This window comes from Quercus suber, unplaced genomic scaffold (genome assembly GCF_002906115.3).
Source record: "Quercus suber isolate HL8 unplaced genomic scaffold, Cork oak 2.0 scaffold_250, whole genome shotgun sequence".
Lineage (NCBI taxonomy): Eukaryota > Viridiplantae > Streptophyta > Magnoliopsida > Fagales > Fagaceae > Quercus > Quercus suber.
In genome coordinates this window covers 348,693-420,781 of record NW_027069706.1, presented here as the reverse complement: position 1 = coordinate 420,781, position 72,089 = coordinate 348,693, and the positions used below count along the sequence as shown (strand labels likewise).

The following is a 72,089-nucleotide window of genomic DNA, read 5'->3' as shown; positions in this document are numbered from 1 at the left end:
AAAAGAAGTTATACTTTTTATATTAACTAAAAATAGTTTTCTTTTGACTCATTTTTTCTAATACTACCAAACAATATAAAATACGGAAAACTATCTTTATATATGATTTTCCATTGAAACAAAGAGAGCATTCCAATTAAAAATATATATCAAAGAGTAGTTGGCATTGGACACATCAAAAATAAAAGATTATGACAAGCTTAGTTAGTTTCATTATTAACTATTTGACAACACAAAAATCCGTTGAAAAATCCATTTTTCAACTCTTAGATAACATGAAAACTAGCCCCTCTCTATCTATCTCTATCTATCCAAGGGATGAAAGGGTTTTGTGTCCTCTCTCTCTCTCTCTCGGAGAAAAACTCAAACCATCCACGACAAAATGGCGTTGTTTAGGTATAGTAGCTGCTAAGGAAAATATTCCTCCTACCAAATAAATTGCTCCTTTAGTATGTGATTTTTAATAAATATGGATAGTGGGGATTATATTGTCATAACCTATAAAGTACAGGGTTTAAGATGGTGAAATTAAAAAGTGTAGGATTTAATTTATAATTGAAAATAAACTTTGAGGATATTTTCTTCTTTGATTTAAAAAAAAAATATTAGATTTATTATTCAACAACAAAATACTTTACTAATTGAATTAACTAGAACCCACTAAAAAGAATGATCTAAATATACTATAATAAGTGACATGATATGGAGTGCCAAAAAAAAAAAAAAAAAAGGGACATGATATTGAATCTCATCTACGCTAAAAGAAACTCATTGATATCTTGACTTAGTTAAAAGTAATTATCATGACACATATGTCATAAATTCAAATCATATAGCATCTAAAAAACTTTTACCCAAAAGAAAAATTGTATCTAAATTTTTTTTATAAAAAAAACCTAAAATCATTACTACACAAAATAAATAATAACCAACCTATATTAATAATCTATGAAAATATGAATACTGGATAAGATGTGAAATTTCAAGAACAATCAATATCGCAATAATTTGCTATATATTCAAGAGTTAGGCCATTTTGGATATACACCACTGTAAGTATTTTTAAAACATTCTCCTCCCTTCTCCTGTGTGTGTGTTAAAAATATTTAGTATTCTAACAAAAATAAAATTACAATAATTTGTTGTTTTAATATTAGATGGCATTTTCTGGTTCTGTTTTTAAATTTGCAACTTTTGTGACTAAAACAGGTTGGAATTATCACAAAAATGGAAAAATATGATTAAATAACATGTTAAGGTTTTTTTTTTTTTTTTTTTGGTGAATGATGCTGGGAATTAACTAAAGAGCAATAAGTCTATTACAACAAATAAGACCACCTTTATCTCTAGTAAGCATCTCAGCCACCACATCTAATGGGTCAAATAAAAAAAAGAAAATCTGTTATATCAAGTTCAGCTTCCACCCTTGCTAGTTAGTCAGCACAATAATGTGTTAAGTTCGATTTACCAAAAAGAAGCCAAAAAAAAAATAAAATTATTAATGTCCCATCAGTTGAACATGTGGTACCAACATATGTGGTACATAATCAATCAAACAAAGCCGCCCTGTCTATTATTAATGTTCCATCGGTTGAACATGTGGCACGAACTTGTATGGTACTTTTTGTTTTTTCTTTTGCTTTTTTTGTTTTTTTAAGCATCAACTTATATGGTACACAATCAATCAAAGCCCTATCTATGATATCGGAATCCTTCATGATATCTCTTGTCTGCAAGTTTGAATTCCACGTTCTACCTATGGCTTCTAGTGGCTGTTTTGAGAAGTGTTTTGAGAAGTGCGTTTTGCGCGTAGTTTTGTTTTGTTTTGTTTTTTTTTTTTTTCGGTGGCAAGATTTGCAAGAACAGGTTTTAGTAAAAATAATTTTAAAATTAGCCCTGAAGGTACTATTTATATATTTAAAAATTATTTTAATATAATATTTTTAATAAACGATATTCAATTAGACTTATATGAAAAGACTGCAAATTACTGTATTTATTATATTTTTACAATATTTATTATATTTTTACAATAAATCTTAAATAGTATATTGTTATTGATTATTACAAGAATAATTTTAATAATGAATTTTTATTTATTTATTTTTTATTTTATTAAGAGAGCTTCAACTTATGCTAATGATAGTTTTTTTATCATCAGATCAAGACAACAATCAGTTTATGGTATAGGTGAAGATTAAATCTCATATCTCTTATTCACCCATTAAAAACGTTATCAGTTGAACTAATTGGAACCCACTTTTAATTATGAGAGTTTAAATTAGAACTAAATACAACTTATTACTTAAAATTTATTGTAAAAATGTTGTCAGCTTATCACTTCTTGAATAGGACTACTACCATGATTAATAATGGTTAAAAAGTTCACCATCAGAGTGAAAATGTTTGGGTAAAATTGGTGGTCCAAGCCAATATGCCATCCACNAAAAATATAATATAAACACTATAGTAAAATAATATTTTATTCAACCACTAAAACACAATCATAGTGTGAACGCATGGTGGACCTAGGGAAGACATGGAGAGGTAGTGAGGAGAGAAGCACAAAGCAGTGTGAACGCAAAAAAAAAAAAAAAAAAAAAAAAACTATATCTCTCCGCTATTGTGAACAGCCAAAAGTAACTATGCATTGTAACTGTAGAGTCAAAAAACATAACTTTGGCTCCACTATTATAAGGTATATTTTGATATTTAATGGTGCTAAAAATAGCTATTTAACACCACTATTGCTATTGCTCTAAAACATTTTTATTGTGACTAACTAAATTTCGTCACCCATTAAATATCATCCCCACCCTCACCACCTCTTCCCTTCATACATATTTGTGCTATATATAGGCTATACATATTTGCCTTAACTCAAACCTCATCAAAGTGAGCACCTCTATGTGACTTGAAAGGAGTGCTAAAGATATTAAAAAAGTAGTCTAAATCAGAAATATAGTAGTAATGGCTCTTGAGGTTAAGAAGCAACAGTCAGCAAGCTCATCATCTTGGTCATTCTGCAACATGAAATGCTTACAAATCATACCTTCAAGATTATCATCATCATCAAAGGAACAACAACAACAACAACAACAACAAAGGGATGGCAAAATCTTATCAGATTCAGATACAAAGCAAAGAAAGCCTGGTGGTTGGAAGGCTATGCCCTTCATCTTAGGTCTTTCTCTCTCTCTCTCGCTCACACACACACACACAAATACAAATACATAGACACAGTAAGGAATGCATGAGATCTGATAGAAAAGATGTTGGCGTTAAATATTTTGATGTGCAGGAAATGAAACGTTTGAAAGGATGGCTTCTTTTGGATTGTTGGCGAACTTTATGGTGTATTTGACCAGAGAGCTTCACATGGATCAAGTTTCTGCAGCCACTATTCTTAACCTATGGTTTGGTGTCTCAAATTTTGCACCCTTGCTTGGTGCCTTCATCTCTGATTCCTATGTGGGCCGCTTCAGGACTATTGCTTTTGGATCCTTCGCATTATTTTTAGTATGTCCCCCCTCTTTTATAAATTATCTCCTGTAACAGGTATGCCAAAGCTCATAGGCAAGATCATAAACTATTCAGCCGGCTAGGTTTTATATTAAAGTTATAACAATTTTTATTGGTTTAAAGGGAGTCCAAGTTTTACCAGTTAAAGACAAGTATAAACATAATTCATTAAAAAGGTTTTATACTAAAGTTATAACAAGTTTTATTGGTTAAAGACAAGTACAAACATAATTCATTAGGAAGGTCGTATATCAAAAAGTTATAATAATATAGTCACTTACATAATAATATCAATCGTTAATTTAAGTCATAATAAGGCAAACTTAGTATCTCTATTATAAGTTACACTTTTTTTTTTCACATTTTCTTTTTATTTTTTTTAAAGTAAGTTTAGAAATCTAATTAATACCTAAACTCCACCTCAATCTCACTCCTTGAAGCTCGAATTAGAGAGCCCATGAAAAATCCCCCAAGTCCTCGTGACAAGAGGAAGTACCACTTTGCGCCCAACATCGACAGTGATTCCTCTCACTCTCTCATTTATGGGTGTTAATTGGGTAAATACCAAATGTTATTGGAAGACTCTCCAAATCATCATGATGTATGTAGAAGAGCCAAACTTAATTTGTTTAGGTGGCAAATACTTCAAGGGTGTACGACAGTTATCTACACATGTGTGGTATTTAAGGCAGTGGTTGTAACTCCAAATACATCTTTTTCATTTTTGTTTTGGTTGATAGTGAAACCTCAAGTGTTGGCTCTGTCACCCCTCTACCGCCACAATTCGATTTTGTTGTGCATGATATGGTATTCTAGAAAGAAAAATTATTGCACAAGCTAACCTTTTGCTTTCTCGTGGACCAAGTTGGATGGTTGATATTATTACGGAGTCCAAATCTTCTGTCCCATTATTCATGCTCCACTATATACTCCACAAATAAAAACATGTCACATGTTCATCTATTTAATTAAATGCTAAATTTATGTCTTCTATTATTTCAATTTCCTAAAATAAATAAATAAATAGTCCATCATATTTAGGTAATTGAAATAATAGAAGGTATAAATTTAGCATTTAATTAAATAGATGGGCATGTGACATGTTTTCATTTGTGTAGTATATAGTGAAACAAGAAGAGTGCGACAGAAAATTTAGACTCATTATTATTGACCTATGGTAGCTTTGCAAAATTAAACATAATTAATTGTTTGGTCAATTATATTTAATATGTATATTGTTTCAAAAAAAAAAAAATGTATATGTGACTCATTAATAATACATTATCCAGAATAGACTATAAAGTCCCTACTAGGTGTCCCAATTTGGACTAGTTTAATAGTGAGTATTGTTAATTTGTTATTGTTGTTTTGGTTAAATAGAACTTTCTGGTGTTTTAATTGAATAGAGTCCTCTTGTCAAAAATAAAAATAAAAAATAAAAAAATAAAATTCAATAAAGTCCTCTATATATGATTTGAATACCCATGCAACACTTAAAAATCTATAAAGAATAATGATAGTACCAATTTAATTTAGTTCTTCACTTCTTCAACTAAGAGACACATCAACTACAAAAAAAAATTTTAAATGTAATTAATTAGATGGTGCTTTTTCTGAGGTAGATTTAATTGCATGATACTAAAAGGTACTGATTATTGGGTTGTGGTAACAGGCATAGTAAGGTATCTATTAACACCAAATTTTGTGTGAGAAATTTTGTCTTTATGTCAGTATTTTGTCAGCTTTATACACTTAAGAATCGGTTTTATACACTTTAGAGTTAGTTTTATATCATTTTTCGTATTTATTCATTTTTATTATTATTATTAAATGAGACATTGATTATTTTACCCAAAAAAAGGCACTCCCTCTGTCTCACTTTGTTTGTCCTTTATTCCATTTTGAGATGTCCCAAAATATTGTCCTGTTTCTAAAAATAAAAGCCATTAATTTACTAATATTCATATTATACCCCTATTAATTAAGAAATTCAATTTTTTGATAAATTTATTTAATGGTAGTTTTGAAAACTTATATATTTTTAAAAGGTAGACAAGACAATAAATGATGTTCGCTTAAAAAGTTTGACTTTTTAAACAGGAGAAACAAAATGGGACGGAGGAAATATTAGTTAGTCCCAACAATCATTAAAAATAGCATGTACATCATTGAATATGTACAAAATTCCAGAGAATAGTAGTTATTGAATAAAAACCGAGTAATTTTACATGCATTTATTTACTGATGCACATATCCTATAGTGCCAATTAATTAAGTATATCATATGTCACTTTTCGTCATTAAAGTAGTTTTACTTCAAATCATCATACAAAACATTCTGTGAATTAGTTTAATATACAATATTATACTAACTTTAACAATTTTGATCAACAATAATTCACAATTCAACAGGGAATGCTGACTGTGACTTTGACGGCTTGGCTGCCGGAGCTTCATCCTCCACAATGCACCAAACAAGTGCAAAATTTGGGTCAATGCACAGGTCCAACCAAAGCTCAACTGGGTATTCTAATAATGGGTCTTGGCTTTTTGTCCATAGGCTCAGGTGGGGTTAGGCCATGTAGCATTCCTTTTGGTGTGGACCAGTTTGATCCAACTTCTGATGAAGGAAGAAAAGGAATCAACAGCTTCTTCAATTGGTACTACACCACATTCACAGTGATCTTGTTGTTCACTCAAGAGGGAAAGCCTTTCCTTCCCAATCCACACCGAGGACCACCTTATCCTCGGCCTGACGAAGGTAATTTTGGGGAGAGACTAACCCCAAAGTGAGCTGTCACTCTCACATTTAATGCATTCAACTAACCCCCCTGGCCGCATTAATGGGGAGGTAACCCCTTGGCAGGATAACGTTGATCAGAGTGAACCACTTGAGTACCGATAAGGCCTCTGATGGGACGGACGGCCAGAAAAAAAGGCAAATAGATGATCAACAGATGGAAGGAGGGGATAGGAAGATAAAAACTATAAAAGAAAAGCTAGTAAAGTAAAAGGAGGGGGGGAAAAAAAGAGAGAGAACAAGAAGGTCTCCTCGGCCACGGGCCGAGGAGCGTCCCCCATCTGTAAATGCACTCTTAGCATTTTTTATAGGAAAAGTTCGTGCATGGTGATCGACAGCCAGCACCTAAACCTTTCAATCCACCCTCTATAAATTTATTGTTTGGGCTGAAAACCCATTCGTATTCAGGGTCAATCCAAATTGGGTCCCTACAGAAGATTTTTCAACACTTAAATGTACATTTATTGCTGAATTATTTTATGTTATAATAAGTTACCATATATACACAAATGTTTACTATTTGGTTTAATGGAAAGTGGTCAAATAGCTAGCAATTTTTTGTAACATATATTCAGAAACTTTTGAAAAGTTATTGTAATAATGGGCCATTAAATGCATGGCATTATGATCCTTTCTTTTGTTCTCAACGTACAAAGTTTGGCTAAGACAACTTTTGATATCCATTTATATTATATTACATATATATATATATATACTAGTCGCTAACCCGTGCGATGCACGGGATAGTTAAATAAAAAATAAAAAATTTCATTTTGCTACTATAACTTGGCTTAAAAAAAAAAAATGCTATGGTAATGTCTTCATGCAATGCTCAACTGCAATTAAATCTACTATTCACTACCAATATAATCTATGTTATCCTGCACATTTGTTTGCATAACAAATGGGTCATTTTCACTTTTATAATAAAACAATCTATGGTTGATGAAAGAGTAAATCCTACTTTGGATAAATATATTACACAATTATTCAAATGGTTAAATTAAAAAGGAAATAAAGAAGAACAGTTGCACCAGCCACAAACTCAATTAGATTTCTTTTGAATAAAATGGTGTTATAAAGTGTTATAAAAAAAATGAAAGGAAAAAAAAATACTAAGAAAGGGGAAGGAATACTTACACTTGAAAATAGAAAAATAGAAAATCTACAAATTCAGTGCTTGATAATAGATCTACAAATTGCATTCTCATATCCTCCATCTTCTGCAAGTTAATTGGATATAATTAAAAAAAAATTCCTAGTAGAATGCTCTTTCCTTTCCATTACGCTTTTCATATTTTCATCCTAATAAAGTTTAAGAAGTGCTCTGTGGTCACTACATAAAGAATGTATGCACAAGTTTAAAATCAATAATAGAATTAACATTAATCATTAAAAAAATCTGCAAATTCCATAAAAAGGATCATTATGGATTAGCTTAATAATCAACCTGCAAGAATCACCAGTAAAGGATCTTCTTCATTAGCTTCCTCTTTCCAATTACTGGAAGCACAAATGGGTCACTATGTGCAAGAAAACTAGCAATTGTTAAGGTTGGATTAAGGCATTAAAAGATAGACTCCATAAGAAGCATCTTTCCAATATTTGGGTCCCAATGGTACAGTGCAAAGATGGTGACCTATTACACAAAATGTTTTTTTTTTTTTAATTACAGTGAACATCCTAAAGTTGTTAACCAATACAGAAACTTGTATCCAATGATATTTACCAAGTGGGGTAAATGCCTCTATATCATCTAGAGCCCAATTGTTTTAAAGCATTTTGAATCGCAAGAGCATCCGATGGCTAAAGTGCTTTTGCCAAAAATGATCAAATAGTTTGAAGCAACAAACTTTTAATATGCAATCATAGTTCTTGTAAATCTGACAATTTTAGGTAACCGATACTGAATCAATGCAGTATGGATCATCTTTGCATAAAATCTATAATAAATAAATAGGAAAAAAGAAAAGGGTTTAAATTAATCAATAAACAAATTAGGCTAACTATGTTGGAGAAACATGTTTCTTAGAAAGAGAATCTTGTATTTGCTAATTAACCTTTCAGGGTGCTACCTCAATACACAACAAAGATACAGAATTTTCATTAATCTAAATGCTCAAAGAAATAGAGAGAGTTGAGAACTATTATATCATTTAATTATGTGTGTCTCAAAATTACTTCGTTTCTACAAGGTTTTGATCTTCACTACTTACATCAACAGTAGAATTGCTAAGCATGAACAACCGTTAAATTTTGGCATCAAGAAGATTTATATGCTTATATAATAGTGGCTGTGAACATTAGAGAGTGCTAACCATTATAGAAGTCTAGAACAAAGCTCTATTGAGTTTAATTCATAACATTTTCATCAATCATATAAGCAATTTACCAGAGTATGAGGAATAAAATAATTAAAAAGGTTTCCGCGAAATTAAAGCCAAAAAAAATAAATTATTAGTAAGGCAGTTATCCCTTTATTAACAGTGTGACTAAAAGTGAAATTAAAAGTGGAAAAGTCTTTCAAATATATATATATATTTAAAGTCTTTCAAAGAAATAGAGAGAGTTGAGAACTATTATATCATTTAATTATGTGTGTCTCAAAATTACTTCGTTTCTATAAGGTTTTGATCTTCACTACTTACATCAACAGTAGAATTGCTAAGCATGAACAACCATTAAATTTTGGCATCAAAAAGATTTATATGCTTATATAATAGTGGCTATGAACATTAGAGAGTGCTGACCATTATAATAGTGCATTCTTCTACTTCTCTCTACTTCTCTAGTTCCATCAATAGACTCAATCCCTATTTCATGCAATCCAGCCTTAACATTGCAAAGCATTACTGTGTCTGCATAGACTCAATTCATCCTTATTCTGCAATTAGAAGAGTCACCAGGTCAAGTTCTTTTTTTCGTCAACAATATTAATACCACCACACCCAAAGTAATTAGAAGTCTAGAACAAAGCTCTATTGAGCTTAATTCATAACATTTTCATCAATCATATAAGCAATTTACCAGAGTATGAGGAATAAAATAATTAAAATGGTTTCCGCGAAATTAAAGCCAAAAAAAATAAATTATTAGTAAGGCAGTTATCCCTTTATTAACAGTGTGACTAAAAGTGAAATTCAAAGTGGAAAAGTCTTTCAAATATATATATATATATATATATCAATGCGGAAAAGGAACATTATATATAAAACTGTCTATGTTGCAAGAAAATAGCCTTACCAACCAAACATGAGATGTTTGTCTTCATGTCCTCATTTCCTCCACGAAAGTAGGATTATAATTGAATGGAGTTATCTACTTTTTGTCTATTCTAAACCAAGCCTTTCATACCTCTAGAAAATATCATCAACCCCTTCAATTAGAACAACAATCCCAATTATTTAAATCAAATCACCAACACCCTTTTAAAATGACTGGAATGTGCAAATCGCTTTTAAATTAGAATCTATATTTTCTTAAAAGATCAAACAACGGTGTTTTTTCTCCAAGAGTTTGTTATATATTTTCAAAGTCAAATTGGAAAAGTTTTGATATGACAGAAAAGTTTCCTTATGTGTTCAACTAAAACAACAATTTTGTATAAGTAAAAGCTCACCTTAGGGTAGCCATCTTGGTGGACAATTGTCTGGTTGTTCGTATTTACATACACCTCACAGGATACTCTTGCCTGATGAAAATGTTGGAACGCAGTTTAAACACATGGAGAAAGAAGATGCATCATGTAACAGAATAAAGCTTGTAAGAGAATACTATGGAATTGTCAAAACAAAACTAAAATTTCCTTAACATACCGTTTCTTCATGTAGTGAGTGTACTGCTACTATTTTGCAACATACTTGGTTATTGCAAAAAGCGACACAGTCACATATAAATATTTTTAAATAATAGCTCTATAGATTCAGAGCTCAAGATTGTTTCTTTACTTAAAGCAAATAACGATTGTACATAAAAAGGTAAAAGGGTAAATTTTGCCAACTTATTTGATGTACATATCTAAATCAATTGTTATTGTGACATTATTTGAGCTTTGCCTTAAAGATTTTGAAACTGCAACATGGGCATATATAATTGAGACATATGACCTTGTGAAAAATCACAAAATATGAAAGAGAAAGCAATGCGGCCAATAATTGAAATTAGCAAACTCCACTACCGGCTCCAAACTCATCAATCTAATCTAATCATTCAAAAGAAACACTCCCAATTGTAACCCTAAATCATACTTAACAGCCAAAAACAATAGAACAAAATTAAAAACTTATCAGTAATGTTTTTGGAAAAGTTCTGGTCTAATTATAAAGTCTCGGAGAAGGTGGAGCCGTTGAGTTGTGGGAGAGAAGGGCTGATGGTGGCTTGCGTTTTGGACTGAAAGTGGAGCTGTTGAGCTGCGTTTTGTGTGTGGGGGAACGGCAAAATGTGGGTCTGCGTTTTGGAGGAAGGAAAAGGCAGAGGAATGAGAAAGTTGCATGTGGGGGAATGGCAAAGCAGTTTATCGAGCTTTAGAAGAGTATTTTGCGTTTATGTTTTTATTTTTGGATTTAGAAAAGTTTTTTTTTTTTTTTTAATATTGTGCTGACGTGGAAAATTGTGGGAGATTCAAAAGCTTCGGTTTTATATAATTCGGTTTTATATATATATATATATATATTGATAAAAGCTATTGATTATATATATTTATTTCAATAACTTTATGACTATTTAATTGATATGAAACCCTTTTGATTCTTCAGCTAAGGACAAGATATCGGTCTGGCTATATATATATATATATGGAAATAAATAAACATACACACATTATTTTTGAATTACAAAGTTACAAACTTTCAAAAAATAATTTTTATTATTCTAAACACTTACCATCTATTGCTTCTTACTATTCACAAAAATATTTTTACCTTTACTAAATTTTCTAGGAAAAAGAAAGTATTATAGAGAGCTTATATCCTACGAGCAGTGTAAGCTCGCAAGGATAATCAGCAAAGGTGGCTAGGCTATTGTATCCTGGGGGCAACGTGCAGAAACTATTTGTCTAACTATATCGAATATACCGTAGACAGCACAATTTGTCTCAAAATAGTGATTTGGTCCACGCCTCATCTCTGCCACCTCTTTTGGTAAAATCAAATTGTGTCATTTCCAAGAAAAATTTAGGTATTATCTCTCCTTTATTTCCAACATGGGATGCTACTCCTATTCTACCAACACTTTGTGGGATTATGAACAGAAAGGTGACTTCCACAATACTGGCTTGGCTGAATTCAGGTAAACTAACCCCACCCAATAAATCATACTTTTGTCACTTTAATTCCAAAAGTAAAGAATCCTGTTTTAGTCTCTGAATATCGCCCTATTAGCCTATGTAACGTATTGTACAAAATCTTCTCCATAGTCCTTGCAAACAGATTAAAAAAAAATTCATGCCAAAACTTATAACTGGTATCAATTTGCTTTTGCAAAGAATAGGCTTATTTCAGATAATGTTTTAGTAGCTTTTGAGGCCTTGCATTGTATGAAAAATCATAATCCAGGACAAACAGGTTTTATGGCTCTAAAACTAGACGTGAGTAAGGCGTATGACAGGGTGGAATGGAATTATCTTCAGAAACTAATGGAAAAAATGGGCTTTACTCAAGGTGGATCGGTTTGATCATGGAGTGTGTTCGTACTGTCTCATACTCAATTCTGGTGAATGGTGATCCGAAGGGGTTAATTAATCCAACACGAGGCATAAGGCAAGGGGACCCACTCTCCCCTTTCCTGTTCCTATTATGCACGGAAGGATTACATGGCTTAATTACAAAAGCTGCAAGAGCAAAGGAACTCAACGGCTTCTTAATTTGCAAGAGAAGCCCCAAACTAACCCACTTATTTTTTGCAGATGATAGCTTACTTTTTTGTAAGGCAAATTCCCAAGAATGTGGAAATGTGCTCAAAATTTTGGCGGAATATAAAGAGGTGTCGGGCCAAAAAATCAATAAAGAAAAGACATCTCTTTTCTTTAGCAAACCCACAAAAGCCGATGTTAAAGAGGAGATTAAAAATGTGTTGGGTGTGAATGAAATAAGGTCTTATGAGATATATTTGGGGTTGCCTTCATTGGTGGGAAGGGGTAAAAAAGCAAGATTTAGCTATATTAAGGAGAGGGTTTGGAGGAAACTACAAGGGTGGGAGGGGAAGCTCCTTTCTCAAGCCAATAGAGAAGTTCTTATAAAAGCAATTGCTCAAGCCATCCCAACTTATACCATGGGGTGTTTTAAACTACCCTTGGGCCTATGCCATGAAATCGAAGCAATGGTAAAAAAATTCTTTTGGGGGCAACGAGGTGACAAAAGAAAAATACATTGGGTTAAATGGTCGGAGTTGACAAAACCAAAAATAGAAGGAGGATTGGGATTTAGAGACCTTGCTCTTTTCAATGACTCTCTTCTTGCCAAGCAAGCATGGTGGCTTCTACAGAATGAAGATACTCTCTTTTACAGAATTTTTAAGGCAAGATTTTTTCCCCATTGTTCATTCATGGAAGCAAAAGAATCAGCATCTGGATCCTATGCTTGGCAAAGCATTTTGAAGGGGAGCGAGGTGATCCAAATGGGAGCAAGATTTTGGGTGGGCAATGGAAAAAGCATCAAAATATGGCAGCACCATTAGCTGCCCATAAAGCACCCACCTTTAGTCTTGTCCCCAATCATAGAGTCTATGGAGAATGCCACAGTGAACTGCCTCATTGAAGACAACACAAGTAAATGGAATGCTGAAATGCTTGAAGGTATTCTCATACCAGCTGAAGTGGAGCTTGTTCAAAGGATTCCACTGCCTCAAAGCCAAACAGAGGATGCTTTGTATTGGGCATTTACTGCAAATAGGTAGTACAATTGCAAGTCTGGGTATAAGTTTCTCAAGGAATTGGAGGTGAATCCAGAGGTGAGCACTCAACCGGAGGTGGATAAGAAAGTTTGGAAGAGCATTTGGTCCCTAGAAGTTCCTAACAAATACAAGAATTTGGTGTGGCATGCATGTAGAAACTCCCTACCAACGAAACAAAACCTAGTCCAGAGAACTATAATACAAAATCCAAGTTGTGACTGATGTTCCCTACAAGCAAAGGATCCTTTGCGCGCACTATGGAGTTGCTCGGGTTTGGATGAGGTGTAGGAAGGTGACAGATGGAGTTTTCAGTTAAGGGAACAATTTGCTGATTTTAAGGAGTTGTGCAACTGGATTATTGAGAATGGGAAGCCAATGGACCTATTTGTTATCCAGGTTTGGAATATTTGGAATCAGCGAAACAAGCTCAGGATAAACCATGCTTACTGCCTTACCAAGGACCTGCAACAGAGTGCAAAGGATCGCTAGAACAAGATCAGAAGATGTAACCTCAAGCTAGACCGAATCAGTTCAAAGCCTCAAATAAATTGGACAACACCTTCACCAAATACATACAAGATCAACTTTGATGGAGCAATATCAAATGTAGAAATTAAATATGGGATTGCAGTAGTTGTTTGGGACTGCCGAGGGGAGGTAATTGCTTCACTTGTGCAGCAGCCGGATCTGGCATACCAACCTATGGAAGTTGAGGCAATGACAGCGTGTATGGAAGTGGAGTTTGGCAGTGAGTTAGGAATTCATTGCACCATGGTCGAGGGTGACTCGGAATTGGTTATGAAGGCCTTGAGATGTAAGGATAATGGGTTAGCTCCTTTTGCCCATTTGATAAATGATGTGTCGTTATTTTTCGGTTTATTGTTAGAATTGTCATACTCTCACATAAGGAGAGATTTATACAAAAAAAGAAGAAGAAGATTACATTAGATGTATGATTGGTTTTTTTTATATGGATCATTTAATATTGGACTCTTTGTTATTTTTAATGAATAATTAATTAAATTGGCACAAAAATTAAAAATCTTAACTTGGACACTTGGCGCAAAATTAGACTTCAATTGAAATCCAATTTAAAATCTAATTAAATTTTCTCTCAACTTTGGTTATATATATATAGTCCTGTGCATTGCAGAGTTTTGGCTACAAACTTTTACAATAATTTTATTGAGAAATAATAAATAAATAATCACTTGAGTCTAAATTATATAAATTGTATTTAAAGCATTGTTCATTAAGGCTTCAAGCAATCACAAACATATTTATATGAAAAAAAAAATCCTAAATTTTATAATTAAAAACCTAAGGAAACTTAACCTGAGGTTTTTCATTTGCTAAAAAATAAAATAAAACGTAATTATCTTCTAATTGATCGATTGGCTTATAATGACATTTCTGGTTACATCTGAATTGTGTTATGCACTTAAAGAGCATAGACTACATAGTATTTTTTTTTTTCAAACCTTTATTTAGAGTTATGCTTTGATATACTAATGGTCTCTTTTATCTCAATAGGATTTCCTTAAGGATGAGTGGTGAGTCCGAAAATTTAATATTAAAAGAGTCCTAAGGAAGAAAAAAGAGATAGACAACTATTAAAGAAATTTATTAGCACAAGCATTTGTTTTCATGATGTTTATTTAATGTTGCTTGGTTATAGCAATCTTGTTAAGGAATATGTTGTTGATATTCATAACATGCTATGTTTTAGATTTTTTTTTTTCCACCAATATTATTCAAATGTCTTGTGGGTGCTAAATGTAGGTATAAATATTGATATTTGTAAAACCAATAATAATAATAATAATTGTGGGGTCCGTGGGCCTGATAGCCTCAGTCCATCATATAGTAGGCTCAAGGCCCATGCCGAGGATCGCAGGCTATTTCTGAGGAGAAAGGGGGAAGCCTATTCTCTTGAATCCACGCCGAGGACACCTTGTCCTCGGCCTGACAAGAGTGGTTTCGGGGAGTGGCTAACCTCAAGGTAAGCTGTCACTCTCGCATTTAATGCACTCAACTAACCCCCCTGGCCGCATTAATGGAGAGGTAACCCCTTGGCAGGATAACGTTGGTCAGAGTGAGCCACTTGAGTATCGATAAAGCTTCTGATGGGATGGGCGACCAGAGAAAAAGGCGAATAGACAATCAAGTAGTTTTACCATAGGTTTGGGTTCGAGGACCATGCAACACTTTGGCTCTGTCTACCACTTCAATTCTTTTCTGTAAGTATCTAGTTTACCATAGGTTTGGGTCCGAGGACCATGCAATACCTTGGTTCTGTCTAGTACCCAGATATAATGGTGTGTGTAGTTTTACCATAGGTTTGGGTCCGAGGACCATGCAATACCTTGGCTCTGTCTACCACTTCAATTTTTTTCTATAAATATTGAATATAATCGGTGTTGTAGTTTTTACCATAGGTTTGGGTCGGAGGACCATGCAATACCTTGGCTCTGTCTACCACTTCAACTCTTTTTCTATAAATATATGATATATGATCGGTGTGTGTAGTTTTACCATAGGTTTGGTCCGAGAACCATGCAATACCTTGGCTCTGTCTACCACTTCAATTTATTTCTATAAATATGAATATAATCAGTGTGTGTGTAGTTTACCATAGTTTGGGTCCGAGGACCATGCAATACCTTGGCTCTGTCTACCACTTCAATTTTTTCTATAAATATTGAATATAATCGGTGTGTGTAGTTTTACCATAGGTTTGGGTCCGAGACCATGCAATACCTTGGCTCTGTCTACCACTTCAATTTTTTGTATAAGACATAATGGTGTGCGTAGTTTACCATAGGTTTGGGTCGAGGACCATGCAATACCTTGGTTCTGTCTACCACTTCAATTCTTTGTATAAATATTGAATATAATCGGTGTGTGTAGTTTTACCATAGGTTTGGGTCCGAGGACCATGCAATACCTTGGTTCTGGTCTACCACTTCAATTCTTTGTATAAATATTGAATATAATCGGTGTGTGTAGTTTACCATAGGTTTGGTCCGAGGACCATGCAATACCTTGGCTCTGTCTACCACTTCAATTTTTTCTATAAATATTGAATATAATCGGTGTGTGTAGTTTTACCATAGGTTTGGGTCCGAGGACCATGCAATACCTTGGCTCTGTCTACCACTTCAATTTTTTGTATAAGACATAATGGTGTGCGTAGTTTTACCATAGGTTTGGGTCCGAGGACCATGCAATACCTTGGTTCTGTCTACCACTTCAATTCTTTGTATAAATATTGAATATAATCGGTGTGTGTAGTTTTACCATAGGTTTGGGTCCGAGGACCATGCAATACCTTGGCTCTGTCTACCACTTCAATTCTTTTCTGTAAGTATCTAGTTTTACCATAGGTTTGGGTCCGAGGACCATGCAATACCTTGGTTCTGTCTAGTACCCAGATATAATGGTGTGTGTAGTTTTAATATAGGCTTGGGTCCGAGGACCATGCAATACCTTGGCTCTGTCTACCACTTCAATTTTTGTAATTATGGATTTGCCCTCAGATCGCTTTATTGGAGATGACTACTCTTTACGTCAGATTAGGATCTTTACACGTGGCATTGATCTCATCTCTAACTCGAGGCCCCATCTTTTTCATTTATGAAGCGCCCTTTGCCTGTTCGTATTCCGCGCTTGACGCTCCCGGTGCACGAAACGCGCCTTCATTAATGCCCTCGTAAATTGACACGAGTCCAACCGTCCGTGGCCTCCTTGGAAATTGGGGACTTCATTACTGATCCAGCTGATAATACCCTCCTCGAATTCTGCATGAATTAATTCACCCAAATTTCCATCCCCTATATAAAGTAAGTAGATGGTTACCCCACAACCCATGAACCTGTCAACGCAACCAGAGCAAAACATCTCCTTCCAACTTCACATGCCCTTTTAACAATCCCGCCGGAATTGTTGCCGGGACTGAAAAGAACCGGTATGGCCGCAGCCCCCACTGGGCTTTCGGTGCGGCAGAGTCTAGGCGTAATCCTGATGGTGCCCTTCAAGGCATCCCAGAGGGGTGTTGTTAAAGAACCTCACGTCTTTCCTCGGAGCACATCCCCGACGAGGAAGGCGCATGAATTACCTCATGGGCGGTGCTCGAGTGTTGCGTCTCCAATGGCCAACACTCGAGCGGAATGGAGAGAATCGAGGGAACATCACGGGGGAGGGTCCCCCGAGCCCCTGTGTCCGCTCCTCTCTTTGTTCCAGCTCTGCCCAGCCGAGGAGGGAGTGGTTGGGGCCTGAGGGCATGATTGTCCTTCACCTCCTCCACCTTGTGTCAAGCTCTCCCATTCTCTTGGTGCCAAATAAAAGCACGAGTTGACACTTCCCTCCGGCTAGTTCTCCCTTGGGGCGGCTTCACCTGGGCCTCTGATTGTAGGAATAGCTAGGAATAGCAGGTGGCTATTAGCTTGTAAATTTACTTGTAACACAGGCCTACCTGAGCCTCTGATTGTAATATGTAATTTTTCTACGTTTGAATTAATAATATCAAGATCTTTTGTTTTCTCTTTCGTTGTTTTTTTTTTTTTTTTTTTTTTTACAATAAATACTTAAAATTTAGAACTCTTATCTTATTCAATATGCTGTGAAACAAATACTTATAACTTGGAACGTTATCTTTTTCAATCTACCGTAAAACAAATACTTAGAACTTAGAACCTTATCTTACTCAATCTACTGTAAAACAAATACTTATAACCTGAAACGTTTACCTGGTGCACCGGCCAGCACCCTAATCCTTCCCACAGACGGCGCCAATTGTAAGGACTCAATCTGAATTGAGTGTTGGGTTTTCAGCCCAATAAGCCCAAACAATAAATTTATAGAGAGTGGGTTGACAGGCTTAGGTGCTGGCCGTTGATCACCATGCCCAAACTTCTTTTAAAAATGGCTAAGTGTTTTCTTACAAAGGAGGGAATGCTCCTCGGCCTGTGGCCGAGGAGGCCTTTCTTTTTTTCCCCCTCCTCATTTGCTTTACTAGCTCTTCTTTTATAGTTTTAATCTTCCTATCTTTTGCTTCCATCTGTTGATTGTCTATTCGCCTTTTTCTCTNTTCTGTGCCATGTGTGGACGCATGCACATTCAAAAGATATGTAGCACCAAAAACAGCCTCTCCGCAGCTAGTACAATCTTTATAGTCTCTCTAACCCTTGCTCATTGCCACGTTATTCCACCGCTAGATTTCGTGATTTTCGATCCAGAAGTTGGTCACTCTCATTTTGTGCCACACATTCTCACACACTAAAAGCCACAATTATTGAAACATTTTTACCATTTTTGGCAATGTCAAATATATACTACAAACAGCCAAGCCAACCAAAATAAATGTGCATGTCCTAATTAGTAGTAGGGCATGAGGTTCTATACTTACTTTTACATGTTACAACAATGATCTAATGTCAACAAAGTTACTTTTTAGGACCACCGTCCATGTGAGTTGATACTTTTTCAAGCCTTAGAGGCTTGAGAGGTTCATGGACCCAAGTTTGAGTGGTCCCAAAGTGGGGTATACTATTGATTATCAAAAGAAGGGGGGGGGGGGGGTAACAAATGTTACTTTGTTAGGTTTTTAGTGTTAGTATGTTTCATGACACACTCTTATAATCAAATTATATATCTTGATATATGTTATTTTGTAAAAAAAAAGAAAAAAAAAAGATCAATTTATGTAATTTTTCGATTAAAGGCTCACACGAGAGGAAAGACAAGCTCACTCAAGCAAGATAAGTGGTTCATTACTTAAACCCCACTCAAGTAGATCTAAGGCTTGCTTGAGCAAGGTTGCAAGAAATAGAACATTTACTCTATATTTGCTAAACCCACACAGCATTTTTTTCATAATTGTTGACTTAATATATAGTTATTAAAGGAACATCACTTTTACGTAAGTCCAACATTAATATCACCTTTCTTAATCAATATATATATATAACTGAAGCTTTTGAACTCCCACAATTTTCCACGTCAGCACAATATTAAAAAAAAAAAAAAACTTTTCTAAAACCAAAAATAAAAACATAAACGCCAAATACTCTTCTAAAACTCGATAAACTGCTTGCCATTCCCCTACAGCAACTTTCTCCTTCCTCTGCCTTTCCTTCTCCAAAACGCAGACCCACCTTTGCCGTTCCCCCACACACAAAAGAGCTCAACGCTCCACTTTCAATCCAAAACGCAGCCACCATCAGCCCTTCTCTCCCACAACTCAACGGTCCACCTTCTCATTTGGCACCACCCTATCACAACAGTTTCTACAAAAGCAATGAAACATAAAAAATATCCTTCATAATATGAACATTGATTATGAAGGGATTGTATTTATCTGCCAGTGCAATGATCGATCATGAATCTGTAACGGAGAGAATTTGCATGGTCGGTTTATCTTTTTCCTTGTCAAAACTCAAAAAGATGTATAGAAAGAATAAAAAGTTGAACTCCCATGTTATTTAGCGTCTTCATGTAGAGCCATGACAGTGACTCGGACGTGCATCTTTGAGGAGTTTATGCAATACAGTCTTATTCTTATTTATTTATTTATTTAAGATTTGAGCCTATCAAAGTGACACAAGTTCAAGTGATTATGAAGCGCTTGTGTGTGTATATATATATATACAGATATTAAGTCACATTCTCCTTAATTATGCTCATAATCTTTCCCAATAGAATTCTTGTAATCCATACATGCACAAATTTATTCAAAACTTTGGTTTTTTCAATTACCTAAGATGATAATTTACTGTCAACTTTGACATGGGACCATTATTAATATAAGTTTATTATCTACCACATTATTTATCAATTTAACAGTTATGAATCCCATTAAAAAAAAAAAAAACAGTTATGAAAAAAAGTTGTGTAGACTTACTATTCTAATTTTGTGACCTTATAAAGCCATGTTCCCCAATCTCTACCCCACATCTCTTGCTCGTTCTCTGTTTAGTAATGGATGATATCATGATAGACTCAAGAAAATGCTCTTTAATTACCCGCTGTTCATCTTTCCTATTGTGCATTTAGATCAACTTACATGTCCATATTTCTTTGTTATTTGTTGAAAGCGGATAAAAATACAATTATACCTAGAAAAATAAAGTTTTTAAATATAAAAAAATAAGATAAATAAACTGTAAAAAAAACACTAAGTAGTAGTTGTGGAAAAAAATTATATCCTTGACATTACTCTTATTAGAAACTGTAAGAACCAGTTTTGAAATCTTAGCCCAAAAGGTACATGGACTTAGGCCCAAAAAGCCCCAAACAATAAATTTATAAAGAATGGGTTGGAAAACTGAGTTTTAATGAATTAAGCAACAAGTAAACAGATCTTGGTGACAAAGAAAGAGAGATAACAAGCTTTCAATAAGAAAAGACGTCCTCGGCAGAGTTTGAGGAGATTGATTCTTATGTATTTTCTTTTGAAACTTGATTACAAGTCTGGTTCTAAATTGCTACAGTGTTTCTCTCATGATTTTCCTATCCCCATTCCTTCAAGGGTCTCTTATATTATATGTCTCCCTCCTCATGATCTTTATCTTCCATTTGTTGATCATCCAAACCACTACTTGAGAGCCTGTTCCATCAGACACTCATTTTGGCTTTCTGTGAATTGTGGTAGCCAAAGCAGCACTGTTCAGGGGTCATCTCCATATAAATGCGGCTAGAAAGTTAACTGCAGGGCATTTAATGCGGTGGCAGTAGCATTTCCCTAGGTATTTCCTAACTTCTACTTTCTAGTACACTTGAGGAGTACGTCCCTGCCACTGGAGCTTTCTAGAAGGTCATTTTGATCATTAGGATCTACATCAGATTCGTGTCTAGCCTATCCGAGGAGGTATTACTCCTCGGACTGCCTTCCCATTAATATCATGCTCATAAAGCTATGAGGTTGAACCATTTGCTACTATTTAATCATCCTCAGATCACCCATGTTCTCGGCCAGGGCCCAAGGCCCAACATACCATTTGGGCCCTTATCCCTACAATAGCCTCTCAAAACTCGGTTTTTTCCCTCTCATCCAAGGAGAAAAGTGGGGTTTTGATTTTTCATGTGCTAAAATATTTTTGATTTTTGATTTGCACACATGGGAGTGCCGTTTTACGTGCCTTTATAATCGTTACTGACGCTTCGAAGCCCGTAAGGCGTTATTAATTGCTCCAAGCGGCATTTTGTTCCCCGCATCCAACGGTAAGGTGTTAATCCAACGGTGGATATTTTTCTCCGAATTTTGAGCGGGATAACTGCTTCTCAATTCTCCCTCATATATAAGGCATATGAAGGGCTTGTTTTTTCTCACTTTACAGAAATTTTCAAACTCTCAAGAGCACTCAGCCTTTCAAGAACTCTCAATCCTTCGAGACCTTCCTACAGTGTCACTCGTTCACTTTCCCGTAAGTTTTCATTTTTTGATTTTTCTAGGTTGTTTTCTCCTCGGCCAGTCTTCATGGCCCTCCATTCTTTGTCTTCTTTCTTTAAAAAACTTCACCCACTTCCTCTTAACTTAACCAGATGGGTAGATTTAAGTACCTAGTAGATTCTCTTGCCAAAATAGAGGACTTTAAGGAGAAGTACCACATACCACAAGGAGTCGCTCTGCGATATCCCCCCCCCCCCCCCCACTTCTCTTCTTTTTTTATAATCAATAGTATAACCCTACTTCGGGACCACTCAAACTTGGGTCCATGAACCTCTCAAGCCTCTAAGGCTTGAAAAAGTATCAACTCACATGGACGGTGGTCCTAACAAAGTAACTTTGTTGACATTAGATCATTGTTGTAACATGTAAAAGTAAGTATAGAACCCTCATGCCCTACTACTAATTAGGACATGCACATTTATTTTGGTTGGCTTAGCTGTTTGTAGTATATATTTGACATTGCCAAAAATGGTAAAAATGTTTCAATAATTGTGGCTTTTAGTGTGTGAGAATGTGTGGCACAAAATGAGAGTGACCAACTTCTGGATCGAAAATCACGAAATCTAGCGGTGGAATAACGTGGCAATGAGCAAGGGTTAGAGAGACTATAATGATTGTACTAGCTGCGGAGAGGCTGTTTTTGGTGCTACATATCTTTTTGAATGTGCATGCGTCCACACATGGCACAGAAAAAGCAATGAAACATAAAAAATATCCCTCATAATATGAACATTGATTATGAAGGGATTGTATTTATCTGCCAGTGCAATGATCGATCATGAATCTGTAACGGAGAGAATGTGCATGGTCGGTTTATCTTTTTCCTTGTCAAAACTCAAAAAGATGTATAGAAAGAATAAAAAGTTGAACTCCCATGTTATTTAGCAAGTGTCTTCATGTAGAGCCATGACAGTGACTCGGACGTGCATCTTTGAGGAGTTTATGCAATACAGTCTTACTCTTATTTATTTACTTATTTAAGATTTGAGCCTATCAAAGTGACACAAGTTCAAGTGATTATGAAGCGCTTGTGTGTGTATATATATATATACATATATTAAGTCACATTCTCCTTAATTATGCTCATAATCTTTCCCAATAGAATTCTTGTAATCCAGACGTGCACAATTTTATTCAAAACTTTGGTTTTTTCAATTACCTAAGATGATAATTTACTGTCAACTTTGACATGGGTCCATTATTAATATAAGTTTATTATCTACCACATTATTTATCAATTTAACAGTTATGAATCCCATTAAAAAAAAAAAAAAACAGTTATGAAAAAAAGTTGTGTAGACTTACTATTCTAATTTTGTGACCTTATAAAGCCATGTCCCCCAATCTCTACCCCACATCTCTTGCTCCTTCTCTGTTTAGTAATGGATGATCTCATGATAGACTCAAGAAAATGCTCTTTAATTACCCGCTGTTCATCTTTCCTATTGTGCATTTAGATCAACTTACATGTCCATATTTCTTTGTTATTTGTTGAAAGCGGATAAAAATACAATTAGACCTAGAAAAATAAAGTTTTTAAATATAAAAAAAATAAGATAAATAACCTATAAAAAAAAAACACTAAGATAAGTAGTAGTTGTGGAAAAAAATTATATCCTTGACATTACTCTTATTAGAAACTTTATTAGAAACTGTAAGAACCAGTTTTGAAATCTTAGCCCAAAAGGTACATGGACTTAGGCCCAAAAAGCCTCAAACAATAAATTTGTAAAGAATGGGTTGGAAAACTGAGTTTTAATGAATTAAGCAACAAGTAAACAGATCTTGGTGACAAAGAAAGAGAGATAACAAGCTTTCAATAAGAAAAGACGTCCTCGGCAGAGTTTGAGGGGATTGATTCTTATATATTTTCTTTTGAAACTTGATTACAAGTTTGGTTCTAAATTGCTACAGTGTTTCTCTCATGATTTTCCTATCCCCATTCCTTCAAGGGTCTCTTATATTATATGTCTCCCTCCTCATGATCTTTGCCTTCCATTTGTTGATCATCCAAACCACTACTTGAGTGCCTGTTCCATTAGACACCCTTTTTGGCTTTCTGTGAATTGTGGTAGCCAAGGCAGCACTGTTCAGGAGTCTTCTCCATATAAATGCGGCTAGAAAGTTAACTACAGGGCATTTAATACGGTGGCAGTAGCATTTCCCTAGGTATTTCCTAACTTCTACTTTCTAGTACACTTGAGGAGTACGTCCCTGCCACTGGAGCTTCCTAGAAGGTCGTTTTGATCATTTGGATCTACATCAGATTCGTGTCTAGCCTATCCGAGGAGGTATTACTCCTCGGACTGCCTTCCCATTAATATCATGCTCATAAAGCTATGAGGTTGAACCATTTTCTACTATTTAATCATCCTCAGATCACCCGTGTTCTCGGCCAGGGCCCAAGGCCCAACATATCATTTGGGCCCTTATCCCTACAATAGCCTCTCAAAACTCAGTTTTTTCCCTCTCATCCAAGAAGAAAAGTGGGGTTTTGATTTTTCATACACTAAAATATTTTTGATTTTTGATTTGCACACGTGGGAGTGCCGTTTTACGTGCCTTTATAATCGCTACTGACGCTTCGGAGCCCGTAAGGCGTTATTAATTGCTCCAAGCGGCATTTTGTTCCCCGCATCCAATGGTAAGGTGTTAATCCAACGGTGGATATTTTTCTCCGAATTTTGAGCGGGATAACTGCTACTCAATTCTCCCTCATATATAAGGCATATGAAGGGCTTGTTTTTTCTCATTTTATAGAAATTTTCAAACTCTCAAGAGCACTCAGCCTTTCAAGAACTCTCAATGCTTCGAGACCTTCCTACAGTGTCACTCGTTCACTTTCCTGTAAGTTTTCATTTTTTGATTTTTCTAGGTTGTTTTCTCCTCGGCTAGCCTTCATGGCCCTCCATTCTTTGTCTTCTTTCTTTAAAAAACTTCACCCACTTCCTCTTAACTTAACCAGATGGGTAGATTTAAGTACCTAGTAGATTCTCTTGCCAAAATAGAGGACTTTAAGGAGAGGTACCACATACCACAAGGAGTCGCTCTGCGATATTGTTCCTCAGAACAAATAGTGACACATAGAGAGGAGGGGGAAGTCATTATCCCCATGATAGCATTCATAGAAGGGGGTATGACTCTCCCCATAGGTAGGATAACCCGAGATTATCTTATTAACCATAGGTTGTGTCCCCATCAGTGCGCACCCAACCTCTTTAGGGTCTTAGGTAGCATCGATGCTTTAAATAAGTATCTAGGTTTGAGGCTTACCTGGCAAGATGTGGTCCACATGTATGAGTGCCATTCCCTTAAAAGTGTGGGATTTTATCTCAAGTCTCAATCTAACATTGTCAGACTAGTATCATGTCTTCCCAAATCTAATAAAGGTATGAAAGACGACTATCTGATAGCTTCGGGAGCGTGGCATGATGACCTTCACTGCCCCGTCCGAGAGGGAAAGCCAGGTAAGACACCTTAGAGTTAGGTTTCCTAGCAAGAGATTTAGACCTTTTGACCCTAACTGTATATTGTTTCTCCTTCATTTTGCTTTCTCTACTTTATGGATTTTGACTCTCTAACCATGCTTTTCTCTTCGGCTATTTTTGCAGACAAGAGGCAAGTAATGCCCAAGCTCAGCTTGACCAATATTGTTGCTCTTAATTATTTGCTGAGGTTTGAGATATTCGTGAGTGAGGATAGGTAGCTATGCACCGTCCATTTGATCTTGGACTTCAAGCCAATCTTAGAGATATATCAAGAGGTAGGCCATGCCATAAGGGCAGGCGATCTGTGGTTGGCTCGGATTGACGTGTCGTGCCCAAACTTCCTCGCCCAAGAAGACCTTCCTTCAGTTATAGTGCCCCTTCAACAGGCTCTGCCTAAAGCTATTGTAGTGCCAAGGGAGGAGGTTGGCTCTTTGCGCTTGTGGCTCGAGGAGGAGATAGACAGGTTCCACTTTGACGAGGACAAGGAAGAGAGAGCAAATCCTATAATCCAGCTCCCAGATTTTGAGGAGGAATTAGACAGGCAATTCGTTGCCCACTCTCCAAGGCTTATTATCGCCTGTGTAGATCCCAGCTCTGAGGAGGACGAGGAGATGGATATCAACCTGAAGAAGGGATTGAGAGGTCTTCTTGCTATGAGGAACAAGGGGGGGTCGTCCAAGGAGGTTCCCAAATCCTAAGTTCCTGCTAATCTTCCACCTCTCCTTCCTCTCCCCGTGACTTCTGTTGGGTTGCTCCTTAACCCTGATCTGAAGAAGAAGAGGAAAGTGCCAGAGGTGCATGACATGGAGGAAGGTGAGATGGTTCCTCCAAAGGGGGAAAAGCAGCCCAAGCATGCCAAAGACAAACGGACTTCCTCCGTGGATAACAAGGAGGACTCTCTAGGGGCCGATGTACGCTGACCTCCACGCACTTGGTCCCTCAAGTTGGAGGTGGATGGTGCCCTCATCCCTTGGGACGCTTTAGTCCAAAACTTTCAGGGGGACATTCGGGTTATGTTGCTGAAGCCTTTGAGTAACCACTTCTTCTGCCGAGAGATATGGATGCTTATAGGCATTTCAAGCAGCTCGACCTCTTCTTGTCCCTGAAGAGGGACCTTGTTATAGTAAGTGGTTTGACACATCTTTTGAATTACATACTTAGTCATTTTTTTCGTTCTTTCCCCCTTTCATTATGTGGAATTCTTCTGTTATTTTTATGAAAGTTACCCAACAGGTCTTCGTTGCCGAGGAGTGGGTCAAGGACGCTCGCAATCAAGTTAGGGCGGAGGGCCACTCCCATGCCGAGACCGAGAAGATATTGGCGGCTCTTAAAGGGGAGCACATTGAGTTAACCAATAAGCTGATTGCTTCGGAGAGGGAAAGTCTGAGTGCTCTGGCTGGTTTGAAAAGAGTTGAGGCCTAAGTCGAGGACCAGCGTAAGCTACTTTACACGACGAAAGTTAAGTTGGCCACCCAAAAATAGCAAGTTCTGGATCTTAAGGTCGAGCTGCAGAAGGCCAAAGAGGTAGCCTAACTGGCTAAGGAGGAAGCCGAGGCTGAGAAGCAAGCGTCTTATCTGCTTGGCGTGGAAGAAACGCAATGTATCATGGGATAGGGCCTTTGATGTTGTAGGAGTCCTTGTAGACTCAGTCAGGAGGCAGCTTGGGAGCATATACTACCACCCAAATATCCGTGAAGTCCCAGATGTCATCCCTTCTCCCTCTGCCCTTGCCCAAGAGACCTCTAAGCAGCCCCTAAATACCCAAGCTGCTCTTCCTCTTCCCGATGCCTCAAAGAGATCCAGCCAAGCTGGTGATCAAGGCCAGGGGGTTGAGGGGGCCAAAGACAAGGGTAAGGACAAGAAGAACAAGCCCTCTGCAGGAGCCAAAGATGCTGCCAAGGCCGAGGAAGCTGCAGCCAAGGCAAAGGAAGCAGAGGCTAAGACTAAAGAAACTGATCCTAAGGCCAAGGACGCTTCCACCTCTTAGCTGAGCTAGAAAGAAGACTCTTCTGCTCCCAAGGCCCATGCTTAGCACTTAGGATTTTCCTTGTAGTTTTCTTTGTGTATAACTTTTTTGTAATGGCCTTTTGCCATCAGACATAATGTATTCCCTTTTTTGTTTAATGAAAATGTTTTTTTCTTTTAATCTCCCATACCTTTACTTTTATGTGCTTTGAAACTTATTACTATTACAAATAGCATTGAACTGTTGCTACTCTGTCTTTAATAAAATCTAACAGTAATACACTGCTAACAGTCTAAGTAATTTGATCAAGTGCCAGCAATAAAGAGGTTTATCACATATTTGTATTGAGAATTGAACCTTCTGTAATGAAGGCTGAGTCCAATAAAGATGAATATATACTTTGTAAAAAATAGAAGGGAGAGACTGTCTTCATCCTGTTCATTACTTGGATAAATAAATAAGGACTTCAACTTACACAAAATCATTGATCCGAGGAGTTGGGTATGACCCTTGATTTGTATTGACACTTAGCAAAAGACCAATAGGTATCATAGTGTTAATTTTCCCTTAGTATGTGATCCAGGGGATCAGTCATGACTAAGATTCTGTTTAACACTTAGAAAGATGTCATGGAGTGTTAATTTCCCCAAAGCATGTGGTCCGAGGACCTAGGCATGACTAAGGTTCTGTTTAAACACTTACAAAGATGTCATAGTGTTAATTTTTCTAAAACATCTAGTCCGAGGACCCAGGCATGACTAAGGTTCTGTTTAATCACTTATAAAGATGTCATAGTGTTAATTTCCCCAAACCATCTGGTCCAAGAACCCAAACATGAATAATGTTCTGTTTAAACACTTATAAAGATGATAATGGGAAGTACCATGTATTCACACAATAAACGAGCATATGACAAAGGAAACTTTCATTAATAATAATACTTTTTTAGGTTGTTTACATTCCAAGGTCGTGGTATTACACATTCATCTAGGTCTTCAAGGAAATAAGCTCCCATACCAGCTACCAAGGTGATGCGATATGGCCCCTCCCAGTTAGGCCCTAGCTTTCCCTATGCTGGGTTCTTGGCGGTACCTAGAACTTTCCTCAATACCAAGTCACTAGGTGCTAACGGCCTCAACTTCACATTGGCATCATAACCTTACTTGAGCTTGTGTTGGTAATATGCCAATTGGACTATCACATTTTCTCTTATCTCCTCAATCAAGTCTAAGCTTTTCTCTAGCAGCTCGTTGTTATTGCTCATATCAAAAGACCTTGTTCTCAGTGTAGAGAAGCTAATCTCTAGAGGAATAACAGCTTCGGCTCCATAAGTCATTGAGAAGGGTGTCTCCCTTGTTGACCTACGAGGTGTGGTTTGGTCCGTCCATAGGACATGTGGTAGTTCTTCCACCCACTTTCCCTTTGCATTGTCCAACCTCTTCTTAGGTCCGCTTACTATGATCTTGTTAACAGCCTCGACTTGTCCATTCCCTTGGGGATAGGCTGGGATAGAATATCTATTCGTGATTCCTAGGTCACAACAGTATCTCCTGAAAAACTTGCTATCAAATTGGAGGCCATTGTTCGAGATAAGGGTTTGAGGGACCTCGAACTATGTGACAATGTTTTTCTAGAAATATTCCTTGGCATCTACGTCCTTGATGTTTGCCAAGGGCTCGGCTTTAACCTATTTAGTGAAGTAGTCCGTGCCGACCAGTAGATACCTCTTGTTTCCTGCTGCCCTGGGAAAAGGGCCTACAATGTCTAAGTCCCATTAAGCGAATGGCCAAGGGCTGGACAGAGGATTAAGGACTCCTCCCGGTTAGTGTATATTTGGTGCAAACCTTTGACACAGGTCGCACTTCCTTACATATTCCTGTGCTTCATTTTGCATGTTCGACCCCCAGTAGCCTTGAGTGATAGCTCTGTGCGCCAAAAATCTACCTCTAGTGTGACTTCTGCAAATCCTTTCAGCCTTTCTTCGTACCTTGTCCACTTCCGATTTCTCCTCGGGCAGGATATCCTTCTTCAAGAATAGTACCACGGGGTCCATCTAGCTAGGCCCTACTCTGAATTGGTGAACATGGACCACCTCTCTCCTTACCTCTGCGGGTTTGTACAAATCCTCTAAAAGGATGACACGAGGTAAGCTCTGTGCCGAGGAGGTTGCAAGTGTGGCCAGGGAATCAGTATGTGTGTTTCCACTTCTAGGGATATGCAATAGGTTGAAAGATTCAAACCTTTATTGCAGGTATCTAACCTGACTCAAGTACTCCTGCATTCTTTCATCTCTCGCTTCAAATTCTCCTTTCACTTGGCCAACAACTAATCTTGAGTCCGAGAACATCTCTATTGCCTTTCCACTCATTCTTTGAACCATGACCATTTCCATTAGTAGAGCCTCATATTCAGCTTCGTTATTTGTGGCCAAGAAGTCCAGCCTCAATGACTTCTCAATAGTGATCTTTTCAAGGGATACTAGAACTAGCCCCACTCCAGAACCCTTCTAATTTGCTGCACCATCAATGTATACTTTCTAGGACAAGGGACTTTGTTAGGAGATCATGCCAACCGATTTTCTATCCATGTATTATGTTTCTGTCTCTTCTTCCAACGAGGATTCAGCAAACTCGGCTACCAGGTTCACAAGGACTTGACCCTTGACAGAGGTACAAGGCATGTATTTGATGTCAAAAGCCCCCAACATTATCCGCCATTTAGCAATCCTCCCCCTATAATTAGCACTTCGGAGCAGAGCTCTGAGCAGGAGTTGAGTTAGGACAACTATCGTATGTGCTTGAAAGTAATGGGAGAGTTTATGTGTAGCATGTACCACTGCTAAAATGGCTTTCTCCAGTGGCACATAACAGACATCGGCTTCATGTAGTGACTTGCTTACATAATAAATTGGCCTTTGTATACCACTATGAACTTGTATTAAGACCAAGCTTACGGCATGGAGGGCCACAAAAATATAAGCAAACAAGACCTCATCCACCTCAGGACTGGACATGATAGTTAGCCGAGAGATATAATCCTTAAGCTGTTGGAAGGCTAAGGCACACTCTTCGATCCACTCAAACCCATTCCATTTATTCATCAATAGGAAGAAAGGTCTGCATTTATCTGGTGATCGAGAGATAAATCGGTTTAAAGTAGCAGTCATTCCAGTCAACTTCTGGACTTCCTTGGGATTCTGAGGTGGTTGTAAACCGTTAATTGCCTTAATCTGATCGAGGTTGACTTCAATTCCGAGGTGAGTAACCATGTAGCCCAGAAATTTTCCTGATCCTACACCAAAAGAGCATTTGGAAGCGTTAAGGCGAAACTTATGCTTCCTTAGAATTTCAAAAATGTTCCCAAGATCTCCCATATGCTCGGACACTACCTTACTCTTTACCACCATGTTGTCTATATAGACCTCGATACTCTTACCCAACTGTGGTTCAAATATTCTAGTCATCATCCTTTAATAGGTAGACCCTGCAGTTTTCAAACCGAATGACATTACTTTGTAGTGGTAGTTTCCAATGGGAGTGACAAAAACTATCTTTTCCTGATCATCCAGGGCTAGTGGAATTTGATGGTATCCTTGAAAGGCGTCTAAGAAGCTCATTCGAGGGTGGCCCACGGTTACGTCCACCAGTTGGTCTATTCTAGGCATAGGGAAGGAATCCTTTGGGCAAGCTTTATTCCGATCTGTGAAGTCCACATACACTCGTAATTTCCCATTTTTCTTCTTCACCACAACTGTATTGGCTAGCCACTTAGGATAGAAAACCTCATTGATAGCCCCTGCCTGCTTGAAGTTCTTCACCTCATCTCTGACAGCATCAGAGTGAGCCTTGGACGAGCGCCGAGGTGGTTGCTTCTTAGGGGTGACAAATGGGTTAACATTTAAATGGTGGCAGATGAAGCTCGGATCCACCTCGGGGCTTCGTAAGCGCTCCATACGAATACATCCACATTTCTCTTAAGAAACTCTATCAACTTTTCCTTCTCTAGAGGAGGAAGCTGAGTTCCGATAAAAAAAAAAAAACTTTTCCAGATCATTACCAACAACAACCGTTTCTAAGTCTTCACACTTCGCCTCCTCGATTAACCCATTGACAGGAAAATCTGTAGCTTTTAATTGTTATGACTCCCTTTCAGTAAAGGCCGAGGATGCAGCCTCAGGCTAATGTAAGATGGTGGCTACCAAGCACTGCCTAGCTGTGGATTAACTTCCGACAATCTCTTCAATTCAGCCGCTCGACGGATATTTCACCTTTTGGTGCAGGGTAGAAGAGATGGCTCCTAGCGCATGCAACTAGGGCTTGGCCACAATGGCCGTGTAGGGGGAATAAGCATCTACCACGATGAAATCCACCTCCACCACTTCTGAACCGGCTTGCACGGGTAGCCTACTCTGGCCCCTCGAAATGATGACCTTCCTATCAAAAGTTACCAAGGGCTAATCGTAGGCTGTTAGGTCCTCAGGTCTCAAGTTCAGTCCATTGTACAGGTCGGGGTACATTATCTCGGCCCCACTGCCTCAGTCCACCATCACCCTCTTCACGTCATACTCCCCAATCTTAAGTGTGATCGCTAAGCGTCATCGTGGGGCTGTATAGTTCCAACCTTATCTTCATCGAAAAAGCTCAATGCTGGCTAGGTACTCATTTTAACCCTTTTTGACTCAACATTTAAGTCCTCGACAGTCAACCGAGAGACAAACATTACCCTAAAAAGGCAAGACCCAGTTTTCCTTGGAGTGGCGAAGATGACGTTTATCGTGCCTAAAGGAGATCTTAAAAGAGCATCTTTCTGGGGTTCTTGGCCAGTCTGGTTCCCCTGGCCACTGGAGTGATGCAAAAGATGCTTCAACTTGCCCTCTCGGACCAGCTGGTCTAAATGGTCCCACAAATTTCTATAGTCTTTTGTAGTATGTCTCTGGTCCTGTTGATATTGGCAATAGAGGTTTTGATTGTGCCACATAGGGTTTCCTACCATCTTATTCGACCATTTGAAGAATGACTCGTTCTTAATCTTCTCCAGAACCTGATGCACTGGTTCTTGGAACACCATGTTAACCGCCTGAGTGTTGGCAGACCCTGACTGCTCACCAATGTCCCTTTGAGGCCGGTTGTTGTTATATCAATCCGACCTGAAATCCCTCTTCTCTTCAAGGATAACCTTAGCCTTACCTTTCCTTTGCTGTTGGTTTTCCTCAACCTTTTTATACTTGTCGATTCGGTCGATGAGTTGGCACACGCTGGTGACAAGTTTTTCCGTCAAAGATTTCCTTAAACCGTGCTTAGTTGGGAGGCCGACCTTGAAAGTACTGATGGCGACGTCATCAAAGTCACCATCTATCTCATTGTACATCTTCTAGTATCTATCTAAGTACGTTTTCAAGGTCTCCCGTTCTCGCGTGGATAAGGACAGTAGGGAGTCTAAGGGCCGATGAACTTTACTACAAGTGACAAAACGAGATCCAAATGCTTGGGTGAGCTCTTTGAAGGAACCTATGGAACCCACCCTTAAGCCATCGAACCATCTCATTGCTACAGGTCCTAGACTGAAGGGGAACACCTTGCACATCAAGGCTTCGTCCATGGAATGGGCAGCTATTCTTTGGTTGAAATAGCTCACATGCTCCACTAGGTCTGTTCGACCATTGTAAATGGTGAACATTGGCTGATTGAATTGCCGAGAGAGTCTTGCCCCTTCAATCTTGCGCTTAAAGGGTGATTGGGAAATTTGATTCAACGCCTTGCTCATAGCGTCACCTCCCAAGCCTTTGCTAGACGGGCTCTTATACCTACGTTTGTGATGGTGCTTCTCCTCGTAGGAGAAAGACTTGCTGGGGGGGTCCTTAACCTTCGTCTATAACTGGTATCCTCTCTACTATCAGAGGAAACGTCGGAGCTGGAGGGTGTTCAGTTTCACTGTGCACAACGCAGCTTTCTTTTCAGCTGGTCAACCTCCAGTTGCAGGGCTCTAGTATCTTCCTCACTAGAAAGATAGCTCTTACCTTGAGGCTGACTTTTAACGGACTGGATAGTATGCACACTCCCCTCCCAATCCTTTCTATGTTCAAGGTTGACAAAAGGATTTTCACGTTGGGATCCTATGGATTCTTCTTGGTGTGGACTTGAACCTACCATGGCTGAATGTTGCACTCACTGTCACCCAAGTATTCTTCCCACAGACAGTGACAGTTGTAAGGACTAATTTTGAACTCTTAGCCAAAAAGGTACATGGACTTAGGCCCAAAAAGCCAAAAACAGTAAATTTGTAGAGAATGGGTTGGAAAACTCGGTTTTAATGAATTAAGCAACAAGTAAATAGATCTTGGTGACAAAGAAAAGGAGATAACAAGCTTTCAATAAGAAAAGACATCCTCGGCAGAGTTCGAGGAGACTGATTCTTACGTATTTGCTTTTGAAGCTTGATTACAAGTCTGGTTCTAGATTGCTGCAGTGTTTCTCTCTTGATTTTTCCATCCCCATTCCTTCAAGGGTCTCTTCTATTATATGTCTCCCTCCTCATGATCTTGGCCTTCCATTTGTTAATCATCCAAGCCACTACTTGAGTGTCTGTCCATTCAGACACCCTCTTTGGCTTTCTGTTAGTTGTAGTAGCCAAGACAACACTGTTCAAAGGTCTTCTCCACATAAATGCGGCTAGAAAGTTAGCTGCAGGGCATTTAATGCAGTGGCAGTAGCTTTTCCCTAGGTATCTCCTAGCTTTTACTTTCTGGTACACTTGAGGAGTACGTCCTTGCCACTGAAGCTTCCTAGAAGGTCGTCTTGATCATTAGGATTTATATCAGATTTGTGTCTAGCCTATCCAAGGAGGTATTACTCCCCGGACTGCCTTCCTATTAATATCATGCTCATGAAGCTATGAGCTTGAACCACTTGCTACTATTTAATCGTCCTTGGATCACCTGTGTTCTCGGCCAAGGCACAAGGCCCAACATATCATTTGGGCCATTATCCCTACAAAAACCAAAAAGAAAGAGAGTTGGAACTTATTTATATGAACATTTTAATGATTTTTATATATAATGATTGATGCTTTATTTTTCCAAACAATCACAAAAGCCTAAAACCCTTATAATTATGGCCAACAAAGGAAAGGTCTAAGGAAAGGAGAAGAAAGTATTATATAATAAAATTTGAATCTTAGAAGTTGTGGTTGCGTCAAGTGATTATACTTTATTAAAGATTGTGGTAAATGCTGCCTTGTTTATGTATCTAATGAGCAATGTTGCCTCTCATATAATGTCTTTGTTATGCAAATCATCAGTTAGTAAATATACGATAATAGTAAGAAATGCTGCAAATGAGATCACTAAAAAAAACCTATAAAATTAATTAGTCATTATCATTATGGAGTAGTGGTCTATAATTTTACGCATTCAAAGAAATGAAATATATAGAGTTTCTTAAAAGTTTGTGTAAAGATTCACATTATATATGTGTGTGTGCGTGTGTAAAGGTAAAAAAAATATATTTAAGGTTTATATTTACTTAAAAACTAATGAAAAATCAATGGTTAATAACTAAAATTATAGTATTAATAAAATATTTAATGAGATCATCCTAAAAAAATTATCACGCACAACGTGTGAGTATGCGACTAGTATTTTTAAAATATGCAACAAGCTCACCAATGCTAAACCAGGAGTGCAAGTTTTCAGTTTTGAAGGAGTGCAGTAACACTTTTCTTTGCATTTAGAATTGGCTGATTTAGAAAATGTAGTTATAGAATGCAATACTAGGACAGATCGTAACACACCCAATGCATGCCATATAGAGAGTACAGTTGAGCCACAACTTTCTCCAGACCCACCAGTGCAGTATAGGAAAGTTAATCATATCATCAATAGCTAGAATATTCTAGTAACTAAGCACCCAGCCAAGCAAAACAAAATAACATTAAGTGCAACATGGGATGGCATCTCTCTTTCACGGAAAATACTGGGAATATATTTGAAATATCATGTCCAAAGAAAGATAGCTAATAGGTATATGGATCAAAAGAAAATAATGCAATTTTTGCAATCATAGTGATACAGCTGATATGAGCTTGGAATAGAACACCTCTGTCCAACAAAACAAGAGGAGAATGAGAAGGTTCATGTTGTTCTTGAAGAAAACCCTCTAATCTTATTCGGGCTATCAAGGCTAGCGATGTTGAATGATCTCAACCAGTGGTAGAACAGCATAATCAATGCAAACTACAACAAAATAAATGGTTTGTGTGAAGAGTAGGGCATAATTGCCAAAATTAAATGTTAAGATGATCGCTAGAGACAATAACTCCAAAGCTATAGCTAATTTAGTGCAGAGTCTAAAATCTCAAGCCAAACAGGGATTTAGTAGGTAAAGCAGAAGTGGACATTGTGATGTTCAAAATTGTTAGCTTGAAGAGCAGATGCAAAACGTTGATATTTTTATGATGACAAGATCCTACATTTTAGAGAAGGCTATGATGGGTACATGCTTGAAGCAGAAAAAGCCATATTCAAAGGCCATTTCAATTATGTGCCTTCCCTAAAACCATTAGGTACTGGGTTATAGGAATTCAAGGCTGTAGAGTGGCCAAGGAAAGATAATTGTATCTTATGTAAGATTTTCAAACTTACATTTGTATTAAAGCGTTGAAGGTGTGAATACTATGACTCTTCCTAAATAGTGTCACTCCAGAGCTAAACATCATAAGAGAGAGTCATCAAAACACAGAGCTTCCTATCTTAGTTTCTCCATCCCTTTCTTCACAAATAGAACTTAACGATCACATTGCAGTTTTGATTGGTAAATACTAATCATTTACACATTTCAGATTAAACCCACAACTTTAACATCTTCCCCTTGCTTATGAGAGGGAAATGAGAAGCCATTGGTACAAAGACCAATGGCCATACTAATTGAAAATCTTAATAGAAATATAAACTAGGAATAGGCCAAGGAAGTAAAACAATCAAACACTTATTTTTTTATAAGTAATTAATGAGTTTTATTAAAGAAGAGTAGTGTTCAAAATGTAGAGCTTCTTAAAGAATTACAATCATAAATTTAAAAGGTCCCTAAAAAATTCATTGTACAACATTCAATTTGCAAATTCAGGAAACTAGATTTGATCTCTTAACTGGTTTTTCCATGCCTTCAAATGTTCAGTTATTCAAGTCCCTCCAAATTGTCCACATAAGACAGTGAGGTACTGCCAGATGCTAATTATGTTCTAATTATATGTATCTTTCCAGAAGCAATAACATCTATCACCTTCTTGGCATCAACCAATGTAACCCAAAAGCAACAGAAGGAAGGCCCACAAATCAAGACCTACTAAGCAATGAACCAAAGATGGTGTACTGATTTACAACTGATCTTTCACATATACAGCACCAATTGACCAAGGCCATTGATGTGTAGCCTGTTGATGAGGGTTGCTTGCATAACAAATCCATTTCCTTTCTCAGTGTTGATCTGAAGTGGCTCAGTGACATTATGAGGAATAAGAACTTTGAGGCTTCATGTCAGTCTGGAGTAAAGCACTGGTTGTTGTTCTTGGAACCTACATAAAGCAAGTTATTAGTGGTAATGTGGCTGATCCTATTCATTGAAAGAATGTTTTGGTGCCAAAAAGAACCAGCAAAAGGCTTACTTAGTTATGTCTTTAAAGCATTTGAGGCAACCACTGTTATTGTACTTTTGGCCTGTGCTATAATCTCTCTGCCTTTGGAATCAAACAGCATATAATTATCATGGTGGGAGTATTATTGTTGTTGTCGTTCGAGTTGTTGTTGTTTCTGCTATCTGTAACCAAGCAATCTAGGCAATTTGAAAGTTCTCCCTAAAGAGCCGAGACATCAAGGTGGACGTATTGAGAGATGGGCAGCACCAACATATTTCAATGCACTTGTTCATATTGTCATTGCTAGTTATAACCATGGTGTTGGCAATTGCAAAAGGTCTGCCTCTGGCTAGAAGACAACTTTGGCTTATTCTATGAAATACATGATAGTTGATCATGCCTTGGCTAGGGATCTCTAATTGTGAGACACTGGAGTAAGACATAAGTATCTGCATTGACAAAACAGGTACATGTACATTAAATGAGATGAAGGTAACATAATTTTGCCTTTAAAAGAAGCAATGAGGGAAGGTACTCCCACAAAACAGTATCAAATGTTCTTGATATATAAAACAAGAAGCAGTTGGTTTAAACACAACCAATACTATTTACAAGGTAGATTCTAAATTGCTTGTAAAGATTTTTGGAGCCCTACCAAGAAAGCGACCCTTTCTTGGGCTTGTCTTTGATATGAGTATGAATATCAATAAATTCTATAATCCATGTCAGACTTTGATTAAGAGAAAAACAGAAGTGGAGTTTCGGTGAAGATGAAGAGTGAGAAGGTTGTTCACACCCACAAGAAGGAAGCCCCCAAGACTAAGGGATATATATTCAAGAGACCACATTCTAGCCAGCCTTTAACAGGACATCACGGTAAAAAGAAATGCCCCCCACCACCCCCCCCCCCAAAAAAAAGGCCAATTCAGTAAGTAAGACCAATCCTATGACAAATCAATAGCTATTCCAAAGTAATTATTAGTTTTATTAAGTATCAAAAATTCCTATGAAATTAAAATTAAAAAAAAAAAAAGTCATTTGTCCTTGAATTTTCATAGGAATACAGTTAAGAAATAAACAACCAACGACATTGAGGATGAATTTCATACATTCAAATGGACAAAGAAGTAACAGACACCATTACTTTGAGAATCATATCAAAAAACTCAAACTTTAGTGGATCAGACAACTTGCTCCAAACTTGACTAGCCAGAATATCAGACCACTTTTAATGTTAGTTATATTTTTGTCATATTCAACAAATTAGCAATGTAGAAGGCCCTAAATCATACTAACTAAAATTACAATGAAGCATATGCAAACTGAACTCAGAGCAAAGTGACCTCATGACTACTCTAGTATTGAAACCAAATTATATTACCAACAATTATTATAAGTTAGAGAAAAGAAAAAAGAAGAAAACACATTTACACATTGACAAGTTACAAAAAAAATACTAGTACTTTTTTATAAATATTTTACAAAGAAATTGTATGCCATCTTTTCATTAGTTGGATAATTGGTATAGAAAGATGATCGATTGTCAACAAACTAGACTTTAAATTTTTTGCTTCAATAAGGAGAAAAACACCAAAGAAATTATCAAAATACTCAGTTCCCAAGGTATTGCAACAATGCTCAAGTCATAGTACATCTAAGTATAATGGTAACTCTAGCAAGAGAACAACAATACCACAAATGGAATTAAGCAGTACGGGTACGAATTAAGCAGGCCATGATCAAATGCAAGGCAAAGGGAGGCCAGGGTTGTTGTTGCTTCCCATGGGATTGATATTTTTAATATTTCTTTTATGTATATGTGTGTGTATATATATATATATATAGAGAGAGAGAGAGAGAGAGAGAGAGAGAGAGAGAGAGAGAGAGAGAGAGATAAACCTTTGTATTGTATGCCCCAATTCCTCCACTGTTTCAAATATCAAAACCACATAATCCCATTTGAAAGCAAGAGGTTTTGATGGGATTAAGTTAACATTAAAGGTACACTAGGAAAATTATTGGTCCTTACTAAGAGAATTTTTTGCTTGCATTAAAATTTTACTATTAGCCATACCTTATTTGAAATATACATATATTTTCCTTCAACTGAATATGTTATTGTCCCTTTAAAAAAGACCCTAGGTTATATTATAAAGGAAAAAAAAAAGTGTGTTCATTAGAAAGAAGCAATATACATAAAATTGGCCTAAACAAGGTGGCTAACTAAGGAGAGTATTTAAGAATGTATGATCATATTCCAATGTAGAGAAAAAGAAGTTGATTGATTTCATGACAAGGTGACTATGAAAAGCTATGGGCCAAGTGTACTAATTTATAAGTTAATGCCTTTAATTTTGGTGAGCTGGCCTTCATAAAGCTATACATGCCTTGGCCCAGGTAGTAACAATCTCATGACCAGGCCACATATAGTTACAAGCTAACTTGTGCACAAATCACCTTTGACAGGGCTTGCTTTAGGTGACTGTTTTATCAACCTAAAGCTCAAAGTAAGTTTTAGTTTGATTTGCAAGAAAGATAATCAAACTTTGATAGGGTTTTCAATAGTTTAATTCAAGATATCCCAAGCAAAGTAACACACAAAGTAATGCTTATGAACATACCTCAATGACCTAAGCAAATTCTGGGAGGCTGGAGTGAGGGCAATCAGGTACTTTTATTTAAATCGCAACTTGGTCTTTGCCTTTTCACTCACTTGTTAAGAGCATTCATCTTTTCTGCAAACAAGATCACAAGTTCTTAAGCATAAAGATTCTTCATGCAAGTAAAAACAACAGGCACATGCATAAAGGGTCCATTCCTATGATTGCAATATAAAAATTCCCTGCAAATTAAATAACTTCTACATTGATGGATTTCATCACAAGAAAATAAAGCATTTAAAATAAAGTGTATTTCCCTTGTACTCTTTATAACTCATAAAGATGATAACACAATCTGATATAGGGAAAGAGTTGTAAATGGCAAACATAGTAGAACATAAAGTAAATGACAAAAAATTGACTCACAACTGTATGTGCTGCATGTAGGACTTAGGAAACCTCCTAGAGACATTAAAAGCCAATCTTCTTAAGTGGTCTCCATAAAAGGTAAAGCTAAAGAATACTCGCTGGTGATGTAGTAACAAAAGGGGAAAAAAGAGTAAACGAAATCAACATCTAACATGATAATTTATGAATGCTAAATTTTGCATATGTATGCATTTACAATGAAAAGAATGGAAGATTGAAACATAATCATGAAAAAAAATGAATTTGACCAATCACCTTTCCTCAACTACCAATAGGAAGCATCATTCTTTGGTGCGGCCTCTTTCTTGAGAGTAATAGCACAAGACAAGCAGCCTGGTCATACTGAAGCTTGATTTAAAGCAAAAATATTATGTTAAAGATAACCACTACATTGATGTTGGTTGAAAACACAGACATTATGTTATAAAAAAAAGTGAACAGCAAATTAAAATAACAAAACCATAGTATGCAACTTTAAGAGCTGACATGAGAGAACATTTGTTGCTCTGATACTCTAAATCTTAATACTCATACAAATATTTAAAACTATAAGTATTAGAGATATAGTGCACGATGATTGATCATGCCTTTTTGCCATGGTAGGGTAAACATTAAAATGATCACCGGTGACAATGAACATGCAGCAAGAGTGATAGCTTTAGAATGTGGGATTCTCAATCTTGATGAGGATTTCAACAATGAAGCTGTAGTAGAACAGAGAATTTTCACAAAATACTCACCGAAAGAGAGAACTACTGGTATGAATCATGTATTTATTCTAAGCTAAGAAAATTATTGGGCTTTCCATGGGAATCCAAGACACTGAAGTGGCAAAGGAGAGCACAAATACTGTCACCCTGGTTATTTACTTCTGCGGTGACAGTTTTGAGTTGGAGAAGGTGTGTATCTAAGAACAGTCAAAAGTTCATTTAGTTCCAGCTCACAATGAATGTTGCTGCCCTTGCATCAACTTTAGCTATAGCCACACAATGACTTCATAGTAAATCCATCAATGAAAGCAATTTAAAACCAGAGCCATAGAAGTTTTACTGATGCTGCAATGTAGGGCATGATCTATTTTTGGCGTGTGTGAGATAGTGAAAGAAACCCTCATTTTCAACACTTTTTCCTCTATCAAGTCTTCAATAAGTTTGACCCTGGGCAACTAGAGAAGAACAAATTTAGGGGTTATTCAAGAATAAAATGTTTTTAGTAATTCTAAGTTTACCATAGTTTTTCAGCTAGTGATGGTGGGCTTAGAGAAGTGGTTTGTCAATTGTCAGTACCGAGAGGCTGATTGGGGGCAGTGTGGTGCTTGCATTGGACATGCAGCTTTGTCTTGGTCGACTGCTTTGGCTCTTCAAGTGTAGTGCAGTTTCTAGCAAGCAGTTGTCTAAGCAAAGATGCTCTGCTTCCTGAAATAGTAAATGATAATCATTGCAATAGTCCCCTAACTCCACTCCCACAAAAGAAAAGTATCTAAGATTCAGCCAATAGTTCCAAATCATTTTTAATACATGAACTTTTGTTTTAGGTGAAGTGAATATTAAATTTAGTGCTAAGGGATATCAATTCAGGAGAAAGGTCCCAGTTAGCCTCTAACATGAGGTATGTTCAAGATCACAAGGAGAAATAACCATTATTTGTATGAGAAGAGCAACATAAAAATCATATTTCATTCAATAAGACAATTTATTCTAAACTTGGCCAACTTGAATATCAATTCATTTGATCATATTTATATTTTGTCATATTTAACAGAACTACAATACAGAAGGCCTTAAGTCATACTAACTAAAATTAAAACAGTCCAAGCTAGGCCTAGAGTAACCTCATGACTACTCCCATATTAAAATCAAATTATATTTCCAACAATTACTTAGCTAGTATACATATAATGTGAACTTAGTACCTTCAAAAGGGTCGAAGATTCCGAGAGAGACCTCATTAGCATTTGAGTGACCTTTCAGAACTGGTGCTAAGTATTAATAAATTGATAAATCATAGTCCAAACACACATGTTGAAGAAGAGCAGAAAACGAATGCAAGTCCACCAGGATGTGTGACTGTGTGAGCAACATATTAGAAAGAGGAGAGAGAGGTAACAAACTTCTATTTGCTTACTATTGGGGGAACATGTACAGGCAACAATAAACTAGAGTCATTAGACCCCAGTGCCCATTTTATGAGGCTGTTCGCTACATAATTATCTGAAAAAAGAAGCCAAAGCCAAAATATCCTTTATTATGCTCCTCCATTCCCAGCCGAGCTTGCAAGCTGAATTTACAATGAAGTTGATGATAGTAGCTGCAATTTAAAAGATAAATCCTCAACAATCAGCTAACAATATAAAGATTATCTCTAGCACAGATTCATTGGACTACAAAAAAAGGAAGAGAAATAGCAATCCAATTGTGCAATCTGTACTGTATTTTACCATTGTATATCCGTAGTAACATTTTATCAAATACTTAGTGCTTACCTTTATACCCTCTAGCACAACTTGTTCAAGTCTCTCCTCATTTTGCCAATGACATTGCCCATCTTACTGCAAAGGCTTTTTCCACGTCTGATTGCTCTGCCATTCCCCTCTTGATTGCTGACAACCACAGCCAAGCCTACATTATTTTGATCACACGACGCATCGAAGTTAAGCTTCACCAGTTGATCAGGTGGTTTGGTCCAAGCACTTTCCCTTTTTTGCTCTTTAGTTCCCCTCGTAGTCCTAAGTGATCTCAAGTTAGAGTCATACTGTGTGTTAAGACGATGGGCTAGCTGATTTATGCTTTCTTTAGTCTCTGAAACTAGAGCTTTCACCCGTGCATCCCAAAGGATTTTCATTGCCACTACTGCATACAGTGTGAATTCATCTTTGGTGACTCTTTCTGCTAATAATTCCTTTGGGGGGTCAACTATTTGTTCAATGAACTCCTTTACAGATTTAGCTTGAATCATTTCAACTCGAAAACCCCATCTACCACCATACCACATTCCTTTGGCATAGGGACAACACTGAAATAGATGTAACGCTGAATCTTCAACTATTTCACAAAGAGGGCAAAGATTGGCATTTTGGGTTTCAAAGCGTCCGACCATCTCTTGCTCGAAGGGAAGAACCTCTGCAGCCACTCTGGATAAAAATAATTTTAATCTTTCATCAAAAGATGCTTCTTTTAATACCTTATCTGCAGTAGAATTCCGAGGGGAACATATGCATGCCACATGGACCCCACACCTTCTTATTGTAATTTCCGCTGCTCCTCTATAGTTATTTGAAATTTCACACCGAAGAGTAACATCGTTCCGATCGCCTAAAATTATGCGTTTCAATAAATTATCTCTAACACTTACATAATGAAACCACATAAAATTTGATGAATCAAGTTGAAATGTATGTCCCGTGAGCTTTTCTTCAAAACCATTAATGAACAAGTAGATAGAACAAACAAACGCTTGAGATACAAATCGCACATTATCCTTGCGTTCTACATTTAAAGCAACACATAAAGCAAATGATGGAAATTTCTGACCAACTGAGAATGATATGGAACTTCCATGACTCCGATGGTTGAACCACTTTGGAATTGTAGTTCCTGGAAGTGTAAGGCCATAAAAAGGCCACATAGAAGCGAAGTCCAATTCAGTTGAAGAGCCCAATTCAGATCCCATATTAGAATAACCACATACTAAATTCCGTGGAAGCCCTATCACATCTCCAAGCTGCTTGCAATTAACAAAATTTCAGTTCAACAAATTTAGTAAGGAAAGGCAACCAAAATTGTTTTTTTTTTTTTTTTAATATAAATTAGAGAGATACCTGACTTAATAATCTTCTTCTACATCGTGAATTCAACAAATTGCACCCTATTGCAATTACATTTCTTATACAAGGTGGAAGCCTTGGAATTTCCCGAAGGTTCCGGCAATAGTGAATCCAAAGGGTCTTTAATTTTGGACACCTGAGTGCAATTTCAGGGAGGGTAGTGATGTTGCTGTAATGGAGGCCTAAATATTGTAATTCAGGGAAGCAACCAGAAGTATCCCTGGCTTTTGGAAAATTTTCACAATCATACAAAATGAGCTTCCTAAGATTTTGTAAATTAGAGATGTTACTTGAATCTTTCACGTTTTTTAAACTTATTACCAAGCTATGAAGGCTGATGAGATATCCTATTGACGAAAGCAACGCTAATCTTTCCGTTCTTTGCAGAAGACTTCCACACCAATCAAAATAAAACGTTTTAAGAGATTTCAACCAGAGGTTTCTTGGAAATATTCTAATATTTTGGCATACACGGAGATCCCAGAATTCAAGCTCTTCAAGAAGTCCATTAGATTGATGAACCTCAACTAAATTTATGCATCCGTGAAGCTCCAACTTCTTTATGTTTGGGGCAATCACTGATAAGTCAGGTACTTTTGTAATATTTTTACAAAAGCTGAAATTCATATATTTCAATGTTTCAAACCGACATCTCTGTATAAGAAGGAAAGGTTTTGAAAATTATTAGTAAGAAGAAAACAAAATTTAAAATGATAGACTAAGAGCATAGATTAATAAATGATCAATAATGAATTATAATAGACATTTTTTTTTTTCCTTTAAAAAAAATATAATACACATTTTTTTAAATAAAAATTTTAAAAGTATAATAAGTTTTACTACATAAATCTTACAAACTCATATAGTAATGAATATATATATATATATATATATATATATGTGTATATATATTAGTTTCAACCTATGACGCCATGAAAAAATGTGCATATTGCAATGAATGTGATTGGTGTCAAATAGTTTATTGATTTGCACCCATAGACTCATCATGGCTGTGTGACCATTATTTAATATTTGTGCACAATTTTAACTTTATTTGTGGAGAAAATTACATGAAGTCCAACCAACAAACTGATGAATCCTGACTAAATTTATGCATCTATAAAGCTCCAACTTCTTTATGTTTGGGGCTGTCATTGATAAGTCAAGTACTTTTGTAATACTTTTACAATGTGCGAAATCCATATTTTTTAATGTTTCAAACCGACAACTCTATAGAAGAAGAATTTTTTTTTTTTTTGAAATTTATTATTAAAAAGAAACAAAATAAGGCTAAGAGCTCATTTCAAAAAAAAAAAAAAAAAAAGNACTCTTTCATCATGTACTTTCGTCTTTAATAATTTGTACTTGAAATGGTAAACCCAACCAATTTCATGGCAGCAACAAAAACGAATGGACTGGTTAATATCAATTTTAGTTGCATTTTTATTTGAGAAATTAGACACATGTACAATCAAAAGGAGATTTCAATGCATTGATTTCCAAAACAATTTTCTAAATTTGACAGCTGTTGAAAAACATGATGATTTTTAGGAACTCTCTTTCTGCAAGTGGCGGAAATCATTTAGATTTTAAAAAGGTAAAAAAAATATTGCAACTCCTGTTTTCATTAAGCAGTAACATAAAATTCCTGAGAAGGATAGAAAAAGTATTTATTATAACCAATGTGTTTGTTCAGTATCTACAGACTCAAAAAAACTATAATTAACATTGGTGGATTCTGCACAAATCATTGAGGTCTCCAATGTGGCTGTGTTAAATGATTTTGTAGTAATTTTGAATGATAAAATTGAAACAAGAATTGCCTAAATGAATAGAAAATGGTGAACACCTCGGCTTCTGTCTGCTTCACCTTTTATGTCTTCTTCGATATGAAGGATACCAAGAGGAGGTTAATGACTCTGGGGAGCCATCTTATTAGAAATATTAATGAGGCCGTTGCATCCCTATAAAACCCCATCCTTTTTTTTTTTTTTTTTAACGTTTTGAGGAATTGAATTGAACTCTTTTCTTCTACTTACACCTGGAAGAAGTCTAGTCGACAATTATATATCTTTTATTGCGATGAGAATTTCTCTTACGGTTAGGTCTATTGTTTTCAATGATATATATCACTAATAAGTACTTTTTAGAGGGCATAGTGCTATTAATAACAATACACATAAACATAGACAAAATAACAATAAAAATCAACATAACATAAAAACTAATGATTACCCTAAACTTCCAATTGTTGGCAAATTTATCTTTGATTGTTGAATAAAAATCTTATTTTGAGTTTTTTTATTTATTTTATTTTATTTTTTATATAATTTTTTTTTTAAAGATTAAAACTAAGATGATATTGATACTTCATGATTGTGATTGTGTTTTAAGAAATAACCATCAGTCTCCATCAAATGGTATTTCAAATAAAAATGAATAATGAAGATTCAATGTGATATTAACATATCTAGTGAAATGCATCAAAAATGAAATTTATGGGATAGTTTAGAGAAATATATTACCATTCCTTCTACAATTTGGAACAACTATTCCTAAAACAATTAGTATTTTGAATTCCTAAATTAAGTTGTTACTTATCTTTTGTTTTTTTGGGTTTGATAAATAAGGATAGATTTTATTCAGAGAGGCAAAAGAGGAACTATGGGACCCTGTCCGTTGGCATTAATCAGAGCCCAATCCAGAATAGAGTTGATGGGTTACACACTTACACTTCCCAATTATACAATGAGAGGCCTAACATTCCCAATTGTGGGTCAGACCATTAAATGAGTGTTCGGACGGACCAGCTTGTGAACGGATTTGCAACAATGGAGAATGGGAGTTTTGAACGTGGAAGATGTGAAAATCTTTCCAGTAATCTTTTATTAGATGTTTTGGATGTGGATTGGACTAACATTTATAAGTTTCACTTATTATTTTCATTTTTCACTTTAAAAAAAAAATCGTTAAATTTTTTCGCCCATCATGCAAATTTGTGCCTAGTAAAAGATAGTACTTGGAACCTTACAGAGGCACATGGTGAAGTCCTTACATTGGAAGAAGATGACAATTTAGATGTAGACTGTCTCCAAAAGGAGATGCATTTTTGTAACCCTTTCCTAAAGGAGATGCCTTTCTCAAAGGCATGGTCTTTTGCATTCCATGTTCATTGATAGACTTATATGAATTAGTACACCTAACTCAGAGTTGAAATAAAAAGGTGTCCTAAACATTGACGCCAAATGGAAGGTGTAAGTTTGAGTGATCCACAAAAACAAAAAACAATTATTGCAACAGAAGCCTTGGAGAAGGAGACCCAAACAAATAGGATAGACAACAATTCCACTCTTGCCATGGAAAAATGTATTCCACGTGTTTAGGTCCTTAATGAAAAAAATTAGAATCAGTAAAGATAACGGCATAATTATAATTAGTCGCAGATCCAAGCGATGTGTGGAAATATATGATTATTTTGTAATTGTGGTATGATGTATAATTTGTTATCTCTAAAAATCAAAAAATTTCTAAAATTATTTTTCATCTATCTATCTTTATATATATATATATATATATCATTTTCGTATTTTAGGTGTGTTTGATTGAAATTATTTCTTTTTGAGGTAGTCCATATTTTTTTAAATTATATTATGGTACGTTGTGTTTTCCCTTTTTTTTTTTATTTTTTTTAATTTTTTTATTACAACTAAACTCTTTATATTATTCAAATTTCTCATTTCTTAAATGAGATAAAGTAATAATCAAAACTCATCACAAAATTACAGTTGATATTACTTAAATAGTTGAGAAACACGTTCAAACATATAGCAAGATTGTATTTTGATATAAATTCTAATTTTCACTTTCAAAATAACTAAGTATTATGTCAAACAAAAATCAAACAAAAGCTATAAGATGGAGAGAAAAGACTTGTGATGGAAAACTCAAAAAAAAAAAAAAAAAATACAATGATTCATCGACCTAAAGTTAAGTTACGTTGCAAGAAAGAATAAATAATCGAGAAAGAGAATAATCTCCATTTTCAAGAGAGACTTGAATTAGATAAATTTATAGAAAATAAGATGAGAAGAAGAATAGTCAAAATAAAAGATATAGTCACACCAAATTATCCAAGTCATGTTATGTAATTGAATAACATTATATTCTTATATGCTATCTTTATAATGCAATATGATAGCATTTAACAATCAAAGAAAAGAAAAGAAAAATAACAACTTAAAAACACAAAATCAAAAAGTTTGGAGCGTGAAATACAATTTAATCCTATTTATTTTTTGTAGGGGTATGCATCAACCTGAAATTGAGTTCAAAAGAACACACAAATTCATCAACCTAAGGTACAGATATAAAATATAAAATAAAATCCACACAAAAAAGGAAAAAAATTGAGAGAGAGAGGGAGAATAATAGTAGAGTTCTATATAACATTGAAATTCATCAACATAAAGTAAAGATACCCAAAAAAAAAAAACCACAAAAAAGAAAAGAAAAACATGAGAAAGAGAGAGAGTAATAACTTTTTTATGTGATAAAATATGTATAGAGTGAGAGAGAATATTAAATTTATAGTAAGAGGATGGAGATAAGAATAGTCAAAATGAAAGGAAGATGTAGGGATAAAGGAAGAGTGATATTAATGTTGTTAGTCGTGGAAAGATAAAAAAGTAAAAAGGAAGGGGAAAAGTTGGAGAAAATGTAACAGTAAACTACAAAATAATAAATAAATAAAAAGAGTAAAAAAAAAAAAAAGAAGAGAGAAATGATTGAAAATAAATAGGTGATATGGCCACTAACGTGGCTTAACTGGAGCGTAGCAACAATAAGTACTACGCTTCAATTTTTAAACTAAAAAGTTTGGAGCGTGAAATAAAATTTAATCCTATTTATTTTTTGTAGGGGTATGCATCAACCTAAAATAGAGTTCCAAAGAAACACAAATTCATCAATCTAAATTAAAGATATAAAACATAAAAAAATCCATATGAAAAAGGAAAAAAAAAATTGAGAGAGAGAGAGGGAGAATAATAGTAGAGTTCTAAATAACATTGAAATTCATCAACATAAAGTAAAGATACCAAAAAAAAAAAAAAAACATGAGAAAGAGAGTGAGAGTAATAACCTTTATATGTGATAAAATATGTATAGAGAGAAAGAATAACAAATTTATAGTAGGGGGATGAGGATAATAATAGGCAAAATGAAAGGAAGATGAAGGGATAAAGGAAGAGTGATATTAATGTTGATAGTAGTGGGGAGATAAAAAGTAAAAAGGGAGGGAAAAAGTTCGAGAAAATGTAAAAATGTAACAATAAACTACAAAATTAATAAATAAATAAAAAGAGTAAAAAAATAAGAGAAAAATGATTAAAAATAAGTAGGTGATATGGCTGCTCGCGTAGCTCAGCTGGAGCATAGGAACAATAAAAGTTATGTTTTAGCTTTTAGATATATATAGATATAGATTACGAGAAAAATGATTTATTGATAAAATGTCAGTAAAAGAAAAAGATGGGTAAATATATAATATAGTTTGATTCAGAAAGAAATGAGTAAATATATGTGTAAAATCGAGGACCATATGTTTGAGATATGCAAATCTAAGCAGTTTCCAATATTAACCTTGTTCCCATGATCCCATGGTCCCCCTCACCAAAAAAAAAAAAAAAAAAAAAAAAAAAAAAACCTTGTTCCCATTGTGAATCAATAGATTGGCCTATGCCCGCTGTGATGTTGGAAGAGGCCCCATTATCTGTGTACCATGTTTCATCATTAGAAAAATCTCCAAAATGCAGCAACCATGGCTGCAAATTTCTTTGTTGGTACTCTCCCTTTATATGCATTGTCCATGCGCAGTTGATGGCACGCAACGTGGCAAGGTCGATGACAAAATTTGCCAGGTGACCTAGGTCTGTAAGGATCACCAATATTACCAATTTGTGGAGTTCTTGGTGTGGAGTCACATTAAATCCCACAATCTAAACGTTCGTCAACTGGCTTTCCTGCTAATGCAAAGTTGTCAGCAATGGAGTCGATCTGTTTTGTCAACAAATTCGGTAACAGAGAGATGTCCTCTATAGGTGGTTTGAACTTTGAAGTTGATGCTTTAGTTGTAGAATTCAAGAATGAGATTGAGAGGCATTGCATTTTTTCCAGCTATAGCCAACAGTGTATATCATTTGTATAAAATGACCCTTCACTTTTTTTTTGAGAAGAACCCTTCACTTTAATTATGTAAGAAATAAAATTCCCCTAAATTCTTTAGTTTCTCTAATCATAAAAATAATATGTATATTATTTGTATTGACGGTTTTGAATACTAGTGGATGTCCCGCGCAATGTGCGTGTTCGCTATTAGTTATTTTGTAATACTCATACGTGTTATTATGTTTGAAAAATTAATTTTGATTATGTATTATACGTCATTAAAATAATGAATGAAAAAAAAAAAAATTTGTAACACAATATATCCGTAAGTAACCATAATTAATTAGACTCTAAAATGGCCACTATATGTGCCCTTTTTTGTTTGATTAAGTGTACATGTATATTTAGTTCTTACATTTGATGTTTCTAATATAAATTTTTTATTTTTCCTTTTTTTTTTTTTTAGAAGTTTTTTTTTTTAAAAGAAAAAAGAAAACACGTGAACTTTTTTTTTGATAAGTAAAAAAATACTAAACATCTAAGATTTAAGTTTTATAATTTCTAATTCGCAAAACTAAATATACATGCCAAGAGATTAAAAATAAAACAATAATTGAACAGAGAAATATAAACTTATACTATTTCATATCTCACATTTAATTTTACTTACATCTGAATACCTTAATCACTTACAAAGATTAAACACTTTCCAAAAATATAAATAAAGACAAAAAACACATACCTTTTAGAAACCCCATATGTTGTTAAAGCATTGTATCAAGCTTTGATAGTGTTGTTAAGAAGTTTAGATCATATGCACCTGAAGCCAAAGCCAATTTCATACTCTTTTTGACACTAATCTCACTCTTTGTCTCTCTATCTCTCCAGTCCTACTTTTCTTTTGGCCTTTTGATATTTTCTGATACTGGAATATATAAAAGAACATGAAAACTAACATTGAATGGAGAAAACCTTTCATTTTTTAAATCAATGAAATTAAAAGTTGAAGAGTTCAAGAAGTTGGAAAAGGGAGTAGAACCAAATCTTTTAATTTTCTGCATTTATGGCTTAAACTAATTATTGATAAGAAGATAGGTGGTGAAAGACTAAACGAAAAAGTACTCATACAAAGCGCCACATGGTAGGACCTCATGCACTCTGCATGAGGTCTCTGCTTTTATATATATATAGATTCACTCAATTTGATGAATATCGACACATGTTTTAAGATTCTTATCAAAGTGTACAAATGAACATAATATAACCACAATACGATTATCTCAAGAACACATGCTGCCTATCGACCTTCAACCACTGTAACAGTAACATTGTTAATAGAGCATTTACTTTGGCTGCGTTGAGAGGACTCTGTATACAAAGCAATCTCCCTTTCAGTAAATGCAGGTTGCTTTGGACGAGGAAGATCAACAATCTCACTTTTAAGCATGGAAATAACAACAGATATAGTCGGCCTCTCTTTGGCAAAATCTTGCACACACAACAATCCGACATGTATGCATCTCAAAATCTCCATTTCAAAACAAGGTTCAGATATCATTGGGTCTATTAAGGCTACAATGTTATCTACATTCCACAATTTCCATGCCTAGAAATTAACATAAAAACAAGATTGCAATTCTTAGCTTCAAAACAAAAACACACAAGAAAGAAGCATTGGAGGTTTTGAAAAAAGGGAAATAAGAGAAGGAAGACTTACAAATCCTAAAAGGCTCATGCACTGCTCATCATGATGAAAGCTTGTGTTTCTTCTTCCACTAACTATTTTTAGTAACAACACTCCAAAGCTGAAGACATCTGATTTCAATCATTGTATTTTTTTTTTTTTTTTTGAGTTTTCCATCACAAGTCTTTTCTCTCCATCTTATAGCTTTTGTTTGATTTTTGTTTGACATAATACTTAGTTATTTTGAAAGTGAAAATTAGAATTTATATCAAAATACAATCTTGCTATATGTTTGAACGTGTTTCTCAACTATTTAAGTAATATCAACTGTAATTTTGTGATGAGTTTTGATTATTACTTTATCTCATTTAAGAAATGAGAAATTTGAATAATATAAAGAGTTTAGTTGTAATAAAAAAATTAAAAAAAATAAAAAAAAAAAGGGAAAACACAACGTACCATAATATAATTTAAAAAAATATGGACTACCTCAAAAAGAAATAATTTCAATCAAACACACCTAAAATACGAAAATGATATATATATATATATATATAAAGATAGATAGATGAAAAATAATTTTAGAAATTTTTTGATTTTTAGAGATAACAAATTATACATCATACCACAATTACAAAATAATCATATATTTCCACACATCGCTTGGATCTGCGACTAATTATAATTATGCCGTTATCTTTACTGATTCTAATTTTTTTCATTAAGGACCTAAACACGTGGAATACATTTTTCCATGGCAAGAGTGGAATTGTTGTCTATCCTATTTGTTTGGGTCTCCTTCTCCAAGGCTTCTGTTGCAATAATTGTTTTTTGTTTTTGTGGATCACTCAAACTTACACCTTCCATTTGGCGTCAATGTTTAGGACACCTTTTTATTTCAACTCTGAGTTAGGTGTACTAATTCATATAAGTCTATCAATGAACATGGAATGCAAAAGACCATGCCTTTGAGAAAGGCATCTCCTTTAGGAAAGGGTTACAAAAATGCATCTCCTTTTGGAGACAGTCTACATCTAAATTGTCATCTTCTTCCAATGTAAGGACTTCACCATGTGCCTCTGTAAGGTTCCAAGTACTATCTTTTACTAGGCACAAATTTGCATGATGGGCGAAAAAATTTAACGATTTTTTTTTTAAAGTGAAAAATGAAAATAATAAGTGAAACTTATAAATGTTAGTCCAATCCACATCCAAAACATCTAATAAAAGATTACTGGAAAGATTTTCACATCTTCCACGTTCAAAACTCCCATTCTCCATTGTTGCAAATCCGTTCACAAGCTGGTCCGTCCGAACACTCATTTAATGGTCTGACCCACAATTGGGAATGTTAGGCCTCTCATTGTATAATTGGGAAGTGTAAGTGTGTAACCCATCAACTCTATTCTGGATTGGGCTCTGATTAATGCCAACGGACAGGGTCCCATAGTTCCTCTTTTGCCTCTCTGAATAAAATCTATCCTTATTTATCAAACCCAAAAAAACAAAAGATAAGTAACAACTTAATTTAGGAATTCAAAATACTAATTGTTTTAGGAATAGTTGTTCCAAATTGTAGAAGGAATGGTAATATATTTCTCTAAACTATCCCATAAATTTCATTTTTGATGCATTTCACTAGATATGTTAATATCACATTGAATCTTCATTATTCATTTTTATTTGAAATACCATTTGATGGAGACTGATGGTTATTTCTTAAAACACAATCACAATCATGAAGTATCAATATCATCTTAGTTTTAATCTTTAAAAAAAAAATTATATAAAAAATAAAATAAAATAAATAAAAAAACTCAAAATAAGATTTTTATTCAACAATCAAAGATAAATTTTTTTTGATGCATTTCACTAGATATGTTAATATCACATTGAATCTTCATTATTCATTTTTATTTGAAATACCATTTGATGGAGACTGATGGTTATTTCTTAAAACACAATCACAATCATGAAGTATCAATATCATCTTAGTTTTAATCTTTAAAAAAAAAATTATATAAAAAATAAAATAAAATAAATAAAAAAACTCAAAATAAGATTTTTATTCAACAATCAAAGATAAATTTGCCAACAATTGGAAGTTTAGGGTAATCATTAGTTTTTATGTTATGTTGATTTTTATTGTTATTTTGTCTATGTTTATGTGTATTGTTATTAATAGCACTATGCCCTCTAAAAAGTACTTATTAGTGATATATATCATTGAAAACAATAGACCTAACCGTAAGAGAAATTCTCATCGCAATAAAAGATATATAATTGTCGACTAGACTTCTTCCAGGTGTAAGTAGAAGAAAAGAGTTCAATTCAATTCCTCAAAACGTTAAAAAAAAAAAAAAAAAGGATGGGGTTTTATAGGGATGCAACGGCCTCATTAATATTTCTAATAAGATGGCTCCCCAGAGTCATTAACCTCCTCTTGGTATCCTTCATATCGAAGAAGACATAAAAGGTGAAGCAGACAGAAGCCGAGGTGTTCACCATTTTCTATTCATTTAGGCAATTCTTGTTTCAATTTTATCATTCAAAATTACTACAAAATCATTTAACACAGCCACATTGGAGACCTCAATGATTTGTGCAGAATCCACCAATGTTAATTATAGTTTTTTTGAGTCTGTAGATACTGAACAAACACATTGGTTATAATAAATACTTTTTCTATCCTTCTCAGGAATTTTATGTTACTGCTTAATGAAAACAGGAGTTGCAATATTTTTTTTACCTTTTTAAAATCTAAATGATTTCCGCCACTTGCAGAAAGAGAGTTCCTAAAAATCATCATGTTTTTCAACAGCTGTCAAATTTAGAAAATTGTTTTGGAAATCAATGCATTGAAATCTCCTTTTGATTGTACATGTGTCTAATTTCTCAAATAAAAATGCAACTAAAATTGATATTAACCAGTCCATTCGTTTTTGTTGCTGCCATGAAATTGGTTGGGTTTACCATTTCAAGTACAAATTATTAAAGACGAAAGTACATGATGAAAGAGTAATTAATTATACATATTCCGATTGACCCGCATCTATGGGATAGGGTAAGTAGTTTTTCCTCTCTCTTTGCTTCCTTCGTTTTAAGACTGCCACCAATAGCTTCCGATTTGCATTTACGTTACAATTACCTATAATACCTGCAAGCTTCATTTTTACTCTTCAAGTTACTACTTACTTGTTGAAGTTTCAAATTTACAATTCAAATCTTATAAAAAAAAATTTAATTAATTTAAATCTTCCAGTTTTGTTTGTGTTCCACTTCCAATTTTACTCCAATCTTTGACTGTTAGTTGAATTGGATGGATCATCATGTCCTTGTCACGTGGGATGGTCTGGTTGTTACTATTATTGATGACATTGGCCTGGTTGTTACTATTATTGATGACATTGGCATTCCTATAATTCCATGTGACAACTGACAAGCACATGATTTAGCTCCATCAAATGCCTTTTCGAAGAAAAAAAAGCTCCATCAAATGTGATCAACGGTCTTAATTATTGGACTTTTGACCAAATTTGAAAACTCAGTGAAATTAAGTGGCAGTGAACTGTGATGTGGGTTCTTTTGATTCAAACAAAATGTTTAATGTGGTTTCTTTTGCTTTGTTTCTGGACAGTCTCCGCGGAGAAACTGCTGCAGAGTCATGGAGTCAGGGAAGAAAGGTTAAGGGTATTGCTTGAAAACCAAAATTACAATCAAGAAGTACTATGATCATTATGATTACCATCATTACTAGTTTTAGCATTATGTTGTTGTTTATTTCTATGTTGGTTATGTTTATATGTATTTTTATTAATAGTAACTAGTGGCTAATGTGTGCAATGCACTGGAAAGTTTTATATAAAGATGATAAAACTAATTATGTCATACCAAAACTAAAGACAGTACAATATTTCTCAAGAATGCAAAAGGTAAGTTAGGGAAAATATTAATTTCTTAATAACATAAAGAAAACTATTTTTTTTCCTTATTATATACAATCCAAAACATTGAAAATGTATCTCAAAAATTAATAAAACTCAACAAAACTAATGTATAAAACCAGTGCAAAAAGGTTTACTTCAACACCTTTTATGTGACATAAAGATTGAAGTTGGAATTGGAGACAAGGAAGAATAAGGGAAACAATTTTAGTATATTTCAAAATCCTTATGCTTTTTCTCATTGAGAATATATCATCTATAAACAACAGATAAAACTAAATTAGGAAATATAATTTATGTTCGCGCAAAATTGCAAGAATGCATAATTAATTTTAAAATTTTTAATAAGACTTTGAACCCACACAATAGAAATAGATGGTTGATCCCAAGCAGAAGTGTTGGTTGTAACTCTTTTTCCTTAAAAAATAATAAATAAAAGGTAGGGAAAAATTTTTGAAATTTTTTTGTAAATACTATCATAATCTAATCAAACATGTGAATAATGAATAGATAAGTAAATAATTTTTGTAAAACACAAATGAATTTATTTTCTTATAAATCTCAAAGAAAACACGAATGGAACAAGGAAGACGAAGAACAAAAAAAAAAAAGTTCATAAATATTTTGAATAATCACTCAAACATTTAGTAATATCAAGTGGCAAAACCATAACAATTTGTAGCTAATTTGTGAAAAAAAAAAAAAAAAAAAAAAAAAAAAAAAAAAAAAAAAAAAAAAAAAAAAAAAAAAAAAAAAAAAAATTCTAAACTTTAGTCTTTTTTTCTTTGCCTTTTTTTTTTTTTTTTTTTTTAATTCAAAACAAGTCTACTTTAGTATTTTAAGAACTTGAAAAATTAATTAATTAATTAACAAGGAAAATCGCCAAAAATACAGAGAATCTTAGTCCAAAATTCAACTGAAAAATAAACACAAAAAATTGTAGAGAAAGGGAACAGAACCTGAGGTGAGATTGGATAACACAGCGAATAGCCTTTGAAACCAATTCGAACAGAGAAGCTTGACTTAGGTAAACATAGGGTGGTAGCAGGATTTAAGAGGGTAGATTGATGGCCAAAATAAAAAATAAAAAATATTAATAAATTAAATTTCTTAGCAATGATTCAATTAAAAAAACAAAAAATTGTAAACAGTGTAAAGATCCCAACATAAAGTCAGAAATATATAACCAATTATCTCAATTGTCAAGAACACACGCTAGCTATCGACCTTGAAGCATTGTAACAGTAACATCATTAACAGAAATTTTTTTTTGGCCGCTTTGAGATGAGTTTGTATCTAAGGCAATCTGCCTTTCAATAAATGCCGGCTGCTTTGGACGAGGAAGATCAACAATCTCACTTTTAAGCATGGAAATAACAACAGATATAATAGGTCTATCTTTGACAAATTCTTGCACACATAACAGGCCGACATGTATGCATCTCAACATCTCCATTTCAAAGCATGGTTCATATATCATTGGGTCAATTAAGGCTATAATGTTGTCTGCAGTCCACAATTTCCATGCCTGGAAACATAAAAACAAGATTGAAATTCTTAGCATCAGTACTGAAAATTATTGGAGATTTAAAAAAATATGGCAATGAGATAAGGACAACTTACAAATCCTAAAAGGCTCATGGATTGCTCATCATGATAAAAGCTAGAGTTTCTCCTTCCACTTAGTATCTCTAGTAACAACACCCCAAAGCTAAAAACATCCGATTTTTCTGAAAATCTTCCTTCCATTGCATATTCAGGAGACATATAGCCACTAAATTTTTAACAATAAAACACATCAAAATCTTGTCATCATATATTATTACTATTATCTAAATGAACTGACCAAAACGAAAGGTACTTACTATGTTCCGACGACCCTATTAGTATTGGCCTGGTCTTCATTATTTCCAAAAATCCTAGCCATTCCAAAATCTGATATTTTTGGATTTAGCTCTTTATCCAACAAAATGTTACTTGCCTTTAGATCTCTGTGAATAATCCTTAATCTAGAATCTCTATGAAGGTAAAGTAGGCCTCGACCAATTCCTTCGATAATGTTGAAACGTTTTCTCCAATCCAACAGTTTTTCCTTGCAAGGATCTAATGAATTTAAACAAAAGCATTAAGAGAAACTCACAAGATGAAAGGACATGAAATATGTACATAGAAGTTCTATTGGTGAAGTTATAACTTATAAGAGAATTGGAAAAGTCTGTTTAATTGAAGTATCACAACAGAGAACATTGTTCAAATGTTTCAAAATAGTATAACGGTAATTCCTATGCAGAAAACTATTATTACTCATAGTCTAATACACTGACATTTATATGCTGAAAATTTAACATTGTAATGCATTTGTATTAAAAAGAAGGGCATCAAAATTAACTAACCAAAGAGGAATGCATCCAGACTTTTGTTTGGCATGTATTCATAGATCAACATCTTTTCTTCTCCTTCAACACAGCAACCAAGGAGCTTAACAAGATTCCGATGTTGAAGTTTCGAAATTACCACCACCTCATTCATAAATTCTTGTGACCCTTGTCCAGAGGCTTTAGAAAGTCTTTTTACTGCAATCTCTTGTCCATCTGACAATTTCCCCTATAAACAAACATCAAATGGTTAACTAGACATTCAAATTATTATTAGACAAGAAACCTCTAGTAGAGCGATCATTACCCAATATACAGGACCAAATCCACCCTGCCCAAGTTTGTTAGATAGATGGAAGTTTTTAGTTGCACTAGCAAGCTCCTCAAAATTGAATAGTGGTAGCTCCTGGCCTTTAACTTGTTCCAGGTTTTCACTATGAAATTTTGGTTGTGCTTCTCTGTTGAACAATAAGATCTCTGTCGCTTTCTTTTTTCTTGCTAATGTCCACTATAGTAGTCAGTAATGAAATATATAGCAACATTTACAAGTCCACAGAGCAAATTTAAATGGGGATATTACATTTTTGTTTTGCCATCCACATCCACAATAAATAAGAGCAGATGGAAAGGAAAATTGTTCCTGTGATCACTGTGATTGTGACAATTTTTTTCACATCTCTCGCTTTACCTGTAAATCAGGGGGGAAAAAGTATAATACTTGTTAAAAAAAAATAAGCTGCAAATAAAGAATCTTTTTACACTGATTTACTTGGTTGAAGTTAGAAGACTAAGTAACCTAGCAACTAGAACATTTGTGGATAATTTGAAGCCTAATTTTCACATAAAAGTATAAAACAAAAACAACTTACCAAGTTCTGAGTAGGCCACACGAATGTAAAGATCAAGTCCAGAACTGGAGAATTGCTGTGTATCAATTAGTTTATTTGTCCAAGACATACAGCCAATGCCAGTGTCAAATGCATATGCTATACAAGAACAATTCTCCAAGCATTGCACCCTGCATTTGTTTTCAAAAGCACTTGACCAAACTGCAATGTCTGGCACTTTCATCATCTTCAAATTCAAAAAACCATCTTTTTTGCCTTCACCACCAGTGTTCACCCTCTCACACTGCAACGGTGTCCTCCTAACACATCCACTAGTCCAATTTCCTCGATTCCATTCTTTGGTATTATTTGGCTCGAACCCCTGGAAGCAGCTGCAAATTGGTGAATTCTTTGGATTACAGGTTCCAAATGCCCCACAGTTGCCATAAACGTCACACTCAGTCAGCAAAGCTGACCACCCAGTATCCTCTCTCCCATTATTCAAATCTTTTTGCACTAGATTCCCTTGTGAATTCAAGGCATAATATGACGATACAGCCTTGTCTGCAAAATCAAAAGTTAGATAAAAATTTCCATCTTGATCATCTACAAAACTGAATCCGTCAAGATATACAGAATTCATATCCGGTATTCCAATGAAGATCCGACTGTTCCATGGACCACTGCGCCAATGTGGGCTACCATCTTTCCAAATGAATACTTGGGGAAGACCAAGAGGTTGAATACCGACAGAGAAGATTCCAATGGATGGATCAGAAGGGCTTTTCCAAGATGTAATCTGCATTTTCTTGCCTGTTCTTACATTAGCACTAAGCTTCATCTTTGGCAAGAATGTATCAGAAGGATATTGGAAACTCTCCCATATGATTGCCCCTGTAGTGATTTCTTGCAAGACAAGATTCCCTGAATCCAAAAGCTGGGCACTTGAATTGGGAGCAGAGTTTGTAACATTCGCCGACCAAATTACCTCCTTTTGTCCATTTAGTACCACAAGAACTCCATCCTCAGATATAGTAAGAACCCCATTAGAATCCCTTAGAGGTCTCTGTCTGTTAGCTACCCATACAACTGTGAATACAGAAATGTTATTATACCATATTCCAACATATCGATTGGTAGAATTTTCAGGGCTGAAGAATCCCAGGTTGAAAGCACTTCCATTGGAGGTTATATAGTCAGGGTCTTTGATGGGTTGAGAAGCTGTCATGGTGTCTGTGGCAGAACCAAATTCTAAACAAACGCAACATAGCAAGACTATAAAAACGGACATACTTGTATTTCGAACACGTCCCATAACTTGTTCAATGCTGAGAATGAAGATTTAGATGCCAGGAGCATCATTCAGCCATTGCTTCTTTTCATTCTTTTCTTAAAGAGCTGCATAGTTGAACTTTCTATTACTCAAAGTCAAAGCAGCCCATATTGACTCAAATGTGAAACAATATTCATTTGTCAACTTGCTCGTCTTTGAAGCAAAATATTTTGAAATTAGATACCCAATGGATTGCATTCACACACAAGATCACTATAAAGGCTTGTGAAAAAACTCACAAACTTTCTTCTCAACAATCATTTCAGCATTAAACCACACAATGGCTCCATGGAAGCTTCCATGATCCATCTCTAGGAAGATAGTTGAATTATTTTCTTGTTATTTTGACATTATTTTTGTTATTAGATTTTCCATAATAAGTATCATTTATATCTACCATTTCATAAAAGTGAGACTAAATATTTTTTCACACTCCTTTATATCCGCCATTTTCATACACATTTCCACAATTAATGCTAAAATTAATATACCAATATTAAAAAGCAGAAAAAAAAATGTTCATACTTAAAATATAAAAGTGGATGTGCGATATAAAAAAGCAAATTCAAAAAAAAATAAAAGCCGAAGAAGTCATGAACCATTAAATGGACAGAATTTGATGTTGTTGGGTGCACGTGCACATTGCACTGGCACCATTGGTCCAGCCCACATGGTAAAGGCCCAATTGTTTGGGCGTGTCATTGTTAGCGTAGTTTTGGTCTCTTGTTTCAAATAGATTTAGAAGAAGGCAATGATGGTACATGCCCACAAGAGGAAGGATAAATTTTAAGTTTTAAATTTAAAAAAAAAAAAAAAAAAAATAGTGCAGTGTCTATACGAGGGCAAAGAAAAGAAGAGATTTTCTTTAATCGTGAAACATGTACAAATTGATTAAAACTGTTAATTTTTTTTTTTAATTCACATAAGACTAGATTGAGACCCAACAGATGTCAAGATAGATTAGTTTTCTATCTCAATTTATTTGAGAATTTTTCTTAGGTATTTGTTCAAAATGTGAATAAAGTGCATTTTAATGAAATTTTTTGAAAATTTCATGTTTAATCGTGTTATTCATGCATACCGTTTAAGATTCTAGTATATAGTCATTTAACTTGCATCACATACCCAAAATAAAATATAGTTTCATTCTTAGATATCATCCACATGTAATAGAATAGGTCCTTTCATTATTTTTTTTTCATATAAAATAATAAATTTTTAATTAAAATTTCAAAAAGCCTGCTTGTGAAGAAATTGGCATATGCGACGTAAAAGTTTTTTTTTTTTTTTAATTTCTTAAGAAATTACACATGAGAAATTGTTGCATTTAACATTCCCATGCAACATGTAGATGGAACATATCTATTAGGAACGTACCCAAAAAAAAAAAAAAAAGACAAAAACAATCAAGCTAGAGCTCATATGGACGTGATTACAAGAGTTACGTGTTTAGGATAGTTACTAGGAGATAGAATAACTTGAGTTAGGGATTAAGAGCACACATCACATTAATAACATATGTAAATCTTTATGAGCACATATATATAGAATTAGTAAGCCAATAATGAGTAACTGATTCTAAGAGCTTCTTTTCATTCTTCCTATCCCATGTGTTGTTTCAAATCTTTGCATTATTATTAGTGGTATGCTTTCCTGTGATAATAAAAGTAGTCTACATTTTTCTTAGCACATGATCTTGATTGATATCCTTTTTTTCTTTTTCTTTTTTTAAGTTCCTTCATCTTTTGCCTTAGCATCCACATCCGGATCTCATATATCACTTATACCATACCATACCACTTATACCATACCATTTTGCAATACACCCAACATTCCAACTTTTATTTTCCTATTCTACTCATTAAAATAATATTTTTACACAATAAAATAATATATCCTAAAACCCAAATAAAAACAAAATCCCAATACCCAAATAACCTCTGCAACTACCTGCTACTACCACCACCACGAAGAACATACCAAAACTGTTGTTTTCTTGAAACCCCAGAAACACCAGCCACAAACTCATGGCCATCGAAACCTAGAAACCCATAGATTAACAAAATTAAAATCAAAATCAAACCCATAGATTAACCCAGAACTCCAAACCCGCCGATCCACCACGATCCTCAGCCCCAGAGCCACCACAACCCACCACGACCTGCCACGATCCACACCGATTCAAAAAAATCGGACTCCATTTCCAAATCAATCGGGCCAAAACACACACACACACACACACAAACGATTCACAAAAATTGGGTTCATTCCCTCAAATCTAAATCAATCAACTTTCACATTAATTTACACAAATTTTCGTTTATATCAAGAATTTCCCCCAACACCCAAACCAAAACAGAAACAAAAAAAACCCACAATATTTTTGTCTCACACACCAAACAGTCAAGCAAACCTTGCAACCCACGGTTAAAAAATAGTCAACACCACCACCACCACCCTCTCCGCCCATCAACACCACCAAAAAAAAAAAAAAAAATCATAGTAACCCACAGTCAAAAACCAGACCCACCACCGCCGAAGCTCAAAGAAAGCGAATTCGCCGTTGGGAAGCTTGAAGGAAGTTGATTTTGTTGACCCACGCGGAAAAGGAAAAATGAAAGAAAGAGAGAGTTACCGGAGAAGGAAAAAAGCGAAGACCCACCCACCACCGATCTAGAAACCCACCGCCAATCTAGAGACCCACCACCGATCTAGAAACCCAACGCCAATCTAGAGAGTTGCCAGAGAGAGTGAAGATATTGAGAAGAATCAGAGAGCAAGAAAAAGAGAGAGCAGAAAGAAAGAGAGAGAAAAGAAGAGAAAAAATAAGAGAGGAGAGAGAAATTGCCGGGTTAAAATGAGAGAAAAGAGAGAAATGAGAGTATTAAAAAATTATTTTTTTTATGCAATTCAGCTACAGTACCATCTTACATTTGAGATGGTACTATAGCTATATCTCAAATTTTTTTAGCATTTTAGCCTATGGCCTTCCCGTTGCTGGCGTTTTTTGGGCTTGTATGCCAAATGTGCCTTACATTTGGCATATAGCAAGCCCAATGCGGATGCTCTAAGTTGTTAGACTCTAATTTTACAAGTTCATCAGCTTAAGAATTATCACCATTCTTCTTCATATTTACATGCGACAATGAGAGCACTTGCAATACTCCTAAACCTATGTGTTTATTCATAATTTTAATTAATTTTAACATTAAGTGTGTGTTTGAATAGAACTTATTTTGCTGAAAACTGAAAAATGAAAACAATAAAAAATATATATATTTTAGTTACTCTTCATTAATGAATTTACTGTTCAGCACACCACTACCTAAAAAAAAAAAAAAAAAAATGCGTACCTATTATAAAAAAAAAAAAAAAAAAGGTTCAAACCCTGTTGATATGGCAAATTGTTTAGTAATAGGTAAAAAAAAAATGTTGTCAATGATAAATCCAAATAAGAACCAATAAAAACTTGTTAACTCAACTGTTACGATAGATGTGAAATTTTGAATGTTTGTGGCATTCCTTGCCTAGACTCTCAAACACCTAGTTATTTCTGGAGTAAGCTTAAATCAGGCTTCAAGATCCAAGTTCTGTATAACAATCATGATATCTTCCATCTCGGGTTTACATTTTTTTTCTTACATTTATTAGCTTACATACATGCTACAGCATAAGGTGGGGCATGCTCAATGCATCCCACACAAGAGGAATGCTAGAAGTCCTCTGAGCCGTACAAACAAACTAGGGAAAACAAAATGCAAGCACTTGGATTTCATCTTGCTCCGGTGTTCACCACTCTTCCCCACTCTTCGTAGCCAAAAAAATCTGTGCAACCATTACATGGAGACACTTACACAGAAAACCATGGAGAAAAAACCTGTCAACCCTCTAGTCCAGGCACAAAATCTTCCTAGCATGAGACACTTACACAGAAAACCATGGAGAAAAAACCAGAACTGAATTTGTTTCAAACAAAATATATATGTCTAAATGCACCTGCCAAGCCAGTTATAGTGTTATACTCCTTTCCTTGAAGCACAAAACTCTGCTCTAACACTTCGTAAGTATTGCCCAATTTTAAGGAAAAACCTGTCAACCAGTTTCCATTGTGGTCCTAAAGGCCCTGACTGGGTTTCCCTTGCAGGTGCCATGTTAAGCTTCGCTAGATGACCGGAAGAGGGGACCAGGCGATCAAAACTGATATTTTTGGAGCAAGAACAGTATGGATATCTAAGTGGAAAAATTCTCTTGCATGTTTTATTATCCAAGAAAATATAAGTCGTGATAAGCAAAAAGAGTGCATGCTTTGTGAACCAAATATTCCAAGTAGTCAAGAGAAAAGGAAACAAATCCAATTCAGGAAGGTTAATGAAAGAAAGAAATCAGTTCAAAGAAGCAAAATGTAATACTAGATTCAATGCAATCTCATTGTAGGTCAATGCAAAATTCCACTAACAATATGTTTGGAAGTTTGGAAGGAAAGGAGTAGAGATTATCAAATGAAAAGAGAGGAAAGCGGAGGAAAATATTTATCCCCCTTTCCCTTGTTTTGACCTCCTTAAAAATAAATAAATTGGAGAATATCCCTCCCTTATTGGATGTCATAAAAATTAAAATGGGAAGAGAGGAAATGATAAAATATCATTCAAAACGACAATTATACTTGAATAAATTGAAAGGCTCATGAGATAAGGATGACTTACTATAAAGTTATGATTTCCAACCATACTGTGTTGGCTTTAATTTCGTATCAAATTTGATTGTAATTTCTTCAATCATTTCCCCTGTATGTATGTGGGTTTATTTGTAAGGAATGAGTGTGAAAGATTGGTGAAGAAACAAGCTTCAAAAGTTGAATCAGTGGATTTCGCGACTAGCTCGTGAGTAGCTCGCGAGTAGCAACCCGCGAAAAAGACACGTGTGGAGCACATGACTAGAAGATGAAGAGTCGTGTCAGGCTATCAATTTCGCGACTGTCTCACGAGAAGGGCCAACTCACGAAGGACCCGCGAAAGTTTCTATTTGGCAAAAAGTTGTGTTTGCTTTACCAAGTCTTTACCCACATTATATATACCCTCATTACCCACGAATTGTAAAAAATGCTTTTCAAAAAGAAAACCCTAGCAAATACACTAGAAAGTGAGAGATTGTTATACCTACAATCATCTACACATTTCCTTGTAGTTTTCCTCAAACTCCTACCTCTCCATCTTTAGATCCTTGAGAGGTTGTTAGCCCAAACACTTACCAGACCCATTCTGAGTGTTAAGTGAGATTTTGGTGCTGCTGGGAAACATTGGAAGGAGCTATTCATTGACAGATGCAATCAGGTTGAATTGCGAGATCCGGAAAATTAGAGAAGACAAGACTTCGTGAAGTCCGTTAGTAGCAGGAGCTTGGAAGGCTCGAGTACATAGGGTAGAATAGGCTTGGAGGGTATTTTGTTATTTGTGTACTCCAACTTTATTCTCTAGTGGATCAATTTCAACTTAGAGGGTCGTGGAGAGGTTTTCGCCGAATTCTTCGGTTTCCTCTTCGATAACATGTCTCAGTGTTATCTTGTGTTTGCATCTCTCTTCCCTACTCTTTAAGTTTTCATTTTTTTGTTGATGATGGATGAATATAGCTTAGGGTAGTACTATTGGTTCATTGCGTTTATTTACTCTTATTCCACACTTAGTTTAAGTTAAAAGTAAAAGCAATCTAACCGTAATTTTTAATTGGGAGTCTAAACAAGCTCTTGTATTTTAGCACAAATCTGAGCTTTCACTTACAAATCCTAAAAGGCTCATGGACGGACTGCTCGTCACAATAAAAGCCAGAGTTTCTTCTTCCACTTATTAGTACTAATTTAAATTGAATTGACCAAAACAAAAGGTACTTACTACGTTTCAACGACCCTATTAGTATTGGACTAGTCTTCATTATTTCCGAAAATTCTGGCCATTCCAAAATCTAATATTTTTGGATTTAGCTCTTTATCCGACAAGATTTCACTTCCCCTTAAATCTCTATTAATAATCCTTAATCTAGAATCCCTATGTAGGTAAAGTAGACCTCAACCAATTCCTTCAATAATGTTGAAATGTTTTCTCCAATCTAATAGTTTTTCCTTGTGAGGATCTAATGAATTAAAACAAAATCATTATGAGAAACTCACAAGGTGAAAGAACATAAAATTTGAAAAAGAAGTTCTAGTGGTGAAGTTATAAGAGAATTGGAAAAGTCTGTTTCAATTGAAGTATGACAAAAAAAAAACATTGCTCAAATGTCTCATAATACTATAACGGTAATTCTTGTTGCCCACGGTGTGTATGTACACAGTGTGTGCAACAATCACTACTCATACACTGATAATTATACGCAGAAAATTTACCTGTAACACAAATGTATTATATGTATTATAAGAAAGGGCATCAAAATTAACTTACCAAAGAGGAATGCATCTAGAGTTTTGTTTAGCATGAATTCATAGATCAGCATCTTTTCTTCTCCTTCAACACAGCAACCAAGGAGCTTAACAAGATTCTGATGTTGAAGTTTAGAAATTACCACCACACCATTCATAAATTCTTGTAACCCTTGTCCTGAAGTTTTAGAAAGACTTTTTACTGCAATCTCTTGTCCATCTGACAATTTTCCCTATAAACAAACATCTATTGGTTAACTAGACATTCAAATTATTAGACAAGAAACCTCTAGTAGAGCAACCATTACCCTATATAAGGGCCCAAATCCACCCTGCCCAAGCCTGTTAGATAGATGGAAGTTGTTAGTTGCACTTGCTAGCTTCTCAAAATTGAATAACGGTAGGTCCTGGACTTTAACTTGGTCCAGGTTGTCACTAAGAAATTTTGGTGTGTTTCTTCTCTGTTGAACAATAAGATCTTCGTCACTTTCTTTTTACTTGCTAATGTCCACTATAGTAGTGAGTAATGTAACATATAGCAACATTTACTAGTCCACTAAGTTAATTTAAGTGGGAATATTACATTTTGGCTTTGCCATCCACCTCCACAGTAAATAAGTCCAGATGGAAAGGAAAATTGTTCCTGTAAATCAGTGATTGTGACAGTTTTTTCACATCTCCCACTTTATCTGTAAATCAGGGAAAAACAAAAGAATAATACTTGTTCAAACAAAATAGACTGCCAAATGGAGTTAAATAAGGAGTCTTTTAAATGGTGTTCGGTTGAAGTTATAGGACTAAGTTTCATATGGTATTAAACTGGACCATTAGTGTATAATTTGAAGCGTAATTTTCACATAAAAGTATAAAAAAATAAACAACTTTCCAAGTTCTGAGTAGGCCGCACTAATGTAAAGTTCAACTCCACAACTGGACAATTGCTGTGTATCAATGTTTATCAGTCTAAGACATACAACCAATGCCAGTTTCATATGCATATGCTAAACAAGAACAATTCTCCAAGAACTGCTCTCTGCATTTGTTTTGAAAAGCAGTTGACCAATCTGCAAAAGTCTGGCACTTTCATCATCTTCAGTTTCAAAAACCCATCTTTTTTGTCTCCTTCACCACCAGTATAATTGCCTCAATTCCATTATTCGATATTCTTTGGCTTGAATCCTAGGAAGCAACTGCAAATTGGTGAATTCTGTGGAGATTGATACCATCATATTCTTCACTATCTCAAGATTTGAGTGTTGATTAGCGCCTTAGGAATCATTGGAGCAACCCAAAATTAGCCATGGTAGCTTGAAGTTGCAATTAGAGCTTAGTTGCAAATCCATTTGGTAGAGTAGAGAAAGGAATTGCGAAGTTGGTTGCGAGCAAAAGCTTAGAGGGCTTGAGTACATAGATATTATGTACTGTAACTATCTATTCTAGTGGATTGGTTTCGGTGGTAAGACCACAAAGGTTCCCTCTAATTCTTGAGGTTTCCTCTTCAATAACATATCCATGTGTTATGGCTGTGTTATTGTAGTTTTGATTTCTGTGGGCTATTCATTTTATTTGTTTATCCATGCTTAGTTTTGATTTCTGTATTCTTATGTTAATTGGTTAATCACTTTAATTTGGACTTAATTCTAAGATTGGCCTACAATTGACTAAATCTTAATCAAGTTAGATTTGATTGTGCTCAAAAACTTATTTCTCCATTGTTTAGTTAACAAGAGAAAATAGGGGTGAAATAGTGGGACTCGAGTTTTCCACCTGGCCTACCAAATTGTCTTCTACCCAAACTGTTGCTAGTGGTATCTTGTATAGAGCATATTTTGGGTACTATGGAATCCTAAGTTATGGTTCCCTATTAGTTATTTTCATTGGTTTCGCTGGGGTAGCTATTTGGAGTCAGCTGTGTTTTAGGACAGCTACAAAATCTTCTTTTAGTAGCTTCCAAGGATTGGCTCTTTGGTCCTTGTGGTATTTTTTGAGTTGGAAAAAAAAAAAAAAAAAAAAAAAAATTGTAGTCAGCTGTTTATTGTAGCCCAATGGATTAAAAACTTAAACCGTTATGAATTCATAATTAATTTAAAAACTAATTAAAAAAAGAAATAAATAGGGCATATATGTAAGAATTCGCCACCTTGATTGAAAATGTCTAAATAAAATTAAACAATTTTCAAGTGCATTTTCTTAAATTACATAAGACATAACAAAGGATAAACAAAAAATTAATATTATAATTATAAATGTAACATTATAATTAAAAATTAAAATGTCTAAATATTATAATCCTTCAAACACAAAGTATAATTACATAAATAAAAAAATAACTTCCAAGTTGTAACATTACAAAATAAAGAACCATTCAAAAAAAAACACAACATCATCATATAAACATAAATTTTAATATTTTCAAGTACATAAAGTCATAATGAATCAAATAATAAAAAATTACAAATAGATTTTTTTGGGTGGGGATAAATGAGGATAAATTTTATTCTAAAAAAACAATAAGGGGTCTCAAAGGAACTTGCCCATGAGTATCAACAAGAGCCAATTGAAGAATAGAATTGATGGGTTACATTTCTATGAAACAAGCAGGATGAGGTCTACTACTAGGTTTTGATTTCTCAGATTAGTTTGGAGGGAGGAGAATGGAGATAGTTGTTGGGGATTGTATGGACCCATGGATTAGTCCATATATAATATATTGGTATTTGAGTCTGTATATAATATATATACAGACTGACCCTTGTTATTGTTAAGCAATGGAATTGAGTTTCGAATTCCTTACCAATTGGGAGCCATTGATTTCTTCAATCTTAAAGATATTAGAAGCTCCTAATCAGCCCAACTTAGAGATCAAGGCTTTATTTAGATCATCAGTTCTTCTGGGGCCAAGGCCTTCAACTACTCTTGGGTATAGGTGCCTATCTGAATGTTCATTCTGTGGCAGATGCTCTTTTAAATTAATAAGAACTAGTCGCAGACTCACACGATGCGTGGGAATATATAATTACTAGTTGTTAACCCGTGTGATGCACCGGATAGTTAGCAAAATGTATCAATGAAGATCAAGTTTTCAAATCAAAGAATCTCTTAGATTACTATAATTCTGTGAAATCATCTGAATGCTATAAACTTTTTTTTTTTTTAATATCGATAAGACTAATCCCTAAAACTGTAAACACAAATTACAACTTCGTGTAAAGTGTACATTCATAACCCAATCACACACGCACAACTTAGAGTGCTGATACTCATACTCTATACCTGTAAGGAAGGCAACATCAAAAACCTCTTACATATGTGGGTTAGATTTAAATCAAACTACATATATTCCAAGTCTAATAAGCCAACTCAATGGTAGACAATTCAAAGAAAGCTTTTAAGAACCTGAGACCGTGAACTTAATCTCAATAGATTAACAAAACTTTCACCTAATATGACAAGTAACATAGCTGGGTTCATGGATTGTAAATGGATTTTACATATTGATTGTCTGTAAGACATTGAGCATGTACTGTTGTGTGTGCTTATTAGACATTGAGCATGCTCTGTCATGTATTCTATAACTGATTAGTAATGTGAGTCAAGCTTGAATTCAAGCTAATGAGTGTCTCTATACTAAAAAAAGGGGAGAAAACAATTCTACAATAAGAAGTACACCACACCCAAAAAAAAAAAAAAAAAAATCTAAAATAAATGGCTACAATCTGGAAGAAGGAAAAAAACAATGTGCTAAATGGACATTGTATATACTTAGTAAGAAGAACATCTCCAAGTATTAGACCTGCAAAATGGACATGGTACAAACTTAAATTCTAGAAAAGGAACAAAACATTGGTTCACGCAGCAAAAATTGCCCCACAACAAAGAAGGGGTGAACCTGTTCCCAAGAGCTCTTGGACCGAGTCTTGGCTGCCCATTCTTATTGGTCTCAGCATCAAGCTAAGCCACAAGGAAAGCATCAAGCTGGAACTCCAATGATCATGGAGGCACCAGCTGAGGTCCCAATTGAATAACATTGAGGTGAAGGTATCCATTGGGGTGAAGGTATCCAATTGTGATGATGTAAAGAGATAAAACAAAAAAGTTGACAGGAACATAAACAAAAATTGTACAAATAATTCAATTTCATGTAATATTCTCACTCAACTCATTGCTAGCTTTCCCACGGTGGAAAGGTTGGATGATGTGATGGAATAAGGTCATCATTCTAACACAAGTTACACTGTTTTTCAGTTAAATTCATTCATTGTGTAGAGAACTTAAAGAACAAAATGGTACAAATCATATTATCATCTTGATTGGCTTTTATTCAAAGTAGCAGGCAAGAATTCTAACTTCCTAAGTTGAAACTTGTATATTTTTCAATATTTTTAGAACTGAAAGTAACAGTTGGTTTATATTAGACAGTGAAGAAATTCATGTTCACAGTTTAATCCTTTTGCTTTACAAATGTTGACACCAAAATAATAAAGCAATACTTTTGACAGGGGTGATTGGCAGGGAGAGACAAACAAATCAAAGCTTCAGAGAAACAAAATAATCAAACACTGAATTAGAAGGTGAAATCAAGGTGACCTATTTTGGTTGCTAAACAAAAGATTTGATTGCTTCTATTAGATCAGACAATCAAACAAATATACAATAAAACTTGGGCGATGCTTAATGTCAACACTATCTTTATAAGCGATGCCTCCAAGCCAAAGCCCCTTTTTCAGTTTGGCTCAGGCATTTTGTCAAACACTTTGAGGGTAAAGGGTTGGCCTATGTTCATTTCTTAAGCGATGAAGAGCTAACTATCAGAGCTTACTGGGAAAAAAATTCAGAACATAGAGTTTAAAAAAACTTAAAAGAGAGATAAAGATAGACCTGGTGAGGCCAAGTGGCCAACGATGACAACGGAGAAGGCAGGCACACCCACTGCCAGAGATGGACCTGTGGTAGGATTCGCTTAACGGTGGGACTAAGGCAGTCATTCAAGTGGGGTTGTTCTGCCTTGGGGTGTTGGGGGCTGAAACCGTTGCAGGAGAAGATAGATAGTGGACTGGAGAGTAGAGACAGAGGAGAAGACAGCGGTGATTGAACGTGATGGTGTGAGACTGGGCTCCACAGTAGCTGGGTGGTGATTGCTGGTCATCTTGCTGGAGAGAGAGTCGCACCCTAAAAGGTTAGAAAGAGAGAGCAGAGGGAAAAGTGGAAGAAAAGGTCTGGTATAAAATCATAAGGAAAAAAATAATATATGTATATATATAAAACTAATTATCAAACGTTTTTTATTATATAGTATTTATAGATTATAAAATATATAAAAAAATAACAATTATTTCAAGTATTATCATATCTTTGAAAAGATTTTTGCAAGTATCTTTTATCTTTTTATCTTTATAAATATATAACTAAATTTTATAAATTTCAAATTTATTATTCAAATTTCTCATCTCTTAAGAAATAAGGAAATAATAATAATAATAAAAATTCATCACAAAATTACAATATTTTCTCAACCAAAATTAAAATGAAACAAAAGGAATAAAATATAGATTTTATAATAATTTATTACTCAAACAATTGGTACACATTCAAATTCATAGCTATATAGATTATGTTTTGATATAAACTCAAATTCCTATTTCCAAAAAAGTAAAGTATTAACCCAAACCAAAATTCAACCAAAGCTATAAAAGGGATAGGGAAGACTTTGTAATTAGTATATAGAAATGAGAAATAAGTAGATGACATGATCGCTAATGT

The 72,089-nt window shown here is 35.1% G+C and overlaps 3 protein-coding genes and 2 long non-coding RNA genes across 13 annotated transcripts; 1 reads left to right on the top strand and 4 right to left on the bottom strand.

Annotated features, from left to right (window-relative positions):
- The first annotated feature begins 2,901 nt into the window (after window positions 1-2,901).
- LOC112000673 (protein NRT1/ PTR FAMILY 2.13) lies at window positions 2,902-6,653 on the top strand. Its single transcript, XM_065780891.1, has 4 exons — window positions 2,902-3,184; window positions 3,302-3,519; window positions 5,935-6,283; window positions 6,634-6,653. The coding sequence occupies exons 1-4, from the start codon at window positions 2,971-2,973 to the stop codon at window positions 6,651-6,653; spliced, it is 801 nt and encodes a 266-aa protein (XP_065636963.1). The 5' UTR covers window positions 2,902-2,970.
- A 782-nt stretch (window positions 6,654-7,435) lies between these two features.
- Window positions 7,436-10,823, bottom strand: LOC136070669 (uncharacterized). Of its 6 annotated transcripts, none has more exons than XR_010631899.1 (5): window positions 9,942-10,823; window positions 9,566-9,698; window positions 9,073-9,206; window positions 7,773-7,961; window positions 7,436-7,658 (listed from the first exon to the last, which is right to left on the bottom strand). It is a non-coding gene; the product is annotated as an uncharacterized LOC136070669 (long non-coding RNA). The 6 variants fall into 6 exon arrangements; XR_010631901.1 differs by having other exon boundaries at window positions 9,570-9,698; XR_010631903.1 differs by having other exon boundaries at window positions 9,566-9,678.
- Window positions 10,824-37,041: 26,218 nt separating this feature from the next.
- On the bottom strand, window positions 37,042-40,197 carry LOC136070664 (uncharacterized). 2 transcript variants are annotated; one of them, XR_010631890.1, is made up of 4 exons: window positions 40,025-40,197; window positions 39,767-39,867; window positions 39,362-39,475; window positions 37,042-37,189 (listed from the first exon to the last, which is right to left on the bottom strand). It is a non-coding gene; the product is annotated as an uncharacterized LOC136070664 (long non-coding RNA). The 2 variants fall into 2 exon arrangements; XR_010631891.1 differs by lacking the exon at window positions 39,767-39,867.
- A 2,090-nt stretch (window positions 40,198-42,287) lies between these two features.
- LOC136070663 (disease resistance protein RUN1-like) lies at window positions 42,288-44,392 on the bottom strand. 2 transcript variants are annotated; one of them, XM_065780896.1, is made up of 3 exons: window positions 43,587-44,392; window positions 43,300-43,492; window positions 42,288-42,899 (listed from the first exon to the last, which is right to left on the bottom strand). In XM_065780896.1, the coding sequence occupies exons 1-3, from the start codon at window positions 44,217-44,219 to the stop codon at window positions 42,811-42,813; spliced, it is 915 nt and encodes a 304-aa protein (XP_065636968.1). In that variant the 5' UTR covers window positions 44,220-44,392; the 3' UTR covers window positions 42,288-42,810. The 2 variants fall into 2 exon arrangements, with proteins under 2 accessions (XP_065636968.1, XP_065636969.1); XM_065780897.1 differs by having other exon boundaries at window positions 42,290-42,899; window positions 43,300-43,489.
- A 12,011-nt stretch (window positions 44,393-56,403) lies between these two features.
- LOC112029344 (G-type lectin S-receptor-like serine/threonine-protein kinase At1g11330) lies at window positions 56,404-71,553 on the bottom strand. Of its 2 annotated transcripts, XM_065780905.1 has the most exons (11): window positions 71,208-71,553; window positions 66,913-67,018; window positions 66,638-66,790; window positions 66,352-66,562; window positions 58,630-59,985; window positions 58,341-58,448; window positions 58,068-58,258; window positions 57,779-57,989; window positions 57,251-57,488; window positions 57,009-57,159; window positions 56,404-56,913 (listed from the first exon to the last, which is right to left on the bottom strand). In XM_065780905.1, the coding sequence occupies exons 5-11, from the start codon at window positions 59,900-59,902 to the stop codon at window positions 56,605-56,607; spliced, it is 2,481 nt and encodes an 826-aa protein (XP_065636977.1). In that variant the 5' UTR covers window positions 59,903-59,985; window positions 66,352-66,562; window positions 66,638-66,790; window positions 66,913-67,018; window positions 71,208-71,553; the 3' UTR covers window positions 56,404-56,604. The 2 variants fall into 2 exon arrangements, with proteins under 2 accessions (XP_065636977.1, XP_065636978.1); XM_065780906.1 differs by lacking the exons at window positions 66,638-66,790; window positions 66,913-67,018.
- Between the last annotated feature and the right edge of the window lie 536 nt (window positions 71,554-72,089).

Bases quoted from the DNA above. Each gene is read 5' to 3' on its own strand.
- LOC112000673 (XM_065780891.1), top strand. From the start codon at position 2,971: ATGGCTCTTGAGGTTAAGAAGCAACAGTCAGCAAGCTCATCATCTTGG. The intron at 3,520-5,934 runs GTATGTCCCCCC...ACAATTCAACAG, and splicing joins GATCCTTCGCATTATTTTTA to GGAATGCTGACTGTGACTTT. The intron at 6,284-6,633 runs GTAATTTTGGGG...CATTTTTTATAG, and splicing joins TTATCCTCGGCCTGACGAAG to GAAAAGTTCGTGCATGGTGA.
- LOC136070663 (XM_065780896.1), bottom strand. From the start codon at position 44,219: ATGAATTTCAGCTTTTGTAAAAATATTACAAAAGTACCTGACTTATCA. The intron at 43,493-43,586 runs GTATCTCTCTAA...GTTAATTGCAAG, and splicing joins GAAGAAGATTATTAAGTCAG to CAGCTTGGAGATGTGATAGG. The intron at 42,900-43,299 runs GTCAGAAATTTC...ATTTTTATCCAG, and splicing joins TTCCATATCATTCTCAGTTG to AGTGGCTGCAGAGGTTCTTC.
- LOC112029344 (XM_065780905.1), bottom strand. From the start codon at position 59,902: ATGGGACGTGTTCGAAATACAAGTATGTCCGTTTTTATAGTCTTGCTA. The intron at 58,449-58,629 runs GTAAGTTGTTTT...CCTGATTTACAG, and splicing joins TGTGGCCTACTCAGAACTTG to GTAAAGCGAGAGATGTGAAA. The intron at 57,990-58,067 runs GTAATGATCGCT...GTTTGTTTATAG, and splicing joins GATTTGGTCCTGTATATTGG to GGGAAATTGTCAGATGGACA.